The sequence below is a fragment of the Leptosomus discolor genome, chromosome 1, assembly GCF_034619465.1.
Source record: "Leptosomus discolor isolate bLepDis1 chromosome 1, bLepDis1.hap2, whole genome shotgun sequence".
NCBI lineage: Eukaryota > Metazoa > Chordata > Aves > Leptosomiformes > Leptosomidae > Leptosomus > Leptosomus discolor.
Genome location: NC_141391.1, coordinates 178,387,578 through 178,455,741, shown reverse-complemented (window position 1 = coordinate 178,455,741; position 68,164 = coordinate 178,387,578). Strand labels below are relative to the sequence as shown.

The window sequence follows — 68,164 nt, the reverse complement described above, 5'->3', positions numbered from 1 at the left end:
GAGGGTTGAGATAAAGGACAGGGAGGGCTCGCTCACCAGTTATGGTCACGGGCAGAAGACAGGCTCAACTTGGCGATAACAACAGACATTTAATACAAAACCACCACCATCAAGGATAACGAGAGATACAACCAGGCCTTAAATACAACACACCTCCCCCCCCCTCCCCGGTCTTCCCGGGCTCAGCTCTGCCACCTCTTCCCCCCCAGCAGCGCAGGGGGCAGGGAATGGGGGTCACAGCCCGTCCGGCACAAGGTGTCTCCGCTGCTCCTTCCCCCTCAGGGAGAGGGGCCCTCGCACCCTCCCCTGCCCCACCGCAGGGTCCCTCTCCCGGCAGACGTTCCTCCTCCCGCCGCCCCAACGCGAGTCCTTCCCGCGGGGCCGCAGCTCCCCAGAACCCCCCAGCGCGGGTCCCTCCCGGGGCTGCCGCCCTCCCGCCGACGGGCGGCTCCAGCGCGGCCGCAGTCACGCTCTGCTCCGGGCCCGGTCCCTGCCCCTCCGGCCCGGGGCCCTCCGCGGGCTGCAGGGCGACCTCTGGGCCGCCGCGGGGCTCCAGGGGCTGCAGGGGCTCAGCCGCCCCCCCAGCGCGGGCCGCGGGGGAACCTCTGCTCCGGCACAGCTCCCCCTCTCCTGCCTCACTGACCGGGTGTCCGCAGGGCTGTCTCTCTCCCACCCCCTTTCTCTCTCCAGCTCACCAACACAGACAGACAAAACGAAAGTCGACAATCAACAGGTTCTTTCACTCTTAAATAGTTCTCTGCAGAGGCCTCAGTGGTCTGGCCTTCGCCAAAGACCGGTTCGAAATTGGGGCTGGAGGAGCTTCTTGAAGCCTCACAGGAGCCATCTCTGCAGCCCCCTGCCCCACTACCAAAACCTCGCCAAAACCCCGCCAGACACCAAACCACCACATTGGGTCAGCTGTTCCAGCTGTGTCTGTGCTCAACTTCTTGCCCGCCCCCAGGGGAAGAAGCGAGAGCCTTAGTGCTGTGCAGGCACCACTCAGCAACAGCGTGTTTACCAACGCTGTTTTAGACCGTATGGGCTGCTATGAGGAAACTCCACAGCTCCATTTCAGCCTGATCCAGTTTGGTGTGATGACAGCCATTCTTGATGATGTCTGGGATAATGACTCCTTCCTATTGAAGAGGATACTTTTTAAGCGCCCAGTTAGACCTGATGCAAAAACCAGTCATACTGCACATAAGTACTCTGCTGTTCTGTTGCTTGCCATAACTCAATGAGATGCAACAGCAGAAACTTTTTCAAAACACTCTTGGTGTATGAATTGGTCCAGATGTCTTTTAGGTTTCATGGGTGCTTGCCACCTTTGGGCATCCGTCTTGGAGAGCTTCCACATACTCTTCTAGTTTTACTGTTAAAGTAACTGATGCAGGAGACCAAGAAAGTCTTTAAATTACAGATATTTGGGTTCAGGGGCTTGATAATTCCTCAAGCAGCAAAACAGTACAACCACTGCTACCGAAGTGGCAGTCATGGTTCCTTGTCTGCCCTGTGCTGCTACATCTTCTATGCTAGTGTGATTAATTTGTGCAGCGTATGGTGAACCACATAAAGGAGCTGATAAATTTCAGACTTAACGAGTTCTTTTAGCCCTATCAATCACACCACACATTTTTTCACCGCGAGGTATATAACTGAGTATATACATAAAGCAACCTTGTTAAAATCATCAATTTGTGGTATCGAAAGGCACTTCTAAAAGCTTGTCAGTTAAGAGACTAGCTAGACTGTCTCCTATTGGGACGCATGTCTGTCTTCTGCCAAATGCTTGTCTAATCTGTTTGGAGGATGCCTTTGTACAGCCTGCAAGCACTTTTCAGGTGTTTGTGGACTTCCAGGGCAGACTGAAAAAGCGCATGCAGCTGGTGATTTTCTGTAACTTCTGGCTCCCTTTGCATGATCCCTGACTTCTCTTGTAGTTGTGCAGCTGGTCATCTACAAGTAGCCCGCCCCCTGCCAAGATCGGTTTAAATTTTGTAACTGTTACAGCATCTCTGAGGTTGGGAATTTATGGGTGGCCTCTACAGGGTCATTTAGGCTATGATTGAATAGTGTAGGAGTGAGGGCACGTACTTGTGGCTCTCCCATTCTCTGCACCCTTCCATTTAACAGTGAACCCACCCCTTTGTCCAATCCATTAGTTTAATCTGGACCTGGTTTCCTTATCTGTCTTGTGAGAATGTTATGAAGCCAAAAGCTTCACTACCATCAAGATGAATGGCATGTATTGTTTTGCCTTGGTCCACAGGACTGTCAGAAGAGGAAATGAGATTTGCTTGCCTCAATTTGTACTCAGCAAATCCATCTTGACTGTTTAATCAACTGTTATCTTCTAGGTCTTTACAAACAATTTCGGTACTTCTGTTTTCTCAAACAAATTAAATTAGACTGGTCCATAATTCTTCAGCTTTTCCTCCTCCCCAATATCTTCTTGAAAATTGATGCAATTTTGGCCCTTTCCCAGTCTTTTGTCACTTGTCTATCCCCTGAGTTCTTAAAACAGTTATTGATGGCAGAGATTTAATGAGCCTACTCTGTAAGCGTGGTTCCTGTGCCAAGGCGTTTGCTATGGTCAGACTCACCCCAAGTATTCTCCAACATTGTTTCACCTTGTTAAAAGCTAAGAGCTTACCTCTCTGCCCTTGCTATTAATTATGACAGAACCCTGGTCACAGTTGATTCTTTTAGCAAAGAATGATGTAAAAAAAAAAAAAAAAAAGATTATTTTAATTTTTTTTCTGTTTTTTTTTTTTTTTTTTTTCCTTGTGCTCAGTAGTGGTCTAATACTTCAATTCTTCTGGCTGCTGCTGTATTTATAGAAAAAAATTGCTTTTGATGTTCTATACTAATTACTTTGAATTTTGTACCACAGAGTTAATGTGTTATGCTGCTTGTATTTAGTCGCTTGGTCCTAGTTTTCATCTCCTGTAAGCTCCTTTTTTCAATTCAAGGTAATGACAAATTAATGACTTGCATTACTACTAGTAAAAGTGTAATAGAAGACTACAGTTCCTTTACAGTGAAAAAGTTTCCTGATAAAACTTTATTTTTTTCCTGAAGTAAAGAAATAATTGTCTTTCTGCTCTAGGTTTCCTCCCCTTGGGGGCTGTAATAACTGAATTTATAGAAGTCCTCTTTTCTGAAATTGTCACTTTCTGCTTTCTTCTCAGAACCATTTTTTCCTGAAGATCGTGAATTAATTCTATGTTCATTATCATACAGTTCACTTTCTGCATAATATTTTAACTAGTTCCTCTCTGATAGCTCAGATCAAATCTACCAGAGCCTCTCCTTTCATTGTTTCCTTCCAAATCCTGGATCAAAATTTGTCATTTGTATTCCCTGATCTTCCTCGCCAGTTTATAATTCCCAGCTTTCCCTGTAGTGCTACTAGAACTTGGGATGGTTTTGCTGTCTGCTTGAAAAATCTGTGCCTCCCGTATCTTCATGACTTAAAAATTAAGTCTTCATTCTCACGACAGATTTTTCAGCAGACCTCTATCACTCAGAGAAATGAACTTTGGAGTTGGTGTGTGATCTTTGATAATCTGGGAACAGACTGTACACCTTTCTTTCCCTATTGAAAAAGCTCCTTTGGCTAGGCCACATGTCAATTACTTCGCAAAGTCCTCGTTTTACCAACTAAATTGTGGTTTCGTTAGGTAACGAGACTTCTGTTTTCTGCTTGTGTCAACATCTCTTGCATTAATAATAAGCGTATCTGTTCTTCTTGCCTTTTTGACCTTATGCTGAATAATGTTGTTCTTTTCAGTTTTAGATCCTTGTGAAGTCTACCTTTCTTTACGCTTTTTTGATACTTTTTCATCGCTTCATTTCTTTCCCTGTTCTGCCACATGATGACTTGAAAGTTCTCCTTCCTGCTGCAGCACGCCTGTAGACACAAAGACTTGGTGGTGATTTGGGAGAGCCAGAGGTAAATTCAGGTTATTTCTTGGTGTGTATGCTAGCTACTCTGCACTGTGAATTTTATCCTCCTGTTAAAATCGAATGGAAGGTCTTAAGGTTGCTAGTATATGTCATCAAACTATGGTAACTATTACAAATAGTTTTAAGGAAAACTATGCTGAAATGGACAGTCGGTATCTCTAAGGGGGAAAAAGATAATTAAAAACGCCTCACAGACTTGCTTTGGATTTAAATTTCCACTTGAGAATTCTGCAATTTTTTAAGCTTAAAAAGTGCATAGCTTAGGCCCAGCTCTCCAGACAATGGTGACTGTGTCCTCCCATGACAGGAGAGGAAAATACATGTGCGCAAACTAAAGAGGATCTTACAGTTTCTGAATTCTAATTATAGGCAATAAGAAGCCTTTTAGAAATAAAAGTAAGTTTATCTCTTTGTTTCTTACCATCAACATCACCTCCATTTCCCAAAGTGAACTAAGACTGCGGTGCGGCACCCTGACATACAGGTATTTTTGAACAGCTTCTTCAATGAACTTCCCATTTTTTGGCCCATGATTTTAAGTGTTCACTTGTGTTACATATACAGCACCGTGAACTATAGAAAAATTAGTTGCGCTCTAAACAAAACCTGTAGTTTAGCAGTATTCCCACAGCCACGTGCCAGCTCTGTTGTACTGTAGCTAGAGCAAAGAAGAAATAAACATTTTCAGTCCATAAATGTGTGTCTTTTTATCTGGCATTGATACAGGAAAGTCCACCTACAAAATCCAAGTTGCAAAAGAACAACTTCCTCTCCGGGGAGAAGCAATGTCTCTGTGGGATTCACGGGCAGGCAGCACGGTTAAAATAGTTGCATTTTAGTCTTCCCTGCCTCTTATAAGTACCTGCTGACATAATGTACCTGTGTTTGTTTTGCATTCGTGAGTCATCCTGAAGTGAGAGACAGAAAACCTTTGCCGCGCTCTAGTTACTGCACAGAGCTGTGATGGATAGCGAGGCTACCGGGCGGTAGGGTCATTGATTTGCGCGATGTCCCAGCTGCAGAGCCAGCATCTAACAGTAGATAAAATCATGCTCTGTCATGCCGGTGGGAGAAAAAGCCGGCTCCGTAGAGCTTGGTTTCGCCATTGGAGCGTTCGGAGAGTGCTAAGCAATCTCGCTCTCATAAACTGTTCAACCACAGGAACTGTGTCTGGGTATCTCAGGCACAGCAGGTAGGAATATCGAAGTTCAGGGACTCTGATGTGCTTCCCATTATTAAAAATAACCAATAAACATGATGGAGAATATCTCTTGATGACTTAAGATATAAGACTGAACTATCGCATGTAGATATGTGTTCTCCTAACTGGGAAAATGAAGAAAAACTTCGTGGGTTAGTGTAACAAAAATGGTTGATTTGCTTTACAGGAGCAGGTAGAGGAACCAAATACTGTTACAATCTTATTGTCAAGCAGAGGAAAGGGTCCTTATTACATTTCACACACGGGAGCTCTGGAAAAGTGAAGCTAAAATGGTTTGCTTCAGGTCTCCCACCAGTTCTGAGGCAGCTGTGAACCTGTCCCAGTTCTGGACATCAAGCATGACCGTCCATTTGGAGATGGGGGCCATCTGACTGCCAATGGCCAGTTTAGACTGGAAGCTTTTGCTGGGTTTTGTTAGTTGTGACAAATGGTAAAATTCTGTGAAACTCCATGGGAACTATGAAAAGGTCTCAAATCTTCTGTTGTGCTTCTCTGTTGGTCTTTTTTTTAAGAGCAAAACGAATTCCCTGATGATGCAGCTACGTAAATGCTAGTTATAGGATGCTAAGTCTAGCAAGGCTAAAAGAATTGAGGTTGTGAAGGAAGGCAATCTGCAGCTGAGAGTTAGATGTGACATGAAGCTTAGTTCTATGAGTGACACCTCCTTCTACTTGCCTTGTGCAGCTCTGTGCTCAGTGTCTCATCTTCAGTGGATCGAATTTTAACTTTTTCCTCTCGATCTGTGTGACCTGTAGGTGTGCCAAGTTAAGGCCATGTGATGCTGGCTGTTGCATTCAGCTAGGTTCCCCCTGTTTGGGGAGGCTGCAGGGCAAGTCACTGATAGTGCTTTTCAAGGGGAAGCAGTGATCATTTCCCCTGCCTGGTGCATTGGAACAGAGAATACTGTGTATGTATTTGAAGGAAACTTACAGAAACACTGCTGCCAATCCAGATGTACTGTTCAGTCCTACATTCAGTAAGGTAACCTATTTATTCAAAGTAGGTCACGGAAAAGTTTTGGGAAAAGGGAGAAGCAGGGAGAAAAATCATAGGGAGAGCAAGTGAAAAAGGTAGATGACAGAATGAGTGTTTGACCTCTAAATGTTAGTGTAAGAGAAATTAAAAATCCTAAAACAATTTCACAACTAGATTTGAGAGACTGAGACGATACCTTAACACTGCAGTCAAGTTATTGTTTCAGCAGTTGCCTTCTGCTCACTTACAATTTCTGAGCTAATAGTAGTCTGAAATTAAATAGTAAGCAAATTCTTAAAAAAAAATTCACAGAATCACAGAATGGTAGGGGTTGGAAGGGACCTCTGGAGATCATCTAGTCCAATACCCCTGCCAAAGCAGATTCCCCTAGAGCAGGTTACACAGGACAGTGTCCAGGCGGGCTTTGAATATCTCCCGGGAAGGAGACTCCACAACCTCCCTGGGCAGCCCCTTCTAGTACTCTTTCACCCTCAAAGTAAAGAAGTTTTTCCTCATGTTGAGGCAGAATTTCCTGTGCTCCAGTTTGTGCCCATTGCCTCTTGTCCTGTCGCTGGGCACCACTGAAAAGATGCTGGCTCCATCGTCTTGATATCCACCCTTTAGATATTTGTAAGAGTTGATAAGGTCCCCTCTCAGTTTTCTGTTCTCCAGGCTAAAAAGCCCCAGGTCTCTCAGCCTTTCCTCATAAGAGAGATGCTCCAGTCCCCTAATTATCCTCGTAGCCCTCTGCTGGACTCTCTCCAGTAGTTCCCTGTCCCTCTTGAACTGGGGAACCCAGAACTGGACACAATACTCCAGATGTGGCCTCACCAGGGCAGAGTAGAGGGGGAGGAGAACCTCCCTTGACCTGCTGGTCACACTCTTCTCAATGCACCCCAGGATGCCACTGGCCTTCTTGGCCACAAGGGAACACTCCTGGCTCATGGGTAACTTGCTGTCCACCAGCACTCCCAGGTCCTTCTCCGCAGAGCTGCTCTCCAGCAGTGACCCTCAGCCTGTACTGGTGCCTGGGGTTATTCCTCCCCAGGTGCAGGACCCTACACTTGCCCTTGTTGAACCCTGTCAGGTTTCTCTCTGCCCAGCTCTCCAGCCTGTCCAGGTCTCACTGAATGGCAGCACAGCCTTCTGGTGTGTCAGCCACTCCTCCCAGTTTAGTATCACCAGCAAACTTGCTGAGGGTGCTCTCTGTCCCTTCATCTACGTCGTTTATTGAACAGAAGTGGACCTAGTACTGACCCCTGGGGAACACCAGTAGTTATGGACCTCCAACTAGACTTTGTGCCACTGACCACAACCCTCTGAGCTCTATCTTTCAGCCAATTTCCAATCCACCCCACTGGCCATTCATCTAATCGAAATAGAAATCTTTACCCTAGAGATTTAAGTATTTCAGAGAGAAGTGAGGTTGTCATATACATATAAATATAAAAACCACTCCAGGATCTGTATGGGATTGTTTTACCTTCATAGGTGATTAATTTCTTTACTGATGTTGTGGTTAGAAGAGTCTTATGATGGGAGCCTGGCCCTTACATGGTTCAGGCAGAAGCCAGAGCCATTGCTGTCTCGATCAAAAAGCTTTCTCCAGCTAAGCATTCTCTTTCAGTGGAAGTACTCTTTCCATGTTGCCAATCACCCTTCAATATAGAAGGTATGTTAAGTCTTTCATGACAAGATATAATTTCTATCCCTTAACACATCTTCTCTGAACTAGCCTGTTTTTCAAAGTGGTACTACTCTATAAAAGGGGGGGAGATGAGTTTCTACAGCAAAGAATTTCTCACATCAGCATTGCATCACAACTTTTCTGTGTAGAAACTCAGCCCCTACGTTGCTTTGGCATACCGTCCCCATGTCCCCACTGGGCCCCGTCCCGCCACCCCTGGGCCTGTTCCTCCCCAGGGCCACCCAGAGCTACCGGGGCTGAGGTGGCAGCGTGCTCCGGGGCTCTAAGCCCTGCCCTGTTGCCCGCCCTGCCCACGGTGGAGGGAGAGGGCAGGCTGCTTTGGCTTCCCGGGCTGGGTTCAAAGCGGTGTTTCCCTGCCCGAGGTAGGCGTCCGGGCCGGGTGACGGCCGCCGCCGGGCCGTGCCGGGCCGTGCCCCTCAGCGGGGCCCAGGCGGGCAGCGCTGTGAGGGGAAGGGGAAGGCGGCGCCCAAAGGCAGCCCCGGCAGCGGGCGGCAGCGCGGGGGGGGCCGTCCCGCCGCGGGGTCCTCTGGAGTTGCGGGCGGCACAGCTCCCCCGGGGCTGCCGCCTGGCCGAGGGTGGCGAGGCTGGGCAGCGCCCGGCGGCGGCGGTGGCGGCTCCGCTCCCCGTCCCGTCCCGTCCCGCCCCGGCGGCGCGGGCGGTGCGCGGCGGCGGCTGAGGTAAGCGTGGACCGTGGGCGTCTATCTGCCGGCGGCTCTCGTCACCCGGCGACGGGTCTCCCCTAATCGGGTTTCCATCAGCCTCCGCGGGGGCGTATAAAAGGAGCCGCCGCGGGGCGAGGCGGGCAGAGCGCGGCGCTGCCCCCCGCCCGCCCGGCCGGCGCCATGCAGCCCGCCATGATGATGTTCTCCAGTAAGTACTGGGCGCGGAGGGGCTTCTCGCTGGACTCGGCCCTGCCGGAGGAGCGCCCCGCCGTCGGCAGCCTCACCGTAAGTGGCGGGGCTGGGAGCGGGGCTGCTCCGCAGGGCCCGTCCCTGGCGGCGGCGGGGACCCCCGCGGGGGCGGGCGGGGGAGCCGCTGGGTCGGGGGGAGCTGCGAGGTGTGTTCAGCCTGCCCGTCTGGGGGGCCTGGTGCCGGGGAGCCGTCCCCCTTCCCCTTGACTTTAAGGTCGAATGAATAGTTTGTCAGTTGTAGGGGCCGATGAAACTAACTTTGCCGTCCAGCCGGTCCTCATTCAAAACGCTGCCTCGAAAGTGTCTTTGAGTAGTAGCAGAAGTTCCGTTAGAAATACAAGCCTTTCTGCAGAAATAAACCATATTGTTATTGGGATAATAGAAAAGCATTGGGGTCCAGTTCAGGTGGTTTTAAGTGCTTGCATTTTGAAAGACTTTGGTTAGTCCTGCAGACTCTATATATCCTCAGAATCTGCCTTTTCAAGGCACTGAGAGAACTCACAGCACAGTGCGTAAAACATCTTTGGCAACATGCAAATCACAAGCGCTTACACTGCGTTGGTGCCTGTGGCGCTTTCGTTGCCGAGCAGCTTTGGGGTTCCCCAGCTTCTGCCGACTAGCAGGGGTGCAAGAACGTGCGGGAGCGTCGCGCAGGGGATGTGCAGTTTCCCTGTTGAAAACCCTGTCAGGAGGTAGAAACAGTTCTCTGTGAGATGATGATGTCGGTGCAACAGGTGCTTGGGTGGTTTCAAGCATGGGATAAACTTCTGTATGCTTACAGGTAAATGTGTTGGAATAGGTCTCCTTTAGTAAGAGTAAAGAATGTTAATAGGTGCTAACAATATAATCTGTTCTGAATATGTGAAATATTTAGGATTGTGAAGACTTTGCCTCCTATAAAATTCTGCAACGTGTGAAGACTGAGATCACTTGAGTAGAACCAACAGAATGCACCAGTTTGTACTGGTTGTGAACTAGCCCATTGTTTTTATAGTAAAATGTGAAATATCCTTATTTGTACATGCTTTGCTTCTGTTGGAAATATTTAATTAAATAGGATAAATTTGTTTTACTGTCTTTATATCTGAGTTATTTTCTTCATTGAGTTCTGCTATAGATGACTTTTATTCCTGAGTACTTGCACTCTCTCTGGATAAGTAATTTTCATTAGGAAAATTGATCTGCTAGTCATTATTTAATTATGAAGTGTACTAATGAGCATGGCTGATAAGTTTGGAGTTCTTGCAATATCACAGCCTCTTCCACTGGGCTTATAACAAACAGGTATTCTAGTTTTCATATGCTTGAGGGTCTTTCAGTCATCACTTCGTGTACTGCTCTCTTGAGAGTATTAGGGAACCTGTGACAGTCTTAGAAGGTGCCAAGTGCTCTCATTTCCCAGAGGAATCCATTGGTGTTGAGATTCTCAGACACTCCGTTGACTACACGATCCTCAGTATGTAGCTTCCAGAAAGCAGCACACAGTGAAAAATCACGGATGCTATAAAAATAGCACCTTTGTCGCTTCATGTGGAGGTTGTGTGCTTGATGTATGTGAAAAGGACTCAGCCAAATCCCAATATTGTTGAAGTTAAAACAGAAGTGACCCTCCCCATAACTATCCCTGAGCAAACCTCTTACCGAGCAGAATCATGTAAACTCAATTACTAAAAAATAAACGTTTGAAACCTCTCATATATCATTCTACAAAAATACTCGCTTTTCCAAATTGTTTCTGTGTAGTCTAATAAATGATGAGAAAAGACCACAGAGGCTCTTTAGCATGTCCAGTGACTAGCTTAACTGTGGCTGTTTAACCTGTGCTGTTTAAAGAGTGGCTTCTGGTAAAATTATGCATTTTAACTAGTCTTTTTAATTCAGTGCATTCTTGTACCTTAAAAAAAAAATCTCAGAATATCCAGTGGGCTTGAGAGCTGTGGGCTCTGTATTCAGCACAGGGAGATATTTCAGAGTGGACTAGAATCGGGTGAAAAAACAATTTGGCATGAACCATGCGGATGCATTAAGATGGATGTGATGCAAATACCTTGTCACTGTCAATGGTATCCATTTTTAAGAAAGACATTTTATATAATCCAGTATGAAAAGGAGTCAGGCTGAAGCTTACTAATTTTCTGCTGGGTCATGAAGCGCTTGATGAAGTCTTACAAAATCTTCTAGAAGCACAGAGAGAGACCCTTTGCTGAATTCCATTGTCACAGGTCCACAGACATTATGGAAGTGACCTGTAAGGAAAAAATAAGAAAAGAGATTTAGTTTGGCTTTCATTAAGTGTTATGAGACCTGTTTAAAAATTTCATTTTTTGGGTTATTTTCTGTAAGCTGCTTCAGATTTATTAAAGGACAATTTAATCCACGTGGAATAAATGTATATGATTCCTAATTTCTATCTTCGCATTTTTTTAGTGACTATATTACGGATTATAAAAAAGCAGTTAGCATCTCACTGGAGGTTTAATTTCTCCAGGAGTCACAACCTGGGTGTTGGAAAACACAGACTGTTTTTTGAAAATGATGGTCGATCTTAAAAAAAATTGTCTATAAAGGCTGCAGTGTTGGCATCTCAACAAGATTTAAGCTGATAAAATTACATTTTTTGGAAAATGCTGGCTGAAATTCAGCTTAAAGCAGTCTTTGACCCCCAGATTTGAGAAGAATGTAGGGCTGGCCAAGGATTGTGTCGCTTTCTGTATTTTTTTGAGTTCATCAGCCAGCTCATCTTCTATGGAAGGTACAGTTTTTTACAATGAGAATGATCAGCCATTGGACTAATCTCCCCAGAGAAGTGATGGGCTCCCCAACACTAGACACTTTTAAGTGTGCTTGGCCGTCTTGTCCAGCCTGTGCTTTTGCCAAGAAAGGTTGGACCAGACAATCCTTGAGGTCCCTTCCAACCTGGTGTTCCATGATACAGTCTATGCTTGTATTTCTATCCTTGTTTGTATAATCAACAGAGGTTTTGTTTTCTCAGGAAAAATGACATTACATGGCAACTTAATTGTATTACAACAGAGAACATAAAATTTGTATTTTAAATTTGATAGTTAACACAAAAATAACAGACCAGTGTAAATTATCGTAAATTGACTGGTACAGGTTTGAATAGCATCACTGCAATTTAGCAGCAATATTCAGGTTAGAATAGCATCGCTGCAGGCTTTGCAGTAATTTAGACCATCTCCATTTGCTTCATGTTTATTAGTAATGATGGCATTGTCCTAATAATATCATCATATTGTATCCCAGATATTCATGTGCTTTTCCTTAAGCTTTTTTTTTTTTTTTTTTTATGAACTGGCCTCTTACACAATCGTCTCTAACAGCTGCCTTTGACCTGTGATTTGGTTTCAAGTAAAGGCATTGCCTTTCAAATTAAGCGTGGATGAGTTCCATTCCGCTGTTTTCTAACAAAAATGCCTCTGTGTAAAAAGACTTAATTTTGGGAGAAGTCCATTTGCTTCTAAGATGATGCTGTTCTTTATCCATTTGCAGCTAAACAGATCGAGTTCTGGGAAAAATGAGGAAAAGAAAGGGAATAAGGGAAATGGGAAAGGTGAATCTGTTTCTGAAGGTGGAAAGACAGCCGTGGTGTTTTCCTTGAAGAATGAAGTCGGTGGATTGGTGAAAGCTCTCCGACTCTTCCAGGTAAAGCTTACAAATCATTTTGCTGACCGGACTGAGGAAGGCTACTGAGGTCAGGTTGTTTGTTGGTATAAATCTAATGGACCGTGGCAGAAGGAATAGAGTGCAGTTACACTCTGCAGAATTGAATAAAAGTAACTTAAAATTTTATGGACCATTCAACAAAGCATTTTGGGCACGTGAAGCGTTTTCTGGAGTAACGTTCAACAGTGATGCTGATGTTCACACCGTTTGCTTTAGGTTTCCAACATGTGATTCTCGACACCTTAAATTAGATTTGAAGTTGTCTGTGCAGGCCACAATGAAAGGAGGCACTTTCAGAGAACAGTTCAGAATCTAAATTACATACAATCAGGTGGTGGTGGCAGCCTTGCTGTAGGACAGTGTTTGGTCATGAAGTTAAATGCGCCCTTAAGTGCTTGCAGGGTCAGGGCTTTATGTGTCTAACTGGAACGTAAATTATGAAGTATTGGTTCTCATACAGTTCCCTGCGCAATCGGTGGGTTTTGCTCAGTCTGCTGGTACTGCATGCAGTCCGCTTGCCTTATTAATAAATTGAAGAGGGCTTGGAGGCATGGCTGAGGATAATTAAAGCAAAGCAGTAGAATAGAAGTCTTAGGTTGGTCAGTCTGTGCAGCACAGTGAAGAGTAAATGAGGAGGTGTCTTGGAGCCCACCTCTAAGGCCAAACCATCAGAGGGGTGTAAGTGGGAGCACTGCGCCATACCATTCCTAACTCACCGAGCTGGCTCTGGGAGCAGATTCCCAAGGCTGATGTAGTTACTTAGATTCCCCTGCCACGGAAAAGGGGTGAGGTCGACCCGGGGGGGAAGGCTGCCAGGAAGCAGGGTGTTTGGCAGAAAGAGGCTAAGCCTAAGTGAGCTAATAGGAGTCGTAGAAGGAGTCGTGTTTTCAATGCAGCTTCTCTCCAAGGGTTAAGTGTTTAACTGCAGCTCTGGCTTAAATGCTTGAATGGCTTCATTCCTGAAATCTTGGATTTACGCATCAACTCCCACTTCTTGGGAACAGACATATAACTCACTCTGGTCTCTTAAAACATGGCTGGAAAATGTTGCAGAGATATCACCCCCATTCACGTAGTCACTTCAATTTGAGTACCACGATGGGGAGTGTGGGGTTTTGTTCTCTACTCAACCTAGCGTATGATCAGAGTGCATTTGTTACATGAATGGGTTAGCTAAGGAGATACACCGTATAAATACCTGATGGAGCATGCCAATGAAAGAACTATGTGTGTATATCCAGAGGTGTAATAGCAGGGACTGCTGGTTGGCTGTACCAGAGGGGACCTTCACCTGAAATGGACGTTTATGTAAAATACAGCAGGCAAATGGAAGTATGAGCGCGGAGCTCTCCCTATTTGGAAGTCAAAAACTGTTTTATTTGCTTCACTGAGTAAGTAACAGCTGGTTTCTGTCTGGCAAAAAAAAAAAGGAAAAATCAGGGTCAATAGAAGTATTGATTGAAAGCAGTCATCTAGTCCAACCTGCTGTTTTGGAGCCAGGCTGTCACTACATCAGGTCAGCCATAACACAGTGTGGTTGTCTGTAGTTGTATGACACCCTTGGCAGACCAGTAGTCGTGGTGGGAGAGATACCCCATAGGAAAGTTTTCGTGCTAGAAGTATTTACACAGTCATGTTTGTTGCATCATTTAATTTTGATGGCAGCATTGTAACAAAGAATAAATTGAATTAGATTTTAATTTTGTTACAATTTTGTTACTATTAACACTTTGGATTATTGATAGTTACTGTGAGAAAGATAGATGCGGACTGATACGCAGTTACTCTCACAAAAATATTCCTTATGTGTTCATAAGAGATACTGAAGTAGTACATGTTTAATAGCATCTATTTAAAGAAGCACACTCAAATGTAGTTAAATTAACATTATCATTATGCACATTGCCTAACAAAATTGCATTAGAATTTAATATTTATAGCAAAGGTACATACAAAATTGCATTAGATTTTTATTTTCTTTTTAAAAATGATAATGTTATACTGTCATTTGTAAGAGATTGTTTTAGTAGATAAAATTCAATCATTAGGTGACTTGCTTCGTTAAATATAATAGTTTTGGTTTTACTTTCAGTATACGGATTTTTTTGTCTTCAGTATTTATTAAGCATCGCTAACCAGTTGTGTAAATACAAAGTGAATCCTTTCAATGAAAACACCTTTTAATAACTGGGAAGAACTTTCCTAAGGAATATGCCATCAGTATTGCCCTTCTAGCTGGTATGTCTGTATTTCATCCATTATTTCGTCTTTCCACAGGAGAAACATGTGAGTATGGTTCATATTGAATCACGAAAATCGAAGAGAAGGAACTCGGAGGTGGAAATTTTTGTGGACTGTGACTGCAGTAAGAAGGAATTTAATGAACTAATCCAGTTGCTCAAGTTTCAAACTAATATCGTATCTCTCAATCCACCAGAAAATATCTGGACAGATGAAGAAGGCAAGGCTGCTTTTCTATCACTTGCTTTAGACACCGACAAACATTTTGCAAAGGTATCTCCATAGTCTTGCACTCCAGTACATTCAACCCACATTCTGTCTTCTACAGATCTCGACTGTGTCCCTTGGTTCCCCAGGAAGATATCTGAATTAGACAAGTGCTCACAGAGAGTTTTGATGTATGGATCTGAGCTGGATGCAGATCACCCTGTAAGTGTAACATAAAATTGTCTTGTAATTTGTTCAGGTTATTTGCCAGTCAAATAAAAAGCTTGTTGACTGCTGATTCTGAGTACTTTTTTGAACATATGGTTTTCAGAAGGTGGGGATTTAGTTCTCTTGGTAGCTTCAGTGAGTTAATTTTCCTTTTCTGAAGTAGGACACCCAAAAAGGAGGTCCTCCAGAAAACTTACTCACTGTTTTAACTGTGTTCCCTTTATTTATTTTTTAATTAACTAGCTGATAGAAAGGTTTCAAACTCAGAAGAGTTTAGATGAATGTGACCTTCAGTTTTGTCACAAGTAGCTCTTGGGTAAGAATTGATACTAACCTAGGTGTCAGAGAAGAAAGAATTATGAAGGAAGACTTGGGCACTCAGGAGGTAATTACAAAATGAAACAGAGCAACATGTTCCTCTTTGTGCATGAATGTAGCAGATGAGAAGGTGTCTCATATTGTTTCCTGGCTTTGGTGACAGAAGACAAGCCCGTGTTTCACACAAGCTGTATCTGCCATAGTGCCAAATGCTGAATGCAAAAGGCAGAAAACCGGATTTGTTGCTGTTTTATTTCTTTTGGCCGATGTCCATAAATGCTTAACCTCTGAGTCTTTAGGTGGCAGATGCTTGCAAGCATTTGTGTTGTTACAACATTTTCACTTGTTATAAATCCATGTTTCTACCTTTGGACCGCTTGGCTGAAAGATGCTGGTGGTAGTTAGTTGTATTCATTTCTAATATAGGCTGGATTAAACTGGTGTTGTAGGAAACTTGCAGCTGAAAGGAAGTAGGTAATGAACTAAGGTATCTGACCATAAGACTGTCTTGTAATAGAATCGGATTAAACTCTAGCTGTAGGTGACAGTATCCTTTGTTTTTTGTGACACACATTTTTGTTGGTATTGTCTAAGATGGTGAAATCAGCCCCAAGGAGTTTATAAGTGATTGCAGAAAGATCAGTTCTGTGTAGGGGACTTTATAGTAGTGCGTCTGTATCTGTGGTACTACAGTGCCTGTGTGGACTCCTCCCTGGTGACTGCCTGGGTTGAGGAGAGGCGGGTGCTCCTGGTGGCCCTGGGTTTAGGGCTCTACGTCGGTTTAGAAATAGCACTCAGACCACTGCCTTCCGTCCTATCTGCTCCACAGCTCCTACAGAGGCCCTGCCATGGTGGGAGCGCAGGTACAGACCCTCATGCCGGTGCACACAAGCAGAAGGACATCATCATGGTGTCCCTGGCAGCCTCACTTCCCTGTCTCTGGTGTCACCTGCCTGTGTATCAGCCACGATAATCATCATTGCCTTGCTTGGTTCCCAGCCATCCCAACCATGTGTGAGCCCTCCCCGCACTGTGGGCCCACAGTTGGGGACCGTGTTCCTGGATCCTGGTTTCTGCCATGTACTTCTCGATGAAAAACTAGGATTTACCTCACATTTTCTCAGAATGGAAAGGTCTGTTGATTACCTGCAGCCATTAACAGTAATTTGGTTCAAACAGAGGCTGTAGTGGCAGCTCATTCTAGCCTTGAGTCGATGACTGTGACGGGCCATTTGATGCTGTTTTATGTTCTGAGCTGGTGCCTTCATTAAATACTTGAGTGCTTTGCTGAAAATCTGCCTTCAGTTTTACAGACAATGAAAAAAGACATTTGCATTATATGAATATATATTTTACACTTGGGGGAACTCTTATAAACATAATTTACACACCATTTGTTAGCCTATGCAGCATGCTAGGTATTAGAGATGGGGGAAGAAACTGTAAAAACTGTGACTGGCCTTTCAAAGGCCGCTTCTGGTGCCTGTCCTGTGCCTTAGCAATGGTGTGTAAGTGCCAGAGGACCAAAGAGAGTGACCCTGTTACAGAACCAGTATAGCACCACTTCAGGAACATAGCTCTAACCCACTCCGTATTGGCTAATGGTTTGTCTTAGTTTCACTACATGTGACAGGCCTTTAAATCCACTGTGCTGTCTTCCATCACTTTTCAGCTCTTGAACAGTCTACAGCTGAGTTACTCAACTTGTATGTCAGAAGGTATTAAGCAGACAAGGAAGCTCCCCCAGATTACAGCAATCTTTTGCCAGTCGGAAAGCTTTTCTGTGTAGGAGTGGAGGCTTGAAGGTTTTCTGCAGTCCTCTGACATCTTCCCTTACTCTGCCCCCGCAGTGCAGCTTTGGTTACGGGGCAGTAAATTGCCTTCTGAGTATTCTGGAAACTCATACAAATATTTCAAATCAAACGACATTATCCTTTCATTCCCTTCAGTGATTTACGTTTCTGTATGTGAGCAGTAAGGAAAAAATGCATTTTACTTTTCAACTCTGACTAGGGGAAACTTAAATGCATTTTCTGGGCTACTAACTGAGGAACTTAGATAACTCTTTACCCTTTTTCACCTTCAAGAGGTTAGCCATTCTGCCTTGAAAACAGATATTATTTTTGTAGTCCAAAACCTGAAGTGTCTCCATCTTTTATAGATGAGTTCTTGTTTTAGTTTTGAATGGCTCGGAGGGCTGTAACTGGCTGGTGTGTATGTGTTATACAGCTCTTTTGCACTGAATATGGAAAAGGTATGAGCCTGCTGTAGCCCACGAGGTAGAGCCCTTCCTCTGTAACTCAAATTGGAGCACTGTGCATATTTGCTGCTGGAGGCTGATGATTCAGTCCCTAATGTGTTGGTTAAGATGGCAACTGCTGAAGTAGCATCTTCAAGATGAGTTGCGTATGGGTTCTTGCTCTAGTGAAGAAAGATGTATTAAGGATAGGTAAATTATTCTGCTTTGCACCTGTGTGTAGATCTCCGTTCAGATTAAGGAAAACCTGAGTGAGATAAAATCATAAGGAAAAGGGTTCCCTTTTTCCACATCTTGGATGAATGACTATGCGCAAACTTGTCTTGAAAAAACTCCTGTGGGACTTCGGAGGGGGAAAAAAGTGAAGAAATCCTTATCTTCTCTTGCAGTCCATTAGATAGCGTTAATCAAAATACAGTATAATGAGGTACTAAATAAACACTTTAATGATTTATTTTATAATTCTTACAGCTAATTTTCTGTCCTTATTGTAAATTACTCTCTTCTTCCTTGCTTAAGGGATTTAAAGACAATGTCTATCGACAGAGAAGAAAGTACTTTGTGGATGTTGCCATGAGCTATAAATAGTAAGTACTGGCATAATTCTTCCCCATGCTGCTGAGTAGTTAGAATTCATGCTCTACTTAATTCTCTAGGATGAAGTTTAATAGTAGACAAAGTCATCCTTTAAACTTTGCCTAGTTTAGTGTAGGCTATAAATGACAAACCTGGTGCTTGAAATCCTGTCACATTTTCAGTACAGATACAGGCAAGCATTTGAAAGGTAAGCAGTGTCTCTTCTGCATTTTATTCATAGCCGCTTAAACTCTTTTACAAATGCTTGCATGTCTTAATGATAAACTGATGCACTGCTGAATCCCATGTATCTAGCACCCCTGTGTAGTTGGGTGAGCTCACTAAAAATGAGATTATTATTTTCTTTTCATGTGCTTACTATACTGGACACCATAAAATGCCATTTATCGATTTTTGCCAACACAGCTCTAAATTTGTCAGGATTCAGTCAGTGGATTTCTCTGTAGTTACTGGAGCTGGTGCCTGTGCACAAATACACTGCATGTGTTTTCTCATTTTGAATCTTTTTTTTCCCCATGTCAAGCCAGTATTTTCAATTTGCTACCATCCCTGGAAGTTAGGAAACTTTCTGTGCTAACTACAAATACCTGCTGTGTTGCAATTTTCTTGTCACAGAAGCATTCAACTAATTCTAGTCATACTCTAGGTTTTATTTGCAACAGGCCTAAGCCTCATTGTCAAGGGAAAGAACACACTAATTTCATGTTCTTTTCTATTTTTCCACGCTTCTTCAGGTTTTTCATTTTTCTCTGTGGAGATTCCTACCTACGTTGTTTAAAGAGTATAAAACAATAATTTTTTCTCCCTTCATAGAAGGCATGTCCTGTCAGGAAGCAATTTGAAAATGGATTTTTGAAGGTTTTTCAGTTCTTTTTTTTTTTTTTTTTCTTTTTAATGTGAGGGTAGTGTACAGGTTGCAGAAGGCTGGAGGGACGGGACGATTAACTCTGCTTTGTGACCATATAATCCTGATTATATGTTTTCTTTACTTGTGTCCCATTCCTGTCATTAAGCTATTACCAATCTTAATAAATGTGTAAGTGCTAGTGTTGGTTCCCCTTTTTTCTGCTCGTGGTGGCATTTGTTTAGCTGGGTACTCATGGCATTTTTCCAGCACACTGAGCTGCTGCCTGCTGGGGGTGGGGTGCTGGTTGGTAGAGAAGCTTTTTAGACTGACCAGGTAAGTCCTAAGTTTAGCCGGCTTTCAAATGTAAATTGAGGCAGTTTTTTTGTTTGTTTGTTTACAGCTGATTGATCTATTATCTTTTTCTCAGTCTAATGCAGTAGAGTTAGTGCTTCTTGCCTAGCATTTATTGCAGTGTGAAATGTCAAGCAGGTACCTGTGGATGATGGTAGACTGTGTGTGCTCCTAGAGCTCTTTCAGTAAGTTGGATAGTTCTCCATTTACCCATGACGGTAGGAGTAGTACAATGCATTACACAGCTGCTATGTTGCTGGAAATATCTTCTTCCCTTCTCCCTCTCAGCTGTCTAAGTGCTGGAAAGATCATGCAGTTGGCTCACTAAGCAGTGGTTGGTCTTCTGCTACAAAGGTTTTTTTTTTCCTCCCTGAAACCGGTTGAGAAACATCTTTTCACAAAAATCACATAGAGTAATCCAGAAAAACAGATAAAGGAAAGGAAAAATCTTTTTCTTCTTTAGATTTTGAAGGCTCGAGAATAATTTCTGCAGGAACATTATAAAAATCGAACAGTCCAGACCAGAGGTTATTTGGGGGCCAGATTTTGTACTTCAGCAAAACTGCTCGGAAGTACTCCTTCATCCCACTCTTTTCAAACCTTTAAAAGATTTCAAACTCTTCCTATTATTACAAGCAAATGGAAAACAAGATGCTTCAAATATTTTTAGACAGAGACCGCAAAATGACTGGGAGGCCAGTGCCTAGGGCAGTTACCTAAGATGTGTCCAAATTCTGCTCATACTCCTCAGGTCTCCTACAGTGGTTGTCTTAACCCCAGGGATGTGCCATATCTGCTAGGCTGTTACAGTCAGTCTGTCTCCGGGTTTGCCTGTAGAGACAGCCCAAGGAGACATTTACCCTCAGCATCCGGCAGCTCAGCCTAAGCCATGCTGAGAAAAGGCAAATCAGCTCGGGGGGGGCTTCGTGCTGCTACAGCTAAGCTGTTTCTGCTACCCATGCTGGGGAGCTCAGAATTAGTATAGGTGTCTTGACACTGCATTGCAGTCTCATCACACTCTCTTCTGTGGTCTAATGACTATTTACTTATTTATACAAAAAGAATAGCTCTGTTGTAAGGACCGCTTCCCTTAGGGATAAATTCAGAGCATTATCTTGAACCTCTTGGTGTCTTCCAGGTAAGTGACCTTCCTAATCACTTACTGAGGCTTGATGTGTTTCTAATTTTCATTTTTCAGTGTAAAAAACCACCATACTTATTTCCTTAAAGAAAAAAAAATAACAAAGAGATTTGGCTGCAGAGAACTGGCTGCAAGGAATTGGCTCTGTAAGAAAATTGTTGAGCTGAAAATCCCAGATCAGCGTTTCCTTTGTGAATTGCTGCTGTTGTGTAGTGTTAGACGCTCGGCTTGGCTTGAACATAAAGAGGCCTCCATAGTGGGGAGAGAGAGAAGTGAACTTGGAGGAGCAGATATTTGCTGGTGCTGGGTCTTAAAGGGAAAGTCATGCTAATAGAACACAGCAGTGAAGATCAACTGCGTGAGATAAATGGACCAAAAAAAAAATATTCCTCCCTCCTTCACTTAGCTTCTGTCCTAAAGATAGCGAAAATGTGTTAATATTGCTAATTAGTCCTTTGAGACTGATTAGAGATTGAAAAGGTGTTGAGAAAATTAAATCTGGAGGAAAAATACAATGTTTAAGAGGGAATTCATAATATGAGTTGATAGCTCATGACTGTGGCAAAATGGAAAGACCTTAGTTTAATAAGGGGAAATAAAAATGCAGGATAGGTTAGCTTGTAGTCATCTTACTCAGCCACAAGAAAACCGGCTATGCAGGCTGGCCATTTCTGTGATTTATTGAAATGTTTGAGCGCAAGGTAGGTCTTCCTTGTTGAAATAAGAGGGTGAGAAAAATGAGATTTGCAGAGCTGAGTGAGAAAGGCATAGGTCCTTCCTCGAGTCTGGCTGCCTTGATCCTCTCAATAAAGCAGTATCGTGATCAGCTGGAAATAAGATCAGCTCTCCTAGGCTTAAATCCTATTAAGGAATTAATGTTCAGTGAACCTTACTTCAGTACTAATGAATTAATTGAAACAATAACTAAGTTATAAACCTTTTAGTGAGCAGTGACCAAGCTTCAAATCCTTGATTGTGTTCATACCTGTTAGTGACAGGCTAAATAGAAACCTGACGTTTTCCACTGGTGCACAAATTTCTTCCTCTGTGCTGGGCCAGTGCTGACCCATACTGGCAGTATCCGTAGTAGAGGTCAGGTCTAAGAAACAGGGATGAGGCTACTGCATGGTGTTCTGGCAAACCCAGGTGGATGGAGTAGCAACCTGCTTGTGTCCGTCATTTACGGGTACAATTTAGAATAGCTGTGTTATGCTTCCCATGAGCTGGCAGGGGCAGGCAGCTTAAGGCTGATAAAGTGTAAAGGTGAAGACAGATACTAGACCTGAAGGACTGACTCCCACCACAGAATGGGCACAGGCCCAGTGCAGCTTCTGTTAGTGAGAAATGCTTCACTACATGTGTTGCAATTCTTGTCATGTCTGCAGAAGAGTGGCTGAAGGGGAGATAGGAGATGTAGTGGGTGTTCAGTGAGTCCTTAATGTGGACCCATACATAGCCTTTAACTGACAGGTAACTGCCATGGATCAAAATCCTTTGATACAGTGAAAGGCAAGGGGATTAAATGGTAAGTTTTCAATAAAGGTGAGGGGACAACCACAATGAATGTAGGGCAGATAATCCTCTCTTGAGCCTGTAGGGACTGCAGAGCAGCAATTGCATGTACCAGGAGGGCTCATTCCTCGTTACCTCGTGTGGTGGAGACTGGACTATGAACCGGGCAACAACCGAGATGGAGAGCCAAGCCCCAGCACAAGCCCAGCACTGCAGTTCTCCTGCTGCACGGGGATTCCCTGTGCCTGATACGCCCGTTCAGCTGCTGTCTGTGCTACTGGGGAAGTTGCAGCACTGGACTGGGAGCGCTCATGTTGCCAGCCCTGTGGGAGAGTAGTGGAAGATAGGGTGGAGGAGGATCCTGTGAATCCCTTTGCTAATCTGTACTTTGTTACAGTGTGGGAAAAGAGGATACCTGAGGAGAAGGCAGATGGCACAGATTACATACTATAGATTGTAAACATTAAATCTGGAGAAAGACTTTGAATTTTCTAGGAGGGAATTAATGACGTGAGATGATGGCCCATGACCGTGGCATGGGAAATTCCTTACAGCTAAATACAAGGCAGTGCAAATTGGAAGGAGCCCTTCACAGTCTTCACTCTGTCAGTCAGTTTTAAATTAGCTGTAACCACTCAAGGCAAATCTTGGATGTCAGAGACAGATTAGCAGGTATCCTGGAAGGCTCCTGCTTTGCAGTTTCTGTACATCTGTGTAAGGGAGGAGGCAGAGGAATGGTGCAGAACTGAAAAAAAGGAGAGGTGTATTTAGAGGCTTAGTTTCACTGAGGCTAGGCTGTTGGCTCTGAGGTGTGACTATATGATGTAGTCCTGCATGAATTTGGGGTTCCAAACACGTCTGCACATGTAAGCAACAGTCTAAACAATAAGTATATGTATTTTTATTGGATCCACATATTTCTAAACATCTATCTAATTGGCTAATGTTCGCTTTATAAAATGCTAGATAATGATGCTATGTGGATATTATGTATTTTAAAGAATGCACAGAACATGCTATCTGCTGGTGGTCTTACTGAATCTGTAAGTTTGAATCAGGATCTTCAGCTAACCACTTGCAAAGGCTTCAGTGGCAATAAATGGTGAAGTAGTACTCTGGTATCAGAACGTGGCATGTAAGAAATCCATCTTTCTACTACGGTGTGTACAAAGATTAAGAAATAATCTCATTGCTTAATAAGAAATAAAGTCCTTAAGAAATTAATGTGATATGTACAACATAATATCAAGCAGTAATTCTAAGAAAAAAGCGTCAAGCTGTCATTTAAAAATAGTTTTCAATAGTTTTAATAGTCTCTGTCTGCCTTTGTTTAAATAATACTTTTCACAGAAATTTTGCCATCCACAATCTGTCTTGAATCTGGTTGTATTCAAATGAATTTTGTATTATCTTGTTTTTCACAGTGGTCAACCCATTCCCAGAGTGGAGTACACAGCTGAAGAAATTAAGACATGGGGGGTGGTATTTAGGGAACTCAGTAAACTCTATCCCACCCATGCTTGCCGTGAATATTTAAAAAACTTTCCTCTGCTGACCAAGTACTGTGGATACAGAGAGGATAATGTGCCTCAGTTGGAAGATGTTTCTATTTTTCTTAAAGGTAAGATTCATATTTAGTTTGTCAATAGATATGGTTTCTTGAAAACATTCTATTTTGTTAATATGAAATAGAGAGCACATTGAATGAAAAGACTCCCACCATAGTCAGTAGACTTTGGTATAGCCTGAAGTGTCATTCTGTCATTGACATTCTGCATGGCAGAGAGTTTGCTGAGTCACGACAGTTTTATCTATGTACTTGCAAGTATGAAGCTGAGAGGAATTAAACAGCTGAACATGTATCACATGAGGTTATCTTGCACAGGGAGAAAAACCCTTCAAGTGCAATGAAAAGAAAGAGCAGTTAGCTCTGCTCTTCTCATTGCCACAGGGTGGGAGTTCTGATAACCGCAGTGGGCATCCCCCAAATATCCAGGCAGGTTAAAGAGGTCATAAAATGCCGAGATAACTGAATTTAAAGAGGAGAGCAAGTTTGGCACATTGATGTACAGCCTCATGAATATGAGGATTTCCTGAGTGCTGAAGACCTCAAGAAGCCAGTGATTACATTTGCAGGTTGAAAAAATTCGATGGGACTCCATAGGTGATCTGGTACTTCTCTTTCATGTTATTTTTTTAAGGGATCAGTATATTACATGTTTAAGTTTGAAGATATCCTTATTTTTCATCTGTAATGGAAATGTGTCCCGTATGGAAGAAATGGCAGATGTGAACCTGCTGTTTTAAACTCCAGAGGCAAAGCCACCAAAGAGCTCTCATTTAAGATTTTCTCCTCAAGGGTCCTCTCAGATACATATGCTTGTTCCTTAATCCTCTTGCTCAGGAGCTCAGGAACTAAAACATTATAAAGATGGATGTTTGGAAAAAATGTGGGTTGTGCTGTTAACTGTCATGAGAAAAATTAGCAAAACGTTTTGTTCCAAATATGTATAGAAATACAAAATTTGTAATGAGAGGCCTACTGTCCTCAGTCTCTGCTTCATCTGTAACTCTTGTTTGTGAAGACCTGCATTTACGAATAAATGACTCCTCATTCTTTGAATTTGGATGTGTCCTTCTCTCGTATATTGTATTATGGTCTCTAAGGAATGATGCCAAAGTGTACAGGTTCTTTCTCCCTAACTAGACACTCAAAACCTCGCACTTCTTTCAGAAATAATGTTTTCGGACAAAATACAGCAGTAGTAGTGTCTGTTGAAGAAAAACTTAGAACAGTCTCCTGTAAACACTTGGAAAGAATAAAGAATGAATTTGGGAGAGAAATGTACTTTTCAAAGTCACTGAGTCTGGAATTACTCCCCACTGGGACTAATCTGACAAAGGAACACTTTGTTAAATATTTAAATGAGGACCTCGCCTGTGAAAATCATTAATTTATTGTCACAAACACTATTTTATCTGTAGATTTATCCAACAGATTTGATTTAATCCTATTCTATTCTGTTAGTTTTTAATACGTTTTACAGAAGTCATCTTCTGTTTTGGAAGCTTCTCTCCTGTTTGGTACCAGACATGAAAATCAGATACTCTGTGATTTGAGAACATAATTTATGGTACCTTGCCATCTTTCTAACCAGCTTTGAAATACCTCAAAAGCTGTTTTCATTAAACTATGCTAGCAAAGCAAAGCAGGTCTTGTACATAAGAGGTGAAAATGGTGTGTGGTGATCTTCAACCAAGATTCTCTGATAAAATAATTAACAACAGATCATTACCCGTCCTCAGAAACATAGCAATGTATATAATATGGTCTTTTATTATCTCCTTCAATTCAGAAAGGTCTGGCTTCACAGTGAGACCAGTTGCTGGATACCTGTCTCCCCGAGATTTTTTAGCTGGCTTAGCATACAGAGTTTTTCACTGTACTCAGTACATACGACATGGCTCAGATCCTCTCTACACACCGGAACCGTAAGTTGCTGTTAGATATCAAAAAATATGCTCACTAGATTCTTAAAATACTCGGTTGAATTGGCCAAGATTGGAAAGAGGAACCTTCCTACAAATGTAAAAATCTGCTTACGCTCTTGATGACAAAACCCTTCACATTGGTGAGCTAGAATTTAATTCAAAGGTTTCTTTTGGACTTTTGACAAGGGTCTTAAATAACTGGGTTATTTATATGGTGGGTCAAAAAATTCTGTCTGCATTATATTTCAGTGGAAAATGGAGTTGTCAACTCAACATTTTGAAAAACTGTCTAAATTTTTATTTTCTGTTGGACAACTAAGGAAAGAAGTTGGAAAAAAAGCCCCAATTCTGTTGAAAAAAATTGTTTTTAGAATTATAATTTGGGCTTCTTGCTTGTGTCCCCATTTATTTTTCCTGGGCCAGACTCCACAGCTGAACTTCATTTCTCTCCTGTAACACAACACAAGCAAGTCATGAGGCACTATTCTCTCACCCAGAGAGGATATTAGATATGAAGCCTGTTACAGGGAATGTGATAGAAGTAAGAGACACTTTAATTATGACTTTCATGGGACAGCCTTGCAGCTTTTCCAAAACAGAATATTGCAGGTTTGGATGAAATATTTTGGCATTTGGTCTCTTGATGAAAAGCGGGGGAAAAAAAGATCGAAGTGATTGTAGTTCTTGTCTTGTATTATATATGATATGCTCTGTGCAGTAATAACAGAACAATACATGTCAGTTAGATAATATGGAGGTAGTTTTACCAAAGGCATCTGCTGATCTTGTAACCACAGGAATGACGTTTTCGCAGTGAATCAGTCATCAGGTGGTTAGAATGAAATTGTAGGTGTTGTTTAGTCAGCTTGGACTACTTGGATATGTTTTATTTTTGCCAAAAATTTATACAAAGGGTTCATACATGTATATTCAGCTCCAGTCCTGTAAACTTTTGGACCCATGCCTAACTTTGATTTCATGAATAGACTGCCAAAACCATGGAGTAATGTTTTTGGATACAAAAGGATTAATGGAACTGTATATTAAGATGTATCTCAAAATGTTCTGACATTATTCTGGCAGGAGTCACCAGGTGGTGCTGTTATACACTTGTCTACTTTTCTTCCTCAGCATGTGAACTGGGCAACGTATTTGCTGAAATGCCGTGAGACTAGTTTTGTGTGCGTGTTTCTTTTGGGAAAGAGGTGGTAATCCTTGAAGGAATTCACTCACTTCTTTAACCTCTGTAATTAGAACTTTAATCTCTTAAATTTGTAGGCAAATTGCTACAAGGGAAAATCCTGAAAGGAGGGCTTGGATATATGATGCTGGACCTCTTCTGGTCTATCTGAAAACATCTGTAGGTATTTCAAAAAAAGAAATTATACTTAGGAAGTACCAGATTTTGGACTAATGATTTTGTCTCCTGTGGGAAGCCAGTGTCTCAGGTTGCAGCACCTGCCAATGTTCAGCAAAAGAATGACAACATTTATTAACTTAATACAAACTGGAAGAATATTTTCATCTATTGATAGGAGATTTAGGTACACAACTCCAACAGGAACAAAGGAAGGAAATTGTCCAGGAAACAATTAAGTGCGTCTGTGGTTCTGCTGATATCTGGTTTGTTGATTTGTGTATTTGAGACCCCCGTAGTTTTCAGGATGTGGCTTACATTCAGAATTGTGCAGCGTGTCATAGCTGATACTTAGTAGCAGTGGCAGCTACTTTTTTTGGTAACCTTTCTGGTCATGGTGTCTGGAAAGTCACTGTGTAGTAACAATAGTTCAGTTAGAGTTAAGATTTTTATTCCTTATTTGGGCTAAACTTAAAAATCCAGGTTTTGGTCATATTTAGAGGTGTTAAGACCAAAACCAGAAGAAGTGTTAATTTCATCCTGGCTTTTTTTGAAATCAATGGCAAAACTAAATTGACTTGAGTGGGGACAGCTCTTCATCTTCTGTGGTAGCTGCAGTGCCCTGAGATCTGCTGGTTGATATATGGGGCCATAATGAGGTTTGCTGCAGGTCCCTGGCTTGGTGAATGTTGCATTTCAATGATATAAACCTGGTAAAACGACTCCCTTTGACTTCAGTGTGCTTTCCATCAGATTTAACACCCAGGCTATAGAGCTAGATACAAATTAAGGAGTTCATTTGGTTTGATCTGTATCACTACTATATGCATTTTAAAACATTTCTTCCTGAGTTTCATTATGTTTCAACTACATTCACAGAGCTATATAGATTTCCTCTGCTCTGCTAACTAATTTACTCCAAGAAAAATCTTTTGCTGTGAAAAGTGCATTACAGAAATCTTATTTTCTCTGAGCAATGTGTGCGAGTAAATTAAAGGAACTTAATTATTTTCTGAATAAAACAAAACAAAAGAATCAAGCCTTGGTAGTTAAGTGAAGAATTATATTGTTTAGACTATCTGTAAAGGGCCAGACTGGCAGAGAAATCTAAGAGACTCCAGTGACAATCCCAAATGCTGGTTCATGGTTCTGCCTCAAAGATTTTTTTGTTTTGGCTTGTTTTTTTTTTTTTTTTTGTTCATATGCTTTTTGTTTTAAGCTCACCTCTTTATAACTCCACATTCAAAATAGTACTTTGCATAGTTTTAATGGAAGAAGCTAAAGGCATGAGAGAAATGCCTTCTTCCTCCTCATCCTCCCCCTCTTGCCAGGAGAGACAAGTTAATGGGGCTAGGCTTTGTCTGTTCTTATTTTTTCTGCAAGGGTGGAAGTGACACAAAGAGCCTGTGTCCCAGTGTAGACGTCTTTGCTTGTTTGTTTCTGGGAGTCGTGGCTTCAGCACAGGAAAATAGAGATATAGACACTCGCTCAGGTACCAATAGTAGTGATGCTGCTGTAGAAGCCACTGTATCTTCTTTGCTCTTGCTGTCTGAACTACTGATATGAAGTTAAAATACATCTGGACTGATGCAGTGCAGCATAGGTGAAGTGCTCAGCAATCAAGTGTTGATTTCTTCAGTGAAGAGGAGAATTGGAGTTAGAGCTCTGGACTTCCAGTGAATGGGCTTTGTGGCCCATTTCTGTGTTGGAGGTGACGGTTGGAGAAGTCATGAACAGAGGTTTCTCCAGTGAGTTGTTTGGTACTGGGAATCCTCTGGGTGTATCTATCAGACTGCAAACTCTGTTTCCCTGCTGTCCTTTGTATCGTTAGTGAACTAAATGTGTCTGTTTACCTCCCCTCCTTATTTGGGAAATACTTATGTCTAGGGAGGAAGAGAAATGGGATTTGGTAATTCCTCTGCACTTTTGAATGAATTATTCATATATGAAATGGGTTTAAACTGGTTATGCACTGCTTCAGAGCAGTGCTTGTCTCACCAAAAAGTGAGCAAATGAGCAAATATTGCTAAGCATCTGTAAGTGAGGATGTCTGGGCTGAGAAGACGGACTTGTATGTAACTCTCCAATACTGGAACTATATTTGATAAGCTTTTGGTGGGGCAAACCAGGAATGCCAAAAATGCTAATCTTCATTCACGTGTGTTCAGAAACTACTATCTACTATTATCTACCTAGACACAGTAGGTGCAGACTTTGTGAAGAGTACTGAATAAGGAGACTTTAAATTATATGGAGGGTTGTTTTTCTGTTCATGATTTATCTGAAGTGTCAGGTTCTGTGTCTTTTCAAACAAAAATAGTTTATAAAAGACAAATTGGATGACTTTCGATAGAAGGCGGAAAACTTGATGTTTTCTCCCTGCTTTTAAAACATTTGTTTACAGCTTAGAGGAAAAAAAAAAAAAAAAAAGAGAAATGTCTTTGAAGAGACAAAAGCAAAGGAAATGTCAGATCCGATTTTTAAAGTGAACTTTACTACCAAGTCCATTATTTTCTGTGAACAAATGCACCAAAAGTTTCAGAATTGTTTGAGAGCTTTTGTAGATGATGCATGTGCACTTCTGTTAGGTTGGTTAGCAGATTTTGTACTCTTATATCTGCACTTTGTCATGACTAATAATGCACTTACAGTTGTGGACAGCAGTTCTTTCAGAAACGATTTGGGTTCTCTGCTTTTCCTGAAAAAATCTGCTTACTGAAAAGTGGACTGCCTAACGAAAGTACCTGGTAATTGCAGTAGGATCTCAGGGCTAAATGAGAAATTAAGCTCCCAGAAACCTCTGTAAATGTTGCCCTGAATTTCTGTTGGCAAGTGCCAAAATGTTCAGTTGTGGACATGTACCCAGGTGCAAAAAGGGGAAAGGAGAAGAGGAAGAGGGAATGTGTTAGATTTTGAACTTGATTCATGTGGAGAGGAATGCTGAAAACTGCACTGGTGAGACATCTGGCTTTCCTGTGGGCAATTCAGTCTTCATGGTACTAAGCCTGGAAGACAGCAGTGATCAGGCCCTCCCATTCAATCTGGAAATGATGGGGAAATCACGGAACAGGTGGAGTTAAATGACATATAACCCATTTAATAGAAGCAAATGTGTATGTTTCTACAGAACCATACACAGGGAAGAACTACTACACTGTAAAAAACATGTTTCATGGTAAGACTTTTAAAGTAAAGGTCAGACCTATGTAAAATGGCTTATGTTACTTTAATTATGGAATGATTATGGCATTAATTTCTGTAATGACTCTATTCATTTGCATTCTCTTAGGGATACGTGCCATGAACTCTTGGGACACGTGCCTCTACTTGCTGATCCCAAGTTTGCACAGTTTTCACAAGAGATAGGACTTGCTTCACTGGGAGCATCCGATGAAGATGTTCAGAAATTAGCCACTGTGAGTCAAAATCTTTTTGTGGCATGCTCTCTCGTCAGTCCTCCTCTTTGGTTGATGAAGTGATGTGCATTGTCTTGTTAGAGCTGACTGCATTTTCAGGTTGCAGATGACTGTGATGTGACAATCACAAAGCTTTAGGTATTTTTCCAGTGTTTTTAATAAGAGCAAAGCTGAACGCACTAGTCTTCAGGTAGTCGATTTTACTTTTTACTTGCAATAACCACCGATTTTCAGGGCTGAGATGGATCTCGTCTGCTTTAAGGTGCTGAAAACAAGTAAGCAAGGTAATTTTGAAAAAAATAAAACCCAACCATAACATTTTGGTGTGTGCTCTCAGCTCTGCACTGTTAGCTCCTCCATAGGTGGCCACTTTGGCTTTTAGCAGTGCTATTTCTGTATTCACTGTTCTGTTTTGCAGCTGTTCACTGTACAGTAGCGTGTGATGGATTTTGAGGTGATGTTGCATCCTTGCTACTGCTCCTGTTGGAGAATATGTAGTTACTAAGCCAAGGCTGTGCAGCAGTAGATCTAGACTGAGGTAAATTGCCTCAGGCAGTGGCTGTGAGATGGATTCTGTATTGCATCAAATGAGGCACATGCCAGTAGATAGCGTGAACTTGAAGAGGTTCCGTGCTAAAGATGTAAGATGCTACTGACCACCCGACTGGAGCCTTCTTGGCCCTTGTGTAAGGGACCCTCAGGCTGCACTGAAGGGCACTGTCAAGTTGCCAGGACTTTCAGCTCCTGCCCACCTGTCAGCCCTGCTGTGTTGCTATTGCCAAATAACTCGTATGCAGCCCTTTGCATCGTGGCATAGGGTGGTGACCCTTGGTCTATACCACTTGCTCTGTTCAGTTGGTTTAACTTACTGTATGCTTCCCTTTGTGGATCGTCTTAAAACTAATGCTGCAAATAATTTAATGAACAATATCGTATTAAAAACCAGCTCCATATTTAAATATTTTCGCTCATGAAAAGTTCTGTGAGATCCAGCAGAAGAATTAGTTACTTTAAAATTTATCCAGCATACTACTGCTTTTCTATACAAGAAGTACAGTGGGAATTTAAGGGGATGGAAATGACTTGGACACAGTGGTGTATTGAAACCTGGTTCAATGAAACTGTCATAGTTTTGATGCACTGGCTTAGCAGTGCCTTAGGGTCCCTTCTGCTGAAAAAGGTGTTTGTACCCACTTGTTTGATTTTAATCCTGTAGCCCTCCAGAAGAGGCCACTACATTTATTTAATCAAACCAGCCTCACTCCTTAGATGGGCTTGTCTAAGTCGTCTTGCTCATGGCCAGTTCCTCTCACATGCTTCAGGATATGTTCCTTGGTTTTTTAATGGATGTCTGCTGAGAATAAACTGTTGTTTGTACGGAGGAATCATGAAAGTTGTGTGTCTGTTTTCACATTTGCTGGGAAGGGACTTAGTAGGAAGCAGACCTACCTTGTCACGACCTGCAGCCTCAAGAGAAACACCTAACTGTCTGTTCTTGTAGGTACTTTGAGGAAAACAGTATGTCCAAGTCTTTCACCCCAAAATATGGGTGACATGGGCTTGTTGCATAGGATAATGTTGGGATTGATTTGTTTGGGGAGAGATAATAATATAAAGTGACCTGTGAATATTATATAAATGCTCTTACTCCCCCTTCTCACAGAAGTTCCCAGTTATGACTGTGTCATCTGAACAATGAGCTGCTCCTGAATCACAAAGCCAAAAATAGAAGAAGACAGCTGAGTCGCATTCTCTTATCACACCAAGAATTTGATATCTGAGTCAAAGTTGATTTCTCCTCCCATGCTGGAAATAGCTCTTTCAGGTGGAAGAGACATTTAGAGGGAGACTTAAGGTAACACCCAGGTGGTGTTATTTTTTTTGTAAAAGCAGAATGAGGGGCTGTACTCCCCTGGGGCAGGTGCTTGACGAATACAGAGTTGTTACTTGACCTAAAATTTGCAATGTAAACAGGCAACTTGAGAGCAAGTAGAAAGAACATCTCTCAACAGTGAGGGTGAGGAGGCCAAGAAATCCATTCAGCTGGGCACCAAATGTCACCTGAGGTGCGATTAACTGACTTTTGCAACATTCGGTCCCATTTCCATCCTCGATAAAAACCAGAGACGGCAGCAAGCTGAGAAATGCCAGCCAAGAGTCTTAACACAGAAAAGCAGTGCAGGTTCCAGTGAGGCAACTTCAAAGTAAATAGAGAAACAAATGGAGAGAGAACATGCATATTAATGAGCTTGAAGCAATATGCCCAAAGCAAGCTTGCCATTAGCATGACCTGTTTCAAAAGATAGTGACATTAACAGCCGAGCCATTACAGGGAGGACAGTGACTTTAGGAAGAGAGGAAAACGCCTCTTAGGAATTCAGAGCAGAAAGAGAAGAATTATTACAGGTGATTTCATAATCTTTTGCTCCATTCTGCTCTCAACAGCCACCACGTATCGGCCTTGATAGATCTGCTCTTTGTGCCCCATCAGTCCTGAGCTGCAAAAGCAACGTGGTTTTGTCCCTGCAGAGCTCACGCAGTGGATGTAGAGCAAGCTGGAGCCTGGTCCCTGGGCAGACTAGGAGTGTTTGCTAAATTGCAATTAGTCATATCTGTGCAGCCCCAGTGAGGGCAGGGATTGCATGGGAGAGCACTGCAGAGACCCCGGTGCTGGCCAGCTGGAGGGAGAAGGACGGCTGCAGGGCAAGAGGGCTGAAAAGGAAGGTGTTCAAAAGACGTATAGATGTGGTGCTTAGGGACAGTGGTGGGCTCGGTAGTGTTAGGATAATGGTTGGACTTGATGATCTTAAAGGTCTTTTCCAACCAAAATGATTCTATGATTCTGTGATGCAAGCTCCCCTCATCCTCTTGTTTGAGTCTGGTAGTCAGATGGGGGCAAGGAGAAAGGAATCGCTTCTGCTCCTTTTTAAACTTAATCATTCTTACCGTGAGAGTGGAATATTGAAAGAGCCAAAAGACTGTCTTTGCAGTGTTTTTTGAGAGATGCCGTTTCCTATACAATGTTTTAGGACAGTAAGGAAGAGGGAAGACACGAAGAACAAGAGACTGAGAGATATATTACTGAAACAAAACAAAATATTTGCATAATCCACTTTTTTGCTTGTAGTGTGGTATAATGCCGTTACTATTTGGGGAAATACAGTATTGACCATGCATGTTTGGGTGCTAATTATTATCATCATCATCATCATCACTAATGTCTTGTGCTACTCTGTGTGACTTTCTAAAAACACTTTTGAGTTGATTTTTCAAGCATGCCTGGTCTTCCTACTTTCACATATTACAAAAATAAACAAAGACATGTCTTTTCTGCTTACCTATCAAACCACAAGCTGTAGGGAGGACTTGAGTTGAGGTGTTTCAACTAATTTATATAATACATCATTTACAACACGTTTAACAGCACATAACGTAAGGTTTTGTCAGGAAATTGGTACAAAAATATACCTTGGTTTATGTTTCAGTATTACCTTGTAATTTGTGGACTTGGGAACCGTCTTTGTAAAGCTGGAAATTGATAAACAGGATCCTGTCTCGCTTGCTAATGGCAGAAATGACCCCCAGCTCCTGCTGAGTTGTTTCAGCACAGCTCAGGTTGCAGCTTTGTGATGCAGTATGTCTAGGATGTGTTTGTGTATATAAAATTCAGTGGGGCATATTAAATGGTGGTGGTTCAGAAAAGAGGTTAGCAGAGTATCTTTCTACCCAAGAATTTGGTCATAAGGGCCTAATTAGTCACACTAAGTTTTTTCCCAATTGTTTCTTACTGGAAGTTATGTTTAAATGTTCAGTTCTCTAGAACTGTAAAATTGTCACATTTTCATCTTTCTTGATAATATTTGTTCTGGTATTTTAACAGCATGGGACAGTAGAAATCAAGAAATTCCTCTTGTTTTTACTGTCCTTTATGCAGAAAACCACAATAGTGAATTGCTTTTGAATTTGAAGGAATTGTGTGTGATGAGGTCTTGTAAATGCATTTCAGGCTTGTTATGAATCTAAATGTTTTCCCTTGCCCAGATGATGACTGAGGCCGATGGTTTATTTCTAAAACTGACTTAATTTACCTGTGCATGTATCACAAACAAAATATTTTAAAGATAAATGCTGGGATAAAAGCGTTCAGAACAACCTCTCTGGGAGAAGTCAGTGGTAATTCCTATGGGCTTACTTGCCTGTCTTCCCTCAGGATCTGGTCTTGTTGGCTTCATTCTTGTTCTTCTCCCATGCTGAACAACTGGCATATAATTCAGGACAATTACCCATTATCTTTTCTGACGGCAAACCCAGAATGGAAGAAGCATTGAACACAAAGACCGAGTTACATTTGGTAACTTAGGATAGATACAGTGTTCGTTGTCTCACTAGGCAAAGCAGGCTGTTGCGGTCTCTCATCTTCAAAACAACAGATTAGATTTCCCAGAGGGGCTATTTGATAGTGCTAAGCCACAAGTACAGCTTGTAAACTGGATTACTGTCTTCCTTCATGAATGAACAAATGGAGCCAAGAAGAAAACTATGAAAGTATTTGAGATTTCGAACATTCCCACTGTGCATCTGAATCAAGACTGCTTGCACGTTTCTCATTTATAGTTGCAAAATGATAGACAGTGAAGTAACCACTAGTGTAAGTCTGTGATCAGCTCCCCTGCTGAAGCTATTCTGCCATATAAAAATAAAAATGTATCGGCCAACTGAAACCTAGTGTTACAGCCCAAGAGCTATGGCAGTCACTGAGTATATTGAAGTTTAACATTCAAATCTCTGCTCCGTCTTTTTCCTGTATCCCAATTGCATACCATGATTGTGTGACAAATGCCAAGAGGGAGAGCATAGTGAGTACCCTAAGTCCAGTGGTGACATAATGGAGTTTCTTGCACAGGAGTTGCTTCCAGCTACACCTGTAGTTAATGAATAAAGAAGCTGCAGCATGGAGAACTGGGAGTGAATATGATTTAAAAACTGCTTGAGTAAATTTTGATGGACTCACGAGGGACATATGAAGTGACTCTGATTTGGGAAGTGTGTCACTTAGGGAGGATAAACCAATTCCCAGGGTAAAAGCTAGGACTGTAAAGCTGAAATCAGGTATGATGGATCAGTGTAGCCAGACATTGTCCTGCCACATAGCATGAGACTGGAAATACTGTGATCCGTAGTAGATGGCCTGGGCTATGTTTCTGTTCCCGACTTTGACCAGTCCAAAACACCCAGGCGTATTTGGAAATTGCCTGAGTGCCAAACCTGAAAGTGCTACAAGAAGCAGAAGAGAAAGCTGATGAAACCTTGTGGCTTTCTTAATAATTTCGAAGTCATACAGATCTTTTTGATTCAGGAGAAAAGGATAACTTACTGATAGATTACTTTCCTTTGTTTGGTGAGGCCTTGCTATGCACACTGACTGCTGCTCTAAAAGCATGCCCTAATTTGTGGGTTTGCTCTGCGTAATGTTCTAAAGGAATTATTAACAGGTAATGGTCTCCAGTTTTTAAAGGTTTCTTTCAGTAATACTTTTTTATAAAGTAGCTGAAACACTGATGTCAAGTCCGTCCTACAGTATGTGTAATCAAATAGGTAAGCAGGAAAGATAGTACATATATCACAGAACAGGACTAAAGGGGAAAAAACCTTGTAGATTCCGGGGATCAATATTTAATATTTTAGAATACTGCACTGTTCACCTGCAGTGTGCTTTCATGGTCATCACGTCAGAGATTCATGGCACAAGAACAAAATCTCAGCAGCGATACCTAACTAGCTTTATGGCTCTGTTCTACATAAAAATAAGCTAGCACTCTAGAGAGGTTACTACAGGGAGAATTTGAAGACCTCTATTGCTGAAATGGGAGCAGATGCTCAATGTTTTCTGCAGGAATTGTGACAGTTTGTTAAGGCCTTTGCTCTGGGTTTGGAGAGAGTCTGTTTCCAGGTTTGGATCTGCAAGAATTGCTGTGCTGCTCAGGTCACATGGCGGGTGCCTTGTCATAAGTGCAGTCATAAATAGCTGCTTAGGAGGGATGTAAGGATAGGATGAGCATATCTGATTATTTTCATATCTGATTATTTTCAAAGTTTTCCAAGTTTCTGACCACTCAGAAGGTTGGGGAACTCTTGAGCCAGATGTGGTTTCTATGTAGTTAATTATCCTGAATGGATTTCTGTCCAGAGACAGCTGTTTATCTTTGAAGGCATGTAAATTTTTAGTACCTGCAGTAACTTTGGCAAAGAGCTCTATGGCTCAACTATTCACTATCTCCTTCTGTTGTTTTTAACCTGATTCCTACTAGCTTTTTTATATTAGAAGAGAGAACTATCAGATCATCCCTGTAGGCTTTCTTTATGCCATCATGACTTTACAGAACTGTTTCATTTTCTCCCTTAGTTGTCTCATTTTCTGGATTGAAAAGCAATCTTTTGTTCAGTCATTCATCATGTGGAAGATGCTGTGTAACCTTGAGAATGTTATTTCTTCCCTGAACCCTTTCCACCTTCCCAGCTAGCACTGGAAAAGAGAGAGGATATCTCAATCACTAGGCTGGGGAGTGGCATAAATGAGCAGTTCGAGCCTTAATCTGAGTTTTGGTTAAGAGCAGCACTGTGGAGTTAAGCCAGTTTTGGATGTGCTTGCTATAGAAGTGGGAGCCTTTTGTATGGCAGGAAGAGTAGACCTGATGTTGTAGAGCTGACATGGTTTGCTGCTTAGAGACAGGAGAAATGGGCTGCATGCAGGAGGGAAGTAGGATTCAGTGGATCCATCTTTATCAACCAGCATCTCTATTTAAGAATATGAGTCCCTGCAGTTTCTGATCAGCAGAAGGTACAAAGGGGTGATTCTGCTGTTACAAATTCTGTGAGAGAATGGAAGGAGTAATTTAGATGGTGGAGAAATTGTGTGTCAGCCACTGCAGTGAAGGTGGGGGGGCTGGACTACTGATGTTGGAATTGTGGTGTGGGTTGTTTTTTTTTTTTTTTTTAATTTGTAGAGGATGGTATAAAATACTGGTTTGCAAAACATTTTTAAATACAAACGTCCTGCTTTAACTAGTTTCTGGCCTAAGTAGGTCAACACAGGATGTGTTACATCTGGAAATGAAACATTTCATGCTTTGTACTGTGTCACTCAAAGTTAAGAATGTGAAGGAGGGTTCTCCTGTTGCTATGAGGGTTCCCAGTTGGTCAGGTCAGTGACCTGCTTCTTGAGAGGGTCTCAGGTTGACCTAACAGCCAAATTTTGCGCTCACAAGTAACTAGAAATAGTGTTGTTCTATAACATGCTTGTATGCTTGTATGTTTGCATGCTTGGGCCCAACCCTGTAATGAGGAAGCTAGATGCAAGAGAGAACCAATTTGACTTAATTGGGAGCAGGGAAGGAATTAGAATTTTCACTGTAGAAATAATGTAGCTCCTTTTAGGCAGGATGCGGTTTGTGAAGATCAAGCCCTAAGCAGTTAGAAACGCTAAAGAAAAAGCCTCTAATAAAATAACAGATTACAGCCAGACACTGGTTTTGTTTTTATTTCTTGTAGCATTATGTTTCCAAAAGTGGTTAGATCGTAATCTGTGAGGTTGCTGAACTGCAAATGCAAATTTACATGCACATAAGTAATACATTTTGACAGATAGGTTAACAAGAGAATGGTGCAAATTTCACACAGCACTGGCTTGCTAATTACGCTTGTTTATTTTCAGAAGCAACTTCATTTTCATTAAGAAATTGCAGATTCTGCAATAGTAGTCTTTGCTGGTGGTTCAATAGCTCACACTCTGAATGTATGCTCTGCTACAGTAGTAATGAAAGTAAGCCTCAAAAAAAGAGCTCGGGAAGAATTTGTGGAATTTAGGAGTGCATGCAAGTGGCAAGCATCTAGCATTTCGGTGTTGGATCCAGTTGAGATAGATTGAGGAATAGGTGGAAGGAGTCTATGAATTTTGATATGTTTTTTGCATGTTTGTTTTCTCTTTTGACCTAGAGTAGGAAATATATTAGCAAAAAGGCATAAAGTGTCTTTTATAGAATATATGTAACTGGGACAAAAGAAAGGACCCGACATAAGCATCCAGCGAGCAACAGCAGTGCAAGCATTTTGATTAACAACTACAAACAAAGCACATAAGTTACAGGAAAAAAGGTTTACATAAAGAAAATGGGGAAAAAAAAGCAGTAGAGGAAAGGTTTCGAATATATTGCTACTGCTGTTCCTGATTGCCCCAGTGCTTTCACCAATATGTTGAAGGAAAGAGATAATCCCAGGCTCTGTGTAAATATCTTTCATACTGATACTGATACACTTATTTTTCTTTGGCTGTAGTATATACATGTGAAACTCACTTGTAGAATGCATTCATGTATAGTCCAGAACTGTGGGGGCACTCATGCTACTAAAGCTTTATTTGTGTACTGTAGTACGTCCCCTGCTATGTTAAGAAGTATTCTCAGAGGAATACATAGGTTTTGAAGCAAACTAACAAAGTAAATTTCATGATGCTTCTTGCTTTTTCTATTGTGTTTGTTTACATACTTAAATCTCTAAGATTCTGTAACAGAGTGGTAATTATTTGAGTCATTTGTAGAACACGTGGAGATCCTCCAGCGGCAGCACACAGGTATATGGGGAAGTGAAGGAGTTCAGCATGTGGCAGCTCATTTCAACCATGTCTAGTTCTCACTTAGGACTGAGGGAATGTCTGTGCTGTGGGTGCACAGGTGGAGGAATTGACTTTATCCACGCTTTCCATGGAGCCAGAGCAGCTGAGGAGTGCTCTGCAAAAGTGGTTTGGGTGACTGCACATGGAATCACAGAATGTTTGGGGTTGGAAGGGACCTCTGGAGATCATCTAGTCCAACCCCCCTGCCAGAGCAGGTTCGCCTAGAACTGCACAGGACTGCATCCAGGTGGGTTTTGAATATCTCCGGAGAAGGAGACTCCACAGCCTCTCTGGGCTGCCTGTTCCAGAGCTCTGTCACCCTCAAAGGAAAGAAGTTTTTCTTGCAGGTGGGGTTCTTTTGGGAGCAGCTCCCTGTATGCATCTACCTGATTACCTGGCTGGGACCTGCAGTGCCCTTGGGGTGGGCCAGCTCCAGTTTCCCCTCGCTGAGGGATCTGCGCACCCTGCTGCACTGCGCAGTGCAACCATGGCTGCAACACTGCACACCCGGCCATCCTTTGAGGGGTTGGCGGGCCCACAGGAGATGTAGGCCAGGAGATTTTGCTTTCAGGCAGAAACCAAACCAATTATGTGTAATGAAGAAAGTCTTCAAACCATGCACTTATCTTTTTGTTGTCTGGAATATTTCAGTAAAGAATTTTGCTTCCAGAAGGGTCATTGATACATGTAGCTACTATGCATAACCCAAATACTAACTTATGCAAAGAGTCTTAAAATTCATGTCTGTACAGAGCTGAAAAGTTCCTAACTTAATATTCACAGCTATGTACTAATTTGAATTCTTTTAAATACTGGCTGAAGGACTGAGCATACCGCATGTGTTCGGTCTAATTCTCTCACCCAGCATGTTCCTGGGTATTTTCTTTGTATGCACAGATAAAAGTATGGAAGTAAGACTAAAAAAAAGTATCCATAAAGAGCTAACTATGCCTAGGGCTTAATTACTTAATGCTGCAGCTTTGGAAGTGGTTCTTGTGCCTGTTGTCATCTTTCTATCAAATGGCATCAAAGTGCTGAATGGAATATGGTCCCATAAATTTTTAATTGAGATATTTTTGGGTGATCTACCATAATGATTTTGTAAGGATAGCTTAATTATATATTTATAGGTCCAGCTCTTAATGCTACAGAAGGCTAAGGGGAGGTTTGCTATTGCTTTCAATGAGTTTAGGTCTGTGGGCTAAATACTACCTTCATTTCCATGTATACAGTGTTGTAAAAGTCAATAGGGTTGTACACATGCAAATGAAAGTAGGATTTGTTGCTGTAAAATTAATGTTAATCATTTACTTACCAAAACCTGTTATTTAGGATTATGGGTTTCTGCAGAGAAAGAATTGACTCTGTAGGACACATGATTTTGCAGTTCTGTCTCTTTCTCTGTCCAAACCAAGCTCACATGGTACAGCATGCAATAAATTCTATTTGCTACTTCTTAGACCTGTCAGGCCTTCAGATGTTATTGTATAAAGGAGTTTTTTATATGTTGACGATTTTGGGAAGTTAAGACAAATACTCTAAACCTGAGAGCATTGTTGAAGCCAAAGAAAAGTTAATGTTGGCTGCTTTGATTTGATGCCAGCTATGGCTGAAGATGTCACAGTGCAAGGTCAACAGAACATCAACATGATGGTGCTCTTTCAGGCACGCTTTGAACAACCCCCCCACTCCCTCAATCTGTTTGTTAAATTCAAGCTTGGTTTGGGATTTTGCTTTTGCATCAGACAAAGCGTTAGTTTTGACGAGATAACCTTGTTTCAGTTAGCAACTGTAAGCTTTTTATTTTCTGTACATTATAGAGAACTTTCTATAGATCATCATTGTGGCGTTGACAAAGATAGTGTCTAATAATAGTGCTAGATAAAACTAGTTTGAACTCAGAGCTTTTTCAAGACATGCTGGAAAGAGTAGGGACTCCCAGGTTATCCTTTTTTCCCCGTAAGACACATTACTCTTTTTCTAAAGGTTTTTCTTCCCTCCCTTGAATCAGTAGGTTGTAATTGTTACAATTATATAGTTTGACTATATAAAAGTGGCTAAAATTGTAGCTTAACATTTTACATTTTTAGAATGTAAACACCTTCATAGGATTAATTTTTCAACTTTGAATAAACATTAGCTTATGAACAGATCCATTTTATACAGCTGCAATGAATTTAGGACCTATATGAGCACAGAAATCTCGCATGTCAGTGGGAGCATGATCACTAGTGACCATTGCAGAGTGATCTTTGTGTTTGGTAAGTTGCTTCTACATCACAGCCACTGTAAATTCCTTGGGCTTTGGTAAAGTGAATAGCTGTGATACTCTGCTCGCAGGTACTTGCTCAGTGTAACTTTTTTTCCACTTTGAATACATGTTCCTGTGATTTGCTTTGTGTTTACAGACTTCTGGCAGGTAACTCAGTGATGACTCGTTTGACTAGTCTGGTTATGATAGGTGCATTTTCCGTGCCCTCACTGCTGAAAATCAGGGAGCTACAAGGAGATGCTCAACTATACTTGAAAAAAGGCTTTGTTTGGGGCTGTGAAAAAACATCTTCAATTTGGATATATTTTTAGTAGCAAAATTAATAGATATTTAAAATTCCCTGAGCTATTTTTCTTCTTTGATCTGTCTGTCAGCTTGACGTGAATAGAATTTACACTTTTGTGCTGATGCCTACTATCTTTTTTTTTTTATTATTTTTACAAGGCAGGTTAAGCAAATGCATTAAGAGCCACAAAAGCTTTTGGGAGTCCCTTTGCATTTATGTGATTAAAAGAACATTGAGTCTAAGTGCAGTGTTGCTGTTGGAAACTGTGATGTTTGAAAACAAGTCTTAGCTATTAAATCAGTTTTCAGTAAATAGATGCAAGAAGTTAACTTCCTTTTGTAAATTTTAGAAAATTAGTGTGGATGCTGTTATTTTTGGAACAAAGTCCTACCCTTTTTTGCTCCTCAAAAATAAATTTGAAATTGATAAGACTGTGAAGAAAATAGTGCATTTTTTCCTTGAAATAAGAATTTTAAAACTTCGCTGGCCAGTTATCCCTGTCTCTTCCATGTGTTTCTGCCCCCACAATTTCAGGGCTCGCAAAAGTTCTGAGCAACTTCCAGCCCCAGGAGGCTCCTCCCCTTTCTGAAGACACGACTTCCCCTCATTAGCAGATATATTAGGACTTCTGCTGCTGATCATGTACACAAGAACCTCATACATCTCCTTGGCTAAAAAGTGATGGGAGGCTCAGTGGCTCTTCTGCATCACTCCCTGCAGTGCAATTGCCGTACACAGTAACTGGGCTGGCAATTAGGAGGGACACAGCCTATTCCAAGGAATAGCATCATGAGAAGCACCACATGTGCCTGGTGCCTTCCCAGGGGAATGCTGGTCAGGGAGGACACTGGGGGTCTGTCTCTGGGCTGGCCAAGGATAGTTATTAAAGAGCCCTTGCAGCCCGCAGTAATTAATTCTGACAGTGGACTGGCATAGGGCAGTGATTCAGTAAACTCTCTGCTTATAAAACAAGAATTGCCTGTACTGTGATTTGTGGCTGCACCTTTTCTTCCTGTTATACCAGAAGCTTCTCCCAGGATAAGTGGAAGACTCCGGTGCTAGTTTTCCCCTTATGCCGTTTCCTTAGAGCATTGCAGCATGTTCAAAAGGACAGACTCTGCCTCCCAAGCCTGAGGAGGTTTTTTTGGTATTTCAGGGAGTGTTTCAACTTCACGCCTTCTCTTCTGGGTTTCCTTCTTGGTGTGCTTGCTGGGGAGTGGAAGTTGGTCTTTTTAGAGAAGGGGAAACTATGTTGGACCAGTGCTGAGGTCTACAGGTAACTGTGGGAAACAGGTCCTGAGGGTTGGGCTAGGCTTTTGTAGAGATGCTGGCTCTGGATGCCAGAGGAAGAAAAGTGTCTGAGGTTGTTCTTGTCTGTTCTCTGGGTGTTTTTCTAAGCAATTCAATTCACAATTGGGGCAACAGTCCTCATGTCGATGAATCCACATAAAATGGGAATGCTGTCAGGTAAAGGACAGATAAATGATCTCTTGTATGTGTATTTGTTCCAAATTCTTCTCTTGCTTGGGTCATGCCAACCTGTCAGTGTTCAAGTCCCTGGCCCTTTGCTAGAGAAGTCATACTCTCCAAGCTGTAGCATAAGCCACAAGGCTCAGGGAGAACTTTTGGAATGCCAGCCCTTGCCCATGTAGGGTATAAAATCAGGACTGTTCTTGCTTTGATAGCTTTTGTTAATGCAAAGTTCTCATTTGAAAGAGCAGCAGGACAAAGATCTGGAAAACTCTGCAGAGCCCTTAAGACAGTTCTTGCTTGCAGCCTGTGAATTGTGAAGGATCGTGGTGGATCAAGTGGGTCATACGAGGCAGCATAGACTGAAGCATGTGGCTGGACAGCAGTGCCATATGTTTACTCAGCCTTTTTTTTTTTTTTTTTTTTCCTTTGACTTTCAGAGGACCCTATCTCTTGGAGTCCCAGCTAACATGTTGAAAGACCTGACTGTGCCTCTTATGTTAACTGTGTGAAATCTCTAGATGGCTGAAATTTGAAGCAACAGCTTGAAAAAGAAATGAGCAAATATTCACTTCAGCTACCATAGGGAGTGCTGAACATGAATTCATGTTACACGTTGTAAAATAAAGTGGAATGGGAATGGCTCATTATTGCACATCATTTGTTCTTAATAACTCTGTATGAAATTAATAAACCTTAAAACCCTGGGTTTTAGAAGTTGTTCAAGATAAGAGTCAAATGATAGGGAAGGGGAGAGAGGAAGGGTAAAGCATTAGGGCTTCAATGCCTTATGTTTAACAAATGATCTAAGCAGCAGTTCATAGTTTCAATGGTCTCATCTCCTTAGCTGCATATTAAGCTTCAGCACTGTTAGTTAATTACTTTGAAAAAAATAGTTCTTTCTCTGACAGTGCTGAGCAAGTTGAGGCAAGTGTGCTTTTGTGGAATTGATTTTTTGCATCATCTCTGTGACCACAAGCTTTGGTGGAGGGGAATTGCTGCCTTGCTAGGAAACACCAGCCTTTTACACAGAAATGCTTTCTGTTTAAGTGTTGAGGTTCCTGAGTCTGCAGTTCCAAAGGTCTCCAAGGTTTTCAATGGAGATAAAATGAGAGGGGTGGACAGACATGATCTTTGTGCAGAGCAAGCCTAAACTGAGATTATTTAGGAGTAATTCAGACATGGAGTGGGTTGTCCAGTGGCTCCCCCAACTCTGTGGGAACTGACTTCTTTGGGAGCGGCAGCAGCAGAAAGATCCCAGAGGCTTCATCATCCATTCTCTCTCCCCACTCTTCAGAGTAGAAAGAGAGCCGCCTTCATGTGAGAATGACCAGAAAGACACATTCTCTCAAGAGGCACAAAGGTGTTAGGAGGGATGTCCTCTGGATCTTATTCCAGAAGACGTATTGCACCTGCAAGGTAGGCAACTGCCATATGCATTGTCTTGCCTTGGCTGGGCTCCCCAGTGTTGGAAGGATAGGGTTACCTCCTTACTGATACCACTGTAGCACTGTGTGGCTCGAGGTACATCTTCTGCTTCCTTACAAACTCATGATGATAATTTTGTTTTGGTTACCATTATGAGTTTTTCTCCAGAAACTCTGGAAAAAAGAAACATATAATTTCAAAGTATTCACAAGGGGTTAAGCCCCTCTGTGCTCACTACAGTGCATGCTTCCTCTGAGTGTGTCAAGCCTCTGCATTGGAGGAATTTGCATGTAGTGATACTGTGTGCTGTTACTGTCAGCCGAAATGGGAAGGCTGGTGTGCGTCTGTCCCTGAATGCTCTAAAGAGCGGCGCCACATCTACTCAAATTTCTGTTTATAAAGAGATTGTTCCAAGCATTCACCCTTAGTGAAAGGTCTGAATGCAAAGCAGTCAGATGAGGGAAAAAGGGGAGAATATTGTTAAATATATACACTTTGAAATCCCTTAAGGAAACCTCATTTCAGTGAGCCTAAATACCTTTCAAAGTGGCAGACTAAACAAAATACTTCAAGAAGGTAACTCTGAAAAATTAAACTTTGTTTTCTTATTTAGAAGTGCTGTTGGCTGTGACTAGGGTCACTGCCTTTGTTGGAGGTAGGCGAATCATCTATAATGAAAGATTTAGCCATTGAATTTTACTTCTTTTCTGCTTTTGATCTATTCACAAGCTCATCATGAGATTTATTTGTTGTTCAAAAGTCTCCCTGCATTTCTACTCAATAATGTTCCCGCATGAATAGCTGTCAAATAGCCCATATTGCTTGATGTCTGGACTCCAGCATTGGGCTGTACTGGCTAGTTGCCTGGGTTACCTGTGTTATATCTATCTGTTTCTTGTAGTGGAGCATTCCTGATACTACTCAACAGACTGTGAATTTTAAAGAATTCAGTCAAATGTAAAAAGCCAGCTGTTTTTTAGTTGACTATTGAAGTCTTTGAGATTGAAAAATAAGCAACTATTCATAAATTTGTTTGCACCAGCTCTGAATGAAGAAAGCAAGCACAAATGGGAGTCACTGGTATCTCTGAATCAACATTTGCTTGCAATTTGAGCAACTTTTACAGAGGGAAAGAAAACACCTTTGCTTCATTAATTCTTAGGGTTAATTTCTAACAATGAGATTTTTGAAAATCTTTCAGTTGTATATAAATGTCTTCTTAAGAGGTAATTTCAACTATATGAGATTTAATCTCTAGGTGAATAATTTTACAGCTAAAATATCAAAGTCTCCTTCTAAAGAAAAAGAAATTAATCTTTTCATATTATGAACATATCACATGTATTTTAATTAAGAGTGGTTCGTTCAAATATCCTTTGAAATCTTAAATCCAGTAGAAAGAATGTGAAGATATTAAGGGTGTTTATCTCACAGTGGTCTTGCAAGTATTTACACACATTAGTAGTTGTATTGTCTTCACGACAACTAATTTTATATATATGTAAAGTGATTTTTTTGTACTACTACGTGTCAGCTTGGGGCTGACAGTAGCCCCATCCCATTAGCAGTTCCTGTAATGGCGAATATTCCCGTCCATGTGCTAGGGTTGCAGTCATGCACTCAAATCTCTTCTTCCGCCTTGCAACAGGGAGTGCAAGTGAATTGTCTCTTGACATGGTTGGTGTTCTCAGGGCTCATCCTGACAACATCTTTACAAGGTACCTTTAGAGAACAGATAAAATCTCCTGTTATACATCATGCTGAAAATTGTCAAGTGAACACAAATACCAGTCTTTAAGCTATACTGTAAGAAAACTAAGTGAAGTGGAATGGCTTGAAAGGCCTTTTTATGGACAAGTCAGATTTTGAAGTACTGATTCTGTGACATTAGCACCCAACAACCTGTACAAGCTCTTTGCACAGGTCCCAGGAGGGAGATTCCCAAATGCAAAATGATTTGATGTGAGGAGTGATTTTTCAAAGCCTTTACAAACCAGTCAGATGAGGAGAGTTGAGCTTATCAGACCTTTTTTCCTGCCTTTGAAAATTCCTAAATGCCCTTGAGTAACAATTTTTTTTTTTTTTTATTAGCTGTCATAGCTGTCACTGATCTTTTCTTTTTCTCTTTGGTAGCCCAGTTTATAATGCAGGACAGTACCTGAACATGAAGAATAGACATTGTGTTTACCCTGGAGACCAGGCTTGGGGTTTGCCAGGGCTTGATCTGTTCTGTTATCTTTCCTGTCAATAGTAGGACAACTGATCTGACTCTTACAATTGCACATATACTGGGCCAGACCAGCTACCCAAGTATCTTGTCTCTGACACTGGCAAATTGCAGACATCTGGAGGACAGTGTAGGTCTAAAGCCATACGGTGGTGGTATTTTCCCAGTATACTGCTTTAGTTGCCAATAACTTGATTCAAGGACTCTAAAGGAAGAGATCTGCTGTATTAGTATTTAATAGCCCTTTATAAGATTTTTTTCCATGGATCTATTTAATAATTTTTGAACCCATGTAGACAGCGTTTCATGAGCAGGACTGTAAAGTATTTTTCACATACTTTTGTTAAATAAGAGAAATACATTAAAATCATATTGTACACTGTCTTTTGCTCCTGGCACGTACTTGGTTATTACATTGATGTCTCCTGGCTTAAAATTTATTTTTAATCCTTCATTTGGTGCTTTGGTTCTTCATCTTATTTTGCTGATTTGGCTAATGGAGCAGCATTTTAGTGGAAGGCTCTTCAAGAAATACAGAATTTGTACAACATGGAATGACACCTTTCTTACTTCATAAGCCTACCTATAGGTTGTAGCAAAGCCACAATTCACCCCAAAGATGAGGTGGAACTGGAAGTAAAGGGAGATGACAGAATATTGCTGTAGCTTGTAGAGGAGCCAGATGTCTGGGGCTGCAGGCTGGGGAGTATGCCAGAGGCAGGTCCGAGGTTTGAAGTCAGAACGAGAGCGTTCATGCCCCCCTTTGTGCTTGCATTCACCAGCCCACCTGTAACAACGATGTAATAATCAGCTATTTGCCTTCAGGTGAGGCTTAAAAAAATTTATTTCTCTCAACAGCCCTTTCTTTGTTCCCACTCTAGTGGAGTTATCCTGTATATAATAGAGTACCACAGTCAGTGTAGTTTACCATACACAGAGAGGCATATAGTGGTTGTTTATGCGTCTGGTCTATAAGTGGCTCTATAGAGTTAATATTTAACTTCCTTATCAGTATGCCTCGATGTTTGTAGACTTGAGAGCACAGCTTGCCAAAGCCTGCGGAGTCTAATGCCCCGAGCTGCCTCGGCGTGTCTGCCCGTAGGTGGGAGTGGGGGGACTTGTGTGTTGCTGACTGGTGATCTGAAGATGGCAGCATTGGGTGAGCTATCTTATTTTCTTAGGTAAGCGGAGCTCTCTTAAATACGGAAATTGTAGTTGTTGCATGTGGGAAATTTATCAAAAAATCAGCTTTTCATTTGAAGGGCTTTTCTTAATGCTCTAGCTTAATACCACAGTTAGTAGTAGGCAGATGTATTTTATCATCTGGTCAGTTTGTATCAATTTTATTTGTTAGTTACACGGAGAGTGCAAGTTTTGTCAATACTGGATAGGCTTTCATCAGCAAGTGTTGGCTCATAAATACGACTCCCTTTTATAATAGGAACAATTATAATAATTTTTGAACTTAAGTAAAAAACCCCTCCCTCTTTGTGTGCTCCACCAAGGAGGAGGTGAACTCGAGGGCTGCCTTTGTCTTGTGAACACCCTACCCCTGGGCAACAGGGGTTGCTCTCTCTTGGGCCAGTGTTAGCTCTTTGCCTTCTGCCCCTTCCTTCCCCATGAGTGCACATCCCCAGGGGAGTGGGGAGAGTTTCTCTTCCTTCCCTCCACTGGCCTTATAGATTGCCGAGTGGGCATTCTCCTGGGAGCCACGTGAACTCAGTTTGTTCCTCCTCAGCCTGAGGAAGGTCTGCAGTAAAAGTGTCCCACATATGGGGACAAAGCCATGGCTGCACTTACAGATCTGTAACAGTCAAACACCAGACACCCTCTTTCTAGCTGCTCTTGGTTTTAAGAATGAAAATGACTATGGTCACTGTGTTCTACCAGGAGCCCAGTCCTGCTGTGTACCTGTCATGGTGTTCGTGTTCAGAGCACAAGAACTACTACCTGATGGGTTCGTATAAGGGTTGAGGGGTAGGGGGCAAATTAAAAGATGTTAGTGGGATTTAACTGTAAAGCTGAGTGGGTCATTGCTGGCAGTGTCAGCACGTACAGAACAAGGACTGTAGTCTCCTGAAGGTTTTTCTGGCAAAATATTTAGGCAGAGAAGCTAAGTTTGTCCTCTTCTTGATGACAGGTCTCTCAGCTTCGCTTATCACTCCTACAGTGATGCCTTTGTCATTTTGTGTACCTGGCAGTTTGTCCATGAGAGGTCTTTTTTGGAAACCAGTTGTCTTGGCCTTCCTCTAAGTGGTGACATCAGCTCATTGCATCTAATGAAAAATTTTATGTCAGCTTGACTTATCTGAGTCAATAGCAAAGCCAGAGGTGGAACTCTGATTTTTTTTTTTTTTTTTTTGACAATGTTATGCTTTCACCTCCTCTTGTGGATATCTGTGCCTTTGACTGCTGTGATGGAATCTGACTTGACATTTGAAGTCACTGCAACCTGTCCTCTTCCCAGCTGACTTAGCAGGTTTGGATCAGACACAGGGCTCATGTTTTTATTCTTTTTTATTACACACTTCTATATAGTGCAGTACTGCATGAATCACTAGCTCTACAGGAACTTCTGTGAGAGGCAGAGAAATGAATCATTTCTCAATTTCTAAACATTTGTTGAACTTAAAAGGGCTGTTAATTTCTGCTCCTCTGCATTTAGCGTGGTACTCAGTCTGGAAGAGTGGGGGTTTAAGGTGGAAATGGATTAAAAAAAATCACCGTGTTAGGATCCGTTCTCAAGTTATTCAGAAAAACTTAAGATTTAGTACCAAATACTGAGTTGTTTCTTATCCTAAATTCATATTTCCTGCAAAGACATGTAAATCTGCTAGGTTCAGTGGAGTTATGTCCCTTTGCACAAAACCTGAAATTATGAGATTATGTAGTAAACATTTAACTTTGTTGGGTGGATACAGTGAAGTTAGATACAGTATAGTTATGCTGATTTATAGAACATCTCTTTCACAGCTTCTCATCAGTTTTACAGCTCAGATATTTTACCTGATTGAATGTACACCTAAAGAACAATTCTAGTGGATTGGTCAAGTCAACTCATTCGACCAACCGTAATTTTCTTTCTGTCATTTAAGAAGCCAAGTGGGATCTTCGTTTATGACAAAGTAAAATCTAGAGAAGACTAAGGCCTCGGCTCAAGAAGGTGCCTAAGCACATACATCTAAGCAAGTTCATTCTAACTCAAGACAGCACTTAATGTGTGCAAGACTTTAAAGTGGCATCGGCTTTTGCTTACAGCTGAGTGCTCTGAACTAGATCTCAAAAGATCTTCAGAGGTTCCCAGACAGGCAGACCAATGACTTTGTAGGATTTTATTTTAAGGCACCTCATTTATTTGAGAAAGTTTTAAAAAAAAATCTCTACAGATTATTATCAGTGCCTTTGATACCTAAATGAACTTGGTTGTCTCTTCCTGACTAGCCATTCCTGTGAACTTCTTGGGTGCCCAGAAGAAAAACAGAATCTCGCATTTTTCTGCAAAGCTCCCTTACTTCAGAACATGACATTTAAAGTACATAGCAGTAATAACATACTTTATCTGAATTTATATCAAAGACATGAAATTCTGGAGAAGTGGGGCAATCAAGTGAATATGGTACCAGTTATCATTGCTGAAGTGTCTGTTCGCAACTACACTATATGTATCCATATATCTGTATATTTTACAGTGCTATTTTTTTACGATTGAATTTGGCCTTTGCAAACAAGAAGGACAACTGCGTGCTTACGGGGCAGGACTTCTGTCTTCTATTGGTGAATTAAAGGTACGTGCCCTTAAAGCAGAATCAACTTTCGTTTAATCTTAGCAAAATAATAGTTGAATATAAATATTTTGACTTTCAAATAACAGTTGAAGTTCTCCAGATAAAAAGCTTACTTTAAAAAATGTGATATTGACCTAAAAGCTTTGTTTGAAATATCAACGGGCTCTTGAAGCATGAAATAGATTTGTAAGGACTGAAGCAACTGTAAACTACAAAACTTATTTCTGTTTGAATTTGCGTTTCTTGTAAAAGGAGGCTCATAGCTTCTAACAGGCAAGGGTGCCTAGGGCTCTGAAAGCTTTGTTTAGAAGAGAAGCATATATTTTTAATACACAAAAAACCTTGTTTTGAAATCAGATATCATTCTGTTGTAAGTAATCCAATGTATTTCAATGGATTTGTTATTGATATTAAAAGAACAACATACATTAAGGTCCTGATTCCATAGATTAATCATATTTAGAAGGAAGGAATGGTAGACTTGAAGTATGTGCCAGGGTGACAGTACATACAGCCCTGTTCTTATAAAGGTGAAAGTATTTAACCTTGCATCGTGTGAGTTGTTGTTGTAGTGGATATTTATTGCCTCTTTTTATGCCTAGAAAACATAGGGAACAAGCAAATGGTATTTTGTCACAAGTGTAGTATTTTGGGACATAATATATCTCTCTGTTGGCAAGGTGGGAGGAAAGGGGCGAGAGAGGGAGGAGTACTATGTTCCGGGACCCAAATGAACTCTTGGTGGCTTTTCAGTTAAACATTTGGTTTTAGAAAGCATACACAGAATAGTATTTACAAACAGTTTTGCAATGTGTCTGCTGTTTATTTGTTTAAACATCTTCCCACCCTCCTGGACTGGCTTTTGGTGAACTACCTGGCAGCTTAATAGAAGTATCTCAGTCTCTTTTTACTGTTTGTTTCACCTGTAACTGAGAGTATTCATGGTAAAGCTCATTAGTCAAATTGCTATTCTTTCATTAGTAGAAAAACGGTCAAAGAAAATTCCTTTCTCCCGTATTTTTTCTTTGATTGCATTACAGTTGCTCTGAGTTCAGTGCATACTTCAGCCACAGAAGCATTCTGTATCAGCCTGGCAATATTTTATACCTGCAGTACAGAGTGGTTAAATGCAAACTGATGCACATGCCCCACTTGTTTTTCTCTGGCCCAACAACAATCGGTGCTAAGCCCCAAACTCTGTGCAGGATTCTGCAGAGAATTAGGCCTTTTGTTTAAACTAACAGTTACGGTCACTAGGTGATGACCCTGGAAATATCTATCACGTAGTTCACAAAATCTAAGGGCATAAAAGTGAGGAAATGAATAGTCAAGAATGTAGTAAATCTTCTGCCATCAGTGTCATAAACAACCACATTATTCTTGTCAAGTGTGCATATTTTGTTACCACGCGCTTGTGATCCCAAATCTGTATTCTTCACTCAGCGATAATCTCAGAGTGTAAATGCAAAGAATAATCCCTTTGAAAAGCAACAGTAAAAATTAAATAATGTGCACATTAATGGACTATATTGATCTGCTTCAAAGATATGGCTATATAGATCATAATAATTTTGCCATAAATCAATAATATTATACACTTTTCTATTACACTACATATATATTTCATAGATGTGAAGCCAGAAGGGACTATTAGATCATCTGGTTTGACCTCTTGTGTATCATAAGCTATTAAATTTCACCAGATCTTGCATATACCAAGCATAGGGACTTAAGTTAAACATTTCAATTATTGAGAGACTAAGCACTTAGGTGCTGCAGGCGCAGAGCAGCACCATACCACAAATAGCCATAGTCTCCATGAAGGAACTGATAAAGTGAAAAATGTCCAGAAAGTCTTTGTGGGACTGTGCTCCAGGCTAGAAAAGAAGGTAAAAGGAAAGATAAAAAATGCAAAAACCCCACTAAGTTTTCTGCTAATCTGACCATGGGAGGAGCTCTTTCTAGAGCACAAAACTGGCGGTGAGTGTGCTTCTTGTCAACAAGATACATCAGGCACGTGCTTAGGAAGAATGTCTGGGCACCCATGGCATTGATGCACAGTCTTGCATCAAGTCCTTGCCAGTCTCTGATATTTCCTGGGAAAGCAACCTCCCTTACCTCCTAGCACTAATTGGGAGGGAAAATTTCTTCCTTGACCTGAAGGTGTCTGAAAGATAATGCTAATATAGGGGACTGTGTTTGAGATCCTGATGATACCAATATCCTGATTGTAACTGAAACCCTAATGAATAGCAGCAATTGCTCCGACAATGATGACAACAATACCAGCTATTTCTGCAGTGAGTGCGGATGAATAGGAGACTTAGATTGCATGGCCATGAAGACTGACCCTCACCTGTGCAACACCCATACTTCTCATAAGTGAGAGTGAAGAAGTCCTTTTGGAAATAACTACTGCCATTCTTAATACAACGGTGATTGGGGACCCATAGTCCCTTCTATGAATAAGTTCAAATACTTATTTACCCTTGTCGCTAGGAAGGTAGATCTTGTTTCAATGCTGAATTTTGCTACCTTGACTTTACAGGCATGTGATATTAATATGCTTTTGTCAGCAAGAAGAAAAGTCCCTCTCCAGTTGCCCTCCCTATCAGCTCTCTTTTCAATGCAACAGTATTCACAGGGTACAAAACGGTGGACAATTTTATGTATAATTTCTATAAATCTCTAGAGATAAATGGGTCGCACTATTTGCAGGGTGGAAGTGGCCAGCAGTATTTGAGCCTTTCAGATGAGTGAATGGCTTGTTCAGTCATCCCTGATTCTGTATTACACTGCTTCGCTCTGCAAGTCTGGTCAACAGCTTTAGCAACAATGAACTATGAAAGCTAGAAAAATGTGGGCACTAGCCTGTCAATACAAGATTTCCTTCAAGTCTTTTTCCCCACTCAGCATTTAGACCTCAAATTTCAGATACTGAAAAATGCAGCTCCTGATGTGCATGCTATGGAAGCATCATGCGAAAAAAAAATTAAAAGCACAACAAAATAAGGAGAAAGAGAAGATTAAAAATGAAGCCTAGGGGGAAACGAATAATACAGTAAGTAGTTATAAAATGTTCTGCCTAATATAGTCAGGTTAACTCTAGCTAACGCTGTTACACAGTGTATATTTGGGGCTTGAGATAAGGCAGAAATAATGTACATTTCAATTATAACAACTATTCCTAAAAGGCAGTGGAAATGTCTTCAGAAACTTTAATCCATTTACTTTGTATGATACTCTCTTGAACTCTCATTAAAGAGGTCTCCTATCAACTTCAGTTAGCTGTAGATCAAGTCATATGTTATATGCTTCTGTATTTAAGAGAGCTAGGCTTCAAATGTTTGTGTAGATTTTTAAAGTCAAATTCAATACCCAGTCATATTTTGTTTTAATGATGATAATTTATATTAAGAAGAGCCAGCATTAGCTTTTATAACCAAAAAGATTCAAATACAAGTTTTGTCTCTGTTTTCTGAAGAGGATGAAGATGATGGAGAAAACAACTCCTGTATTGCAGGTGCTCATTTTAGTGCTCTTTTAAATAGAGAGTCTTTTCCTTACTTGTCTTAAAAATATATAAAATTATACTGATGAAATAGAAAAAATTCTGTTAAAATCATGACACTGTCAGATTTGCAACCTGTGTTGTAAATAAGCAGAAAAACATTTAAGATCAGGTTTTCAAAGGTGCTGCATTCCACCCTGGAATAACAAGGTGATAAAATCAGTACTGGCATACAGACAACTTCTCACCTGAGTTCTTATTCTGCCCTCCTGTACTCCTCAGACAGTGCAGTATTTATAACTCATCTCAAGTTTTCCCTTTCCTAGCTGAAGATTTTGCTTTTTGGGTTTTGCTTTTATTTTGTGAAACTGAAAAGCTCCAAGTTGTATTATTGCACTCCATTTTTTTTATACTCAAAGGACAAATTACAAGACCAAACTCTTTTTGCATGTGTCAGTGATAATGGTCACTTAGGAAATGATTCATGGTTGCTCAGTGTAAATGCCTAGTGCCATCTGAGGTGCCCTGGTGTATCTGACCAGCTCTTCAGCTGCCACTCCAGAAATGTGTCTTTAGGTCCTGTGCTAGGTCTTCCATCCCTGTACAGTTGCATCACACATCCTAGGCTCTAGAGACCTGTGGTTGGATACCTCAGTCACTCTCTTGACCTTTGATCTAGCAGGGAGTGGAAGCATTTCTTTAGTGTTAGCTTATTTCCAGTATGGGTATTTGTCTAATTCTTAAGCTGTCCAGTTATCTGAATACTGCTTCTTTTCCTGGGAATTGGTGATGATTTATTTGGAAGTTTCACTCAAAACTCTTGTTGCTTGAACTGAAGGAGAGTCACTAATAGCTGTATTAGCATAGGCAGTAAAATTTGTATGAATGGGTCATTAGAGACAGTCATCACAAATCCACAAGATGGTAGGATGTTCTATTTGATCAAAAGTGATTTTCCATATGAGTGTTACCCTTGACATCTCATTGGAGGTGGATGACTGAAGAGGTTTCTGATGGAGAAATCTGTATTGGATACTTAGTCATTTGAGCTCACTGAAGAAACAGATGTCCAACCAAAACATAAGTTAATAGCATTCATTTTAAAAAAATACAGGCCTGAGCCTGAAAGATTTTGGGCTCACCAGTCAATTTTTCGTTGAGATTCTGTATTTCATAGTGTTGACAGTGCCAAGGACCAACATTTTAAAGCACTGTAATGTTTCTGAAAAATGCTCTAGTTCATCTTTAAGTCAGTGTCCTGACCATCCTAGTTCATGCTAGACGGTTTATGGTCTGTCTGAAGGTTTGTCTGCGGGCTCAGTTCAGTTGCTGAACTCTGGCATTGCTGCTGTCAGCATGTCAACTCACTAGTAGTCATTACAGATGCCAGGCTGCAGAATTTGAAAACACCATCCAGATCTGCAAAGATGTTTCTCATTGCTTTGCTAGCCATGACAATGCCTACTTGATCCAAGAGCCAAAAGACCGCATCCTAGAAGGGAGATAGGTATCTCAGATGGGAAATCATCAGAATTTAGGCATTTCATTCCCAAACTGCAATCCTAAGAATAACTGATTAGTTGTCACCTAACTTTGAAGGCGTGTCTGAATTCTTTACCCTCTGTTTCTAGGTTGTGTGTTTCCTGGTGTCTGCACATCCCAGTCTCTGCAGAGTTGCTTTATGAAGCAGCAGCTCTGCTCATGCGTAAACTAAACTGGGATCCAGAAAGTAGAAGTAATTTCATATAGATAAGCTGAGGAGAACAACCAGAAAGGCTTTCTCAGACGACATCCACTGTGATAAAGAATTAGCTTTTGTTTCTCTTTAAACTCTCCCCTTTTTTTAAATCAGGGCTCAGTGATTAGAGCAGTTGTTCACGATGTCGGAGCCACAGGCTGAATCCCTTCTGGCCTCTGATGGCTTCAATCTCAAGGAGTAGGCCTGGCCCAGCAGAGGCCATTAGTGAGTGGAGGAGGAGAGGACAACCCTGTCACTCTTTCTATTGAAGCTGTCACAGTACAGGAAAGAATGCACGAGCCAGAACTGGTCGTCTACTAATTCAGTTCCTAAGAAAACATGGCCCATATCACTCTCTTGATTCCCTGCACAGGGTTTCACTTAATCCACTCAGAATTTTAAAACTTGGTGCTTTGGGCATTTGAGGCATCAAGTCTCACCTGGAAGTACAAAGGCACCTTAAGAGGAGATGTTTTTATCTATAGTTAACTTCCCAGGGAGCCTGTTATAATTCGCACTCAAGAAAAACAAATTCATTTTGATTGAAGGAGGTAAATACCTGAATTTACAGGTACTCAACCACATCATGGCTCTGCAAGGAGAAAGTGTCAACGGGGATATAGACAGGAGCCTAATAAGCCAAGCCTGTTCCTGAAATCCATTTAGAAGAGGATGCTGGTTAAGACAGACCATTTCTGATTTTTGTTTTCAAATCTGTTTAACTGATGGCTGGCTAGAAACAGCAAACCTTGTGAGAAGGAAGAGGTACATGTACTAAAGAAAGTTAATTCCCTGATATTTTAAGATTCCATGCATTAATTTTTCATGTGTTTATTTTTGGAGAGAGTGGAGGTGGGAGGAAGAGGTTCTTGTTCCAGTTTTATGTCCTGTTATTTGGAGACTGCAGGTTGAGAGCTAGTGTGATATTTTCAGAGCCTTTCACAGGGAGTTAGGAATGAGCATAAGCAAGAGCTCAGATAAAAGCTGTGGTGAATTCCTTAAGGTTAATACCCTACTCTGCTATAAAGAATGTCCACATAGAAAAAATGTAAAGAAATAAGAGACACCTTCGGACCTCTGGGATCTGCTCCCTCCCTGTCATTTCTCTATGCTTTTCATGCACATCTTCACTATGGATAGATATTAGAGGACTAAAGAAGGTTGAAAGTTGACCTAAATATGCTGTCCTTCCTTACCTCATACTTCTGTACAGAGCACTGAGAGTGAAAACAGTGTGCTCTGAAAGTTAAGGTAGATCCAAAAGCTGACACAAGTATTCAAGTGGAAGGGGGAGCTAGAAAAAGATTGTGTTAGAAAATGTCTCAGTACCTGATTTTCAGTTTTGAAACCTCTGTGTCCTTTCTAGTGGCTTTGGCTTGTGCCAATCACCTAAAGAGAAAGGCTAATCGGAAATCTCTTCTCTGGGTAGCAGCATTTGATGCCTCCTCTGCCCATGTCTGCTTTGTACTTACCTGTGCCTGTTTATTTAGTTTTTTTCCTTGCAGTACTATATGGAGCATTGTTGCTCAGGTATATGTGGCAGAAGGGTAACATATTTCATCAGCACACAATAGATGAGTGTTATTTAATGGGTTTTCAGATATATAGTTTCACTCTTAAACTCACTGTCAGGAAAATAGTATATGATTTTGGCCTGAAAATGTAAAGCACAGATTTTACGAATGGTTTGGTCAGACTCAATTCACCCACCAAGATGATGATCAATTCTGCCAGTTAAGTGACATTTTGGGGACATCCGTGTTTGTAGTTGTATAGGTAATTTTTCAGGAATGGTTATTGGATGGCTTTCCGGTTTCAAGCTGAGGATTTAGGTCTGTATGCCTACATGGCAGGTGCATTTCTAATCTCTTCTTTGTTATTTTAATAATTATTTTGGGGAAAAAATAAAAAAGAGCTTTTTTAAGTAACAAATGATTTATTCTGTCCAAACTGAAAAACCACTGTATGTAAAAGAAGAGAGGCTGTCAACTAATGGGAAACCTATAGCACAGCAATATAAAAGCCGTATGTATGAACAGTTGTATAGATACACAGCAGTATCAAAATATGGTTTAACAGATCCTGTGGTGTATTTTGCAGCATGCTCTCTCTGACAAGGCCAACGTGAAAACATTCGATCCAAAGACAACCTGTTTGCAAGAATGCCTTATCACTACTTTCCAGGAAGCTTACTTTGTTTCAGAAAGTTTTGAAGAAGCCAAAGAAAAGATGAGGTAGATTATTTCCCTTGACTCAAAAATCTAATTTTCTCTTCTTTAGCGGTTGAAAATAGAGATGTTAATTTTCTTTTTTTTTTTCTTTCAGGGACTTTGCCAAATCAATCAATCGTCCCTTCTCTGTGTATTTCAATCCATATACGCAAAGCATTGAGATTCTGAAGGATACGAGGAGTATAGAAAACGTTGTCCAGGACCTCCGCAGTGATCTAAACACTGTATGTGATGCTTTAAGCAAAATGAACAGATATTTAGGGATTTGATATGTGTGGCCCTGTGATTTGCTGTCAGTTGCTTTTGCTGTAGCCAGTCTAGTAACATCACATGATAAGGCTAACTTCTCAAACCCATCAATTTTCCCTTTACAGCTTGGCCTGTGGCTTGCATCATTGTGTAGCTCTGTCTAATTGTAATGTGCAGACAAACCAAGGCAATGCTAATTCGTAAATGCAACATGGAGTGTAGCAGAATATAATCATCAACTCCTCGACACAAAGTCATGTACAAGCACACCATTAAAAACTTGCCTGGGAACGGTTTTGTTTCCATAAGATGATTCACTTTGATGTATAAGAAATGGTATTGCTGATTCCATTAAGTCTGAGTTTATTTCTTTATAATCCCTTTCCTCCCATAAGAATCCAGAGAATATTATTTGCAACATTTTCATTTTCTTTGTAAGAGAATCTGTATTTCTTTCTATAGTGGCGAAGACAATGTTTTGCCCATATCTCTGTAACAGAACTGAGTGTCTCTTGTGACTGAACAATACAATTTATATACCAATGCTAAGATCAGGAAGGCTATGTATCAGTAATAAAAGGTCTGTGGAGATTACAAATTATAAGAACTCACAACTGACAAATGTTCAATGTGGCTGAGTAATTGCAATACAATAAAAAACCCAAACCTCTGACAATTTATGTAGAAAGGTAGTTCTAGTTCATGCATGTGTTACCTGTGACAGTCCTGAGCGTACTTCCTCTGCGAGGGCCATCTGGGAATAAGAGAGGAAGTGCTTATGTTAATTCCGGGTTGTTAGATGTGAATATAAAGACCTTCTACATCATTGTGTGCCTTCCGCGTTCCCTTGTCTTTTGAACATACTCCTCTTGCATTTCGTGTGTAATTTGCCTTTCCTCATTATGCCACATTCAACCTTGACATGGCCATGCATGACTGGGTCTATGCTGTATCAGTAGCAGCACATATAAAAGGATGAATATGGAGGTTGTTATTTAATTATAGCCAAGACGATTATCAGTTAGTAGATTACTTGTGGGATGCTTAAATCATAGACGCACCCAAGCTGCCTAGCTTGCACCAGATGGATGCAGGTAACGTCTGAGTTAATAAACTCTAAGTTAGCAAGCTCTGACAGAAGTACAAGCTCTGTCTGGGGAGCACAGTGCAGAAATATTTGAGCCAGCTCTTATCTGGAAGCAATAATTATGCATGTCTTTCCGTTATCTGGGTTATTCTATTCTTCTATTAGCCAAGATAATGGAGAGTTGACTATATTGTATGGACCCTTCTTAATGGAAACCACATGGCTTATGCAGATCATGTCAGTGTGGGTTAAAGTGTCATAGCTTGTCTACATATATGGAAAAAAGGTATCTATTGAAGCTGCTCTCGCAGCTGGAAGAGTCATGCAGATACTCTTAAGTGTCGCTAGCAATTTCAGCCTAAAAAGAGCACCACTTGATAGTACTAGCATATCCTTAAATAAGAGGCAATCTATAAGGATAATTTTCACAGGGAAATCTGCCACCTCCTCAAAGATAACTATGAGAGAACAGAAAATGCTCTTTTCTCTGGATGGTCCCTGCTGCATTCTAATGCTGCTGTTAATAGGGTGTGGAAAAATCTAGTTTTAGATTTAACTGTGACTGCCGTTGGTACAAATGAAGAGCTGTTGAGTTATCCCATGGGGATCAGCATGCCGGAGGAGTTTTTAACTTCCCACATTAGTGCTGACTCCGTTAGCTAGCACTTACCACAGAGGAATCGCTGGCAGCTTTGGCATGGAAGTTTCTTCCTCTTTCATCCCATGGAATCTGATGAACCCCATTTCTGGAGAAAATGGATTGTACTGAGATTTGCTTTAACTGGTCTGAAAAAATTGTTGTGCAAGGAATAGTAGATCTTGCTCAGTTCAAGAACTGACAAAGTATTGTTGCTTAAGTAAAATAAGGCCACAATGAGTAACAATGATCAAAATCTCACAAAGTTACTGAGGCTTTCCCTTGAACCATAATTACACAGGAAAACTTAAATACTTATAATATCTGGATTTATTATTGAGTTTTCTGAATAGCTTAAAATAAGAATTCCACGGCAGTAAAACAATAGAAGCATATCTTTGTTTTGTTTTGTGCTGTTAGCAAGTAAATCTTATTATGGATTAGGGAGAAACCCTTGAAATCCAATAGTCATTTTAGGACTAATGATGGCAAGGAAACTGTCTACAATGAAGATATAATGTCAATGAAACAGAACATTGTCAAAGGATAATGGGCTCCTGCTGCTAGATATATGCTTAATCCAATGATTTTATTTCTATTATACAACATGATTAAAAATAAATTAAATATAATGGGCTAAGGAATAATAGTGATTTAGAGAGGCAATTGCTCATAGTTCTTACATGGCAAAGCTGCCTTCTTACAGGCTGCAGAGCAAACTGGCTTTGGGCTTCAGCCAGTCAGAAGCCAGGACTGGGAAGGAACACTTTAAAATGTGCACTATTGCACTTTTATGAATCAAATAGTTCCAGCTTAGCTGAAATTCTTCTCTGCGTTTTTTATTAGCAAATTAAGATCAGCCATGCAGCAATCTCCTTGGATGACAAGCTCATTTAGGCATAATGAGGGAATTATTGACAGTTATCAAATTACACTAACGTTTCATTTAAAATAGGCCATATTTATCTAAGGTGCTTGTTTAGCTTTAGTGAGCTGGACTCTGGAAATTGGACTTCTGGCTTAGGCTCATTTATTTCCTGTGTAATTCTGAACTGATGCTTTATGGATCTGAGATATATGCACTTGCTTTGCCTGCACAGAGTAAATGGGCCCGAGCTTAATGAATGTAAAGCGTTGCAGTGTTTACTACCATGCAAAGTCTAAAATGAAAAACAACACTCTGAGACATTGTAGCAAATACAAATACCAAGTTTCATTTGCAAACCAAGACGTGGTTCATGCATTTCATTTCATTTGTTTGGTGGAGGGGGTGGAGTGGGGAAGGTGCTAACACGATACGTTGTGTTCTCCCTCTCTACTGTTCGAGACCTTTTTAGAAGCTCTTTTGAGTTTAGCGTTTCAGTACACTTTCACGAAATAAAGTGTCTTTTCCGTTCTTGTTACGAATGCGATGAGAAAATTCCAGAAATTTACTGTACTGTAATGTGTATTTACTGATATACTGTAATGGATTACAGAAGAAAGTTTCACATTTTTGAAAGGACAGCCTAGCTCAGAATGCTAAAGCCGCTGAAGACTTTCACCTACAGGCTGCTGGTACAAATCCTGCCCAGTCAGCAGTTACTGAAAGCTATCACCAGCCAGCAGCAGCCTGGATTCTGTGTGATGAACTGGGAAGCTGGGATTGCATAGTTTGGGGTAGAGGAGACTGAGGGGAGACATGATAAACTTTTTCAAACACATAGAAATAGCTGCAAAACGGAAGGGACAAACTGTTCTCTGGCCTCAAGAACTAATGGACTTAAATTGCAAGAAAGGAGCATTAGGTTACACAACAGTGAAATGTGGGGGACAGATTGCCTAGGGAGACAGCAGAGCCTCCATCGTTTTTTAAGAGAGCAGGTTAGGCTATCTCTCAGGAATTATATTAGCACAGTCGGTCCCATCTTGAGACCGGGGGAGAGGCTATACGATGTTTTCTCCCTTAGAGCGACTGCCTGGAAAAGGCTTCGGCCTGCTCATGAAAGGGCTCCAGCGGGCTCACAAAAGCAGTAATGGTCAATAGCCACCACTGTGGAGCATTTGTACATCACCTGCACCTCTGCCTCCTCCTTCAGCCTTTGAATAACTCTGAAGAGTGGTTCTCTGTCTTTCCATCTTTTTTCCCGAAGGGAATGAGCAGGATCCATAGTCTGAGTGTAGGTGCTCTATTTCAGGTGCATAGGCCATTTGAGAGAGCTCTTGGTGCTGCTAGTTACAGCTACCCAGAGGCAAGACGGATAGCGAGCACCGAGTGTTTGTCCTTTCTGTAAACTAGGTTTAAAGCTGCTCAACTTTATAAACAAAATAGAAATGCATATTTCATCCTATCTGTGCCTGCATTTGGGCTGTCAGAAAGACTGTGCTCCCTTGAACACTCTGGAGAGCCTGGAGCTCTTCCAAGCTCCTGAGTGTGAGTGCTCCAGCCACACATCAACCTTGTGTCTTGGTGAAATCTGGGCACAGAGCAGCCTGTTCTCCCTAACCGCCCTGGTTTCCAAGGGAAAGAAACCCACTGGTGTAGTCCAGAAGGGAGCTTTGGTTCAGGGCCCTGACATAGCTAGCCAGGGAACTTGGGGACTGCTCCTGCTGCTCAGCCCGGTGTCACATTAAGGGCCGGGTATAAGAATCAATGCCACTCAGGAAATCAGCTTTCTACCCCAACCTGGAAACATCTCTTCTTGTTCCAGCAGGACACTCGATGCCTTTTTAGAAATACGGCAGCTTCCCTTCTATCTCAGTAAGAAGCATTGCCGTATTTCCAAATAACTTGTAAAGGGAGCAGTTCTGGTATTGTTATGTGATGGCTATGTTCTGTGCTATCAGTCACTCCAACTCTGGAGATGTTTCACAGACAAATTCTTGCTGTGAAGGATGGGTCAACAGTGACAGATTCCTCTTCTGGGCTTCAAAGTACATTTGAGACATGGAGCTGAGCGAGAGATTGTGGTTATACTAGCAAATATTTATTAGTAATGAGTCCCTCTAGTTGACTTAGTGAAGGCTATAGAGATGTCCTTGGCATCCTTATTGGCAATTTTCTGTAACTTAACTGAGCTTGGAGGCTAAACAATGGCCTCCTCTGTTGAAATACTCCATGAAACCTGTGTTGTTTCATTTTGTATCTGGTTCTGGAGAAAGGTAAGTAAATACAAAATAATCAGAATTCGGTGATGTCTATTCGAAACATTTTGCAACAACTACATTTAGTTTAAAAAGGCCCTCCAAGACTTTAGAGTAAGGATTCGTATTTCTTTGGCAACAGCTGAGTTGTTAAGGTGAGACTAAAAATAAGTGCTGGCATCTTCTTGGGATTTGGCCTGGAGTGGACTACTCAGGTGGAATAAGTGTGAAATGGGTTATATAGTCACGACTTTAAAATGCAAGCGGGTGATGGATATTCAGGTGGACATTTTTTTAACGTGGGCAGAAATTTCAAATCTCCAGGAAAAATAATGGAGAAGCTGCTGCTGTTGCCACACTCCACCTTTGGAGGAAAAGAGTTGAGTTTGCAAAGCAGCAGGACGTAGATTCCAGTCCGTGTTAAACGGGCACAGGAACTGAAACACAACCCAAATACTCCTACGTTACTGCCTTCTGCGTGAGCTCCAGCGTGAATATAGTTCTGATAACAGAGCAGCAATAAAGCACTCCAGAGCCAAACAGCCCTGCTTCCCCACAGGAGACGAAGTGGGTGATTTGAGACCAGCATGGCACAAATAAAATCACTTTTGTTTCCTATTAAATCAGTTTTCTTTTGCAAAATACCTTTTGAAATGTGTTACTATTTTATTTTTCCATAAGGATTATAAAGAGATATGTTAAATATGGAATGGTCGATATTCTTAGCACTTTCTGCCTCAAACTTTTCTTGTTGCCACCGAACTGCCTCTCCAGTCTTGCTACTTTACATGAAAGAAGAGTAATGCTGAGGATGTGATGCTGTCATTTCCCAGGGCATGACAACTGATAGGTACACCTAAAATGCTACTCTCCCCCACCATCCCTCCTTGTAGTGAATTGCTAATTGAGAGATGTGAATAGGGCCTGTTAACGGTAAGTGAGTTTAAGGTTATGCACACAGTGGATTTGCCACTCTAGCAGAATTTGTCTGGAGGATCAATTTGTTGAATTCTCTTTTAACGCTTACTCCTGATAGATCACTTGCAGGTAAAGTTATGAAAAAGCAAGTGTCTCTTGTCAGATGGGAACGAGGGAGTCAAAATCTCAACTGCTGCAAAACATGTTCCAAGAGGCATTTTAGTGCCAGTGCCAGTCAGTTCAATTAGAAGTAGCTCAAAATAAATTTCATAGTTGCTGAACTGAAAGGCTACATTTTACCTTCAGGTCTCAATCCAGCCACTGTTTTCTGAGATAAAAATCTGTGTCTGCTGGAGCAGGAGCTAGAGCCATAAGTCAGGCACGCAAGGCCTGTTCCTTATTTCATTTGCAGGCATTTTTAAAAAGCCTCTTTTGCAGTGTTACTTCCAGGATAAAAGTTCAGTGCGCAGAAGTTGCAGAGGGAACGAGGTCTGATCTTTTCCGAGATCTCATTGCTTCCTCCCAGTGTGGGTCAGACAGTTCATGCATCCACGGGAAGACTCTTGGCCCATGCTAACTGGTAGGGGCAGAAGTTACAAAGCCACTTGAGTCCCAGAGAAGAGCTCCCACTCGTAGCTGCCCCCGTGGCCTCAAATGACCGCTCTTTGTCTTCTGTGAATTGTTTTTGCAGAGCAACTCCTTAGGCTTTGTCTGTGGGTGTCTGTGTAGCAGGATCAATTAACATATGCTGTCATATGTGCAGGAAAGGTAGTAAGAGAGGTTGAAAAGTGCCAAGACTTTTATTTCATAGCTCTCCTTTTGAATCTTTTCTTCTCATACCTAGCTTCCACTTGAAAAAAAAAGAGCTCAGTAGAGGCCCACCAGCACCATCCCTGTAGGTACCAGGCATAGACACAGTCATCCTTTCCAGGCCTCCCTCCCTTTGCAGTCCTCCTGCAGAAACTCTGCAGGTGGTCATTCTCAGCTGTCCAGTGCAGCCCCCTCTCTTCTTTGAGGCCAGTAATAGCACATGGTGGATCTGAAGGGCCGCGTGAGCTCTCACTGCTGTGCACCCCCAGGGCTGTTTCCCCACGGGTCATTGCCACGCAGAGGCGGACAGCCTAGTGCAGGTCTCAGGATGAATGCGGTGTGGCAGCACACAGTTCTGCCTGGGATGGTAAGCCTCGTTGCTGGAGTGAAGCCCTCCAGGACAGTCAGGACTTTCAGTTGTACCAATTTCTTGCCCCATTTCAGAGGCAGGGTTCCTTTAAATAGCTTGCTTAGGAAGCCTAACACTTGGGGACTGTTAAAAATGTCAACAGCTCCCCCAGACTTACAAACACAAGGAAAGGGCATGGGCAACCCTGTGGTACCTGTAGGCAAGTACTGATTTTCTCACCACCATGTCAGCACAAAATCTGGCATACAAACGACATGGGGTTCATGTGAATTCAGTTTTGGTACGCCATCCCTCAAAAAGCTCGGGAGAGTCAAAAGGGGGGCTGTTTGCAGCTGGATAGGCACAGGGTCATCTGTATAATTCTCTGTGTTTTCCTGCCATTATCTTATTTCCAAAGGAGAGGAAGAGCACAGTATTCATGAATGCTGTGTAAAAGCTGTTGCATTTTCACCGAGTGATACCTTGGTTTGTCAGAGTTGGGAATGAAAACGTAGTTAGAGGGAGCGAATTAAATCTCAGATGTAATGCCTCTGATTTGCAGAAGGGAAAGGGGAAGTGCTAAGTGAATATAGGAAATTGCAGCATTATGCGTTGTGAGAGCAATTCTTTCCATCCTTGAGCTAATGGACTGAACAGAAAGTGAACAATTTGTTTCATACAATGATTCACCAACACTCTGACAGGGTTTCCAATTCTGAGCTCGGTTTCATATTCAGCTCCCTGTTTACTAGTGAAATAGTACAATTATCTGTCTACCTCTTACATTTTATAAATAGGCAAGGCTGCAGTATCTGAAAAGAATAAAAATAACTGTATAAATCCTGGTTGTTTAAGGCTAGAGGGAAGGGAAATGAAGCAAGTGTTATCTTTCCAGTGGTCTATTGGAATGCTCTTCTAAAAATGAAGTTAAATTCCCTTGGAAAATAGATCCAAAAGAAAAATGCCAATGGATCTCGGTTTTCAATTTCTATTTAAAGTTTTCCCCATCCAGGTTTGTGAAAGGAAATCACAAAACGTTTCATGTTTGAGTCCACTTGTCAAAATGTCGATAGTAAAGTAGCCAGAACTGTTACAGCTGAATTGGCCACATAAAGCTCTGGTGAAAACGGGATGCTTCTCCCAGAGGCATTTGGTAAATGTGCTAAGCTGCTTTACAAGACAAGATGACATTTTTCTGCCTTTAACTCCAGTTTTATTGAGAAGAGAAATCACTTGGACAGTAAGGAGTTTCAGTTTTTAATCTGGAAATATTTGTGAGCTGGCCCTGACTGCATGCATTTCTTGCTCATAGGGTCAGAGAGTTTGAATGAAGGAAAATCTAGGAACAGCCTTCCAGAAGAGTGTAATTAGTTGCTTGTTAGTATTGGATATTTATGATACTTCCAAAGGGCTATTTGGAAAGATATTCTGGACAAATATGTTGTAAAAGGGCAATCCCTGAAAGTATAATTCTGTAGAGCTTTTAAAAACCGGTGAGAGTCAACGGGTTGGGTGGAAGAAGGCAAAGGCTATAAAGACACCTATGAAAGCTATTAATAAGGGTAACAGCCTGCATAGTTGAGGATTTAGGAGTCTTATTTCAAATTATATAGCTAAAATATAAAAAAGTTAGAAGTCAGTAGCAGAATTACTTGTTGCAGCCCCTTCTGCTGGATGGGGATGAGACTGTCACTTCATGGGAGAATCTGAGTCTACCTCATATGCTCCCCATAAACAATGAATATAAAGTTGATGCTAAAAATGCTTTTAGTCTGAGAGCTGCTTAAATTGATGGCAGCAACAGCAGTCAATGTGGGTGCTGAAATCTAAGACCTTGCTGAGGAGGTAGGGTGGGCAGCAGGAGGGGACTTGCCTTATTGGGAATGGCACCCATGAGTGGCTTCAGAGCAACTGAAGAGCAAAAATTTCACGTCACCCATTCACACATTGTTCCTGGAGACCAAAGGGGGAATTCCGCCTAGCAGGGGGAAGGTACCTGCCCTTTCCCTATAGATAAAATGGAAAAAGGACAGAAGGTTAGACAAAACCAGCCTACATGACTTTGGCAGGGAAGAGAGATTTAAGATTAGCAATAGCAGAAGAGTTGGAGTTACCTAATCCTAGCATATTCAGGAAAAAAAATGCCCTTTTTTTTGTTAGTTTCTTACAAATCCTAAGATATCAGTACCTCTGTCCATGCACAGGAGGAGAATCCTCAGTTTGAGGACTACCTCCGTCAATGACATTGGGGTAGAGGTGCCTGGTTCAATGTCTGCAGAGTCTCTGGGTGATTTTACTGCTGCCCTTTCTGGAAGCAGGCCCTTACTGGGGCTGGATTTACTGGGCAAGCCAGCAGTACCGACTTCATGGCTGGGATTTGCAGTGGTACAATTAATCCAGTCCCTGTAAAACAGAGAAATGCAGCATTCCCTCTGGATTGCAGGAGTGAGTATGGGGCAACAAGGGCAAATTTGTCCGATCAGGTGTTTACTTCAGGATGAAATGAAATGTAACCTGTGAGTGCTTTTCTCTGTAAAGTTAGCCTTGGGTACTTACTGCAAATGTAGCATTACTAGGTGTCTCCATTCGGTCAGATAGCTCTCACCCTGTGTCTTTCTGACCTTAGCAAGTTCCAGGCAAACTTTGGCAGTGCTCTGAATTTAAGTGAAATCTGAAAATTTATTTCTCTTTGGAATAAATCAGTTGTCTGGAGGAGCAGGAGGAATCTACCCGATGAGTTACCATCCTGTGTTGGTCCGTGGCAGTTAGGTAACTCTGAGCTAAGAAGTATAGATCATGATGGCCCCAGGGCTGTATTAAAGTAAGTCTGGGCAGAATTTGCATAAAGCCATTGCTGTGACTAAGGAGCTACAGCAGATTTCTTTGTATTCCCTTCAGTTCCTGAATTTCTGCTTTCTACTGAGCGTAGCATAAGGGAA

At 41.4% G+C, this 68,164-nt stretch overlaps 1 protein-coding gene across 1 annotated transcript; it reads left to right on the top strand.

Annotated features, from left to right (window-relative positions):
- Window positions 1-8,716: 8,716 nt before the first annotated feature.
- Window positions 8,717-58,321, top strand: TPH2 (tryptophan hydroxylase 2). Its single transcript, XM_086471716.1, has 11 exons — window positions 8,717-8,821; window positions 12,299-12,451; window positions 14,750-14,933; window positions 15,042-15,142; window positions 18,243-18,310; window positions 23,596-23,792; window positions 25,528-25,663; window positions 30,310-30,436; window positions 50,477-50,572; window positions 57,922-58,055; window positions 58,147-58,321. Exons 1-11 carry the CDS (start codon window positions 8,717-8,719, stop codon window positions 58,319-58,321), a joined length of 1,476 nt encoding a protein of 491 aa, XP_086327842.1.
- Window positions 58,322-68,164: the final 9,843 nt, after the last annotated feature.

Coding starts and splice junctions, on each gene's coding strand:
- TPH2 (XM_086471716.1), top strand. CDS start 8,717: ATGCAGCCCGCCATGATGATGTTCTCCAGTAAGTACTGGGCGCGGAGG. Junction 15,143..18,242: donor AGCTGGATGCAGATCACCCT/GTAAGTGTAACA, acceptor TCCTTGCTTAAG/GGATTTAAAGACAATGTCTA. Junction 23,793..25,527: donor TGTTTCTATTTTTCTTAAAG/GTAAGATTCATA, acceptor CCTTCAATTCAG/AAAGGTCTGGCTTCACAGTG.